This window comes from Lepidochelys kempii, chromosome 25 (genome assembly GCF_965140285.1).
Source record: "Lepidochelys kempii isolate rLepKem1 chromosome 25, rLepKem1.hap1, whole genome shotgun sequence".
NCBI classification, from domain to species: Eukaryota; Metazoa; Chordata; order Testudines; family Cheloniidae; genus Lepidochelys; species Lepidochelys kempii.
In genome coordinates, this window is record NC_136404.1 from 2,172,156 (window position 1) to 2,244,244 (window position 72,089).

Below are 72,089 nucleotides of genomic sequence, written 5' to 3' on the forward strand. Positions count from 1 at the left end.
TTTATAGGACCCCTAGTCAGTGAAGCCCCGCCCCCTAATCAGGGCTCAGCTTCTCTCCCAGCACAAAGCCCCTCCAAGCCTCTACACATACAGATACTACCAATACAAAAAAACACACAAATACCTTCTCCTCCAACAGAACTCCCACTCAAACTCCCCTGCTTACAGCTCTGTTTGCTAGCTCCTGTGCCGCTGTCTGACTGGCTGCTACCTTTATAGGACCCCTAGTCAGTGAAGCCCCGCCCCCTAATCAGGGCTCAGCTTCTCTCCAAGCACAAAGTCCCGCCAAACCCCTACACATACAGATACTACCAATACAAAACCAAACACACACAAATACCTTCTCCTCCAACAGAACTCCCACTCAAACTCCCCTGTTTACAGCTCTGTTTGCTAGCTCCTGTGCTGCTGCAGCTGTCTGTGCCGCTGCCTGACTGGCTGCTACCTTTATAGGACCCCAAGTCAGTGAAGCCCCGCCCCCTTATCAGGGCTAAGCTTCTCCCCCAGCACAAAGCCCCTCAAAGCCTCTACACATACAGATACTACACATACAGAGACTACCAATACAAAACCAAACACACACAAATACCTTCTCCTCCAACAGAACTCCCACTCCAACTCCCCTGTTCACAGCTCTGTTTGCTAGCTCCTGTGCCGCTGCAGCTGTATGAGCCGCTGCCTGACTGGCTGCTACATTCATAGGACCCCTAGTCAGTGAAGCCCCGCCCCCTAATCAGGGCTCAGCTTCTCTCCCAGCACCTAGCCCCTCCAAGCCTCTACACATACAGATACTACCAATACAAAAACACACACAAATACCTTCTCCTCCAACAGAACTCCACTCAAACTCCCCTGTTCACAGCTCTGTTTGCTAGCTCCTGTGCCGCTGCAGCTGTCTGAGCCGCTGCCTGACTGGCTGCTACCTTTATAGGACCCCTAATCACTCAAGCCCCGCCCCCTAATCAGGGCTCAGCTTCTCTCCCAGCACAAAGCCCCTTCAAGCCTCTACACATACGTGTACTACCAATACAAAACCAAACACACACAAATACCATCTCCTCCAACAGAACTCCCACTCAAACTCCCCTGTTTACAGCTCTGTTTGCTAGCTCCTGTGCCGCTGCCTGACTGGCTGCTACCTTTATAGGACCCCTAGTCAGTGAAGCCCCGCCCCCTAATCAGGGCTCAGCTTCTCTTCCAGCACAAAGCCCCTCCAAGCCTCTACACATACAGATACTGCCAATACAAAACCAAAGACACACAAATACCTTCTCCTCCAACAGAACTCCCACTCAAACTCCCCTGTTTACAGCTCTGTTTGCTAGCTCCTGTGCTGCTGCAGCTGTCTGTGCCGCTGCCTGACTGGCTGCTACCTTTATAGGACCCCTAGTCAGTGAAGCCCCGCCCCCTAATCAGGGCTAAGCTTCTCTCCAAGCACAAAGTCCCGCCAAACCCCTACACATACAGATACTACCAATACAAAAAAACACACAAATACCTTCTCCTCCAACAGAACTCCCACTCAAACTCCCCTGCTTACAGCTCTGTTTGCTAGCTCCTGTGCCGCTGCAGCTGTCTGAGCTGCTGCCTGACTGGCTGCTACCTTTATAGGACCCCTAGTCAGTCAAGCCCCGCCCCCTAATCAGGGCTCAGCTTCTCTCCCAGCACAAAGCCCCTTCAAGCCTCTACACATACGTATACTACCAATACAAAACCAAACACACACAAATACCATCTCCTCCAACAGAACTCCCACTCCAACTCCCCTGTTTACAGCTCTGTTTGCTAGCTCCTGTGCCGCTGCCTTACTGGCTGCTACCTTTATAGGACCCCTATTCAGGGAAGCACCGCCCCCTAATCAGAGCTCAGCTTCTCTCCCAGCACAAAGCCCCTGCACATACAGATACTGACAATACAAAACCAAACACACAAATACCTTCTCCTCCAACAGAACTCCCACTCAAACTCCCCTGTTTACAGCTCTGTTTGCTAGCTCCTGTGCCGCTTCAGCTGTCTGTGCCGCTGCCTGACTGGCTGCTACCTTTATAGGACCCCTAGTCAGTGAAGCCCCGCCCCCTAATCAGGGCTCAGCTTCTCTCCCAGCACAAAGCCCCTCCAAGCCTCTACACATACAGATACTACCAATACAAAACCAAACACACAAAAATACCTTCTCCTCCAACAGAACTCCAACTCAAACTCCCCTGTTTACAGCTCTGTTTGCTGGCTCCTGTGCCACTGCCTGACTGGCTGCTACCTTTATAGGACCCCTAGTCAGGGAAGCCCCGCCCCCTAATCAGGGCTCAGCTTCTCTCCCAGCACAAAGCCCCTCCAAGCCTCTACACATACAGATACTACCAATACAAAAAAACACACAAATACCTTCTCCTCCAACAGAACTCCCACTCAAACTCCCCTGCTTACAGCTCTGTTTGCTAGCTCCTGTGCCGCTGCAGCTGTCTGAGCCGCTGCCTGACTGGCTGCTACCTTTATAGGACCCCTAGTCAGTCAAGCCCCGCCCCCTAATCAGGGCTCAGCTTCTCTCCCAGCACAAAGCCCCTTCAAGCCTCTACACATACATATACTACCAGTACAAAACGAAACACACACAAATACCATCTCCTCCAACAGAACTCCCACTCAAACTCCCCTGTTTACAGCTCTGTTTGCTAGCTCCTGTGCCACTGCCTGACTGGCTGCTACCTTCATAGGACCCCTAGTCAGTGAAGCCCCGCCACCTAATCAGGGCTCAGCTTCTCTCCCAGCACGAAGCCCCTACACATACAGATGCTACCAATAAAAACGAAACACACACAAATACCTTCTCCTCCAACAGAACTCCCACTCAGACTCCCCTGTTTACAGCTCTGTTTGCTAGCTCCTGTGCCGCTGCCTGACTGGCTGCTACCTTTATAGGACCCCTAGTCAGTGAAGCCCCGCCCCCTAATCAGGGCTCAGCTTCTCTCCCAGCACAAAGCCCCTCCAAGCCTCTACACATACAGATACTACCAATACAAAAAAACACACAAATACCTTCTCCTCCAACAGAACTCCCACTCAAACTCCCCTGCTTACAGCTCTGTTTGCTAGCTCCTGTGCCGCTGTCTGACTGGCTGCTACCTTTATAGGACCCCTAGTCAGTGAAGCCCCGCCCCCTAATCAGGGCTCAGCTTCTCTCCAAGCACAAAGTCCCGCCAAACCGCTACACATACAGATACTACCAATACAAAACCAAACACACACAAATACCTTCTCCTCCAACAGAACTCCCACTCAAACTCCCCTGTTTACAGCTCTGTTTGCTAGCTCCTGTGCTGCTGCAGCTGTCTGTGCCGCTGCCTGACTGGCTGCTACCTTTATAGGACCCCAAGTCAGTGAAGCCCCGCCCCCTTATCAGGGCTAAGCTTCTCCCCCAGCACAAAGCCCCTCAAAGCCTCTACACATACAGATACTACCAATAAAAAAACACACACAAATACCTTCTCCTCCAACAGAACTCGCACTCAAACTCCCCTGTTCACAGCTCTGTTTGCTAGCTCCTGTGCCGCTGCCTGACTGGCTGCTACCTTTATAGGACCCCTAGTCAGTGAAGCCCCGCCCCCTAATCAGGGCTCAGCTTCTCTCCCAGCACAAAGCCCCTCCAAGCCTCTACACATACAGATACTACCAATACAAAACCAAACACACACAAATACCTTCTCCTCCAACAGAACTCCCACTCAAACTCCCCTGTTTACAGCTCTGTTTGCTAGCTCCTGTGCCGCTGCCTGACTGGCTGCTACCTTTATAGGACCCCTAGTCAGGGAAGCACCGCCCCCTAATCAGGGCTCAGCTTCTCTCCCAGCACAAAGCCCCTGCACATACAGATACTGACAATACAAAACCAAACACACAAATACCTTCTCCTCCAACAGAACTCCCACTCCAACTCCCCTGTTCACAGCTCTGTTTGCTAGCTCCTGTGCCGCTGCAGCTGTATGAGCCGCTGCCTGACTGGCTGCTACATTCATAGGACCCCTAGTCAGTGAAGCCCCGCCCCCTAATCAGGGCTCAGCTTCTCTCCCAGCACCTAGCCCCTCCAAGCCTCTACACATACAGATACTACCAATACAAAAACACACACAAATACCTTCTCCTCCAACAGAACTCCCACTCAAACTCCCCTGCTTACAGCTCTGTTTGCTAGCTCCTGTGCCGCTGTCTGACTGGCTGCTACCTTTATAGGACCCCTAGTCAGTGAAGCCCCGCCCCCTAATCAGGGCTCAGCTTCTCTCCAAGCACAAAGTCCCGCCAAACCCCTACACATACAGATACTACCAATACAAAACCAAACACACACAAATACCTTCTCCTCCAACAGAACTCCCACTCAAACTCCCCTGTTTACAGCTCTGTTTGCTAGCTCCTGTGCTGCTGCAGCTGTCTGTGCCGCTGCCTGACTGGCTGCTACCTTTATAGGACCCCAAGTCAGTGAAGCCCCGCCCCCTTATCAGGGCTAAGCTTCTCCCCCAGCACAAAGCCCCTCAAAGCCTCTACACATACAGATACTACCAATAAAAAAACACACACAAATACCTTCTCCTCCAACAGAACTCGCACTCAAACTCCCCTGTTCACAGCTCTGTTTGCTAGCTCCTGTGCCGCTGCCTGACTGGCTGCTACCTTTATAGGACCCCTAGTCAGTGAAGCCCCGCCCCCTAATCAGGGCTCAGCTTCTCTCCCAGCACAAAGCCCCTCCAAGCCTCTACACATACAGATACTACCAATACAAAACCAAACACACACAAATACCTTCTCCTCCAACAGAACTCCCACTCAAACTCCCCTGTTTACAGCTCTGTTTGCTAGCTCCTGTGCCGCTGCCTGACTGGCTGCTACCTTTATAGGACCCCTAGTCAGGGAAGCACCGCCCCCTAATCAGGGCTCAGCTTCTCTCCCAGCACAAAGCCCCTGCACATACAGATACTGACAATACAAAACCAAACACACAAATACCTTCTCCTCCAACAGAACTCCCACTCCAACTCCCCTGTTCACAGCTCTGTTTGCTAGCTCCTGTGCCGCTGCAGCTGTATGAGCCGCTGCCTGACTGGCTGCTACATTCATAGGACCCCTAGTCAGTGAAGCCCCGCCCCCTAATCAGGGCTCAGCTTCTCTCCCAGCACCTAGCCCCTCCAAGCCTCTACACATACAGATACTACCAATACAAAAACACACACAAATACCTTCTCCTCCAACAGAACTCCACTCAAACTCCCCTGTTCACAGCTCTGTTTGCTAGCTCCTGTGCCACTGCCTGACTGGCTGCTCCCTTCATAGGACCCCTTGTCAGGGAAGCACCGCCCCCTAATCAGGGCTCAGCTTCTCTCCCAGCACGAAGCCCCTGCACATACAGATACTGACAATACAAAACCAAACACACACAAATACCTTCTCCTCCAACAGAACTCCCACTCAAACTCCCCTGCTTACAGCTCTGTTTGCTAGCTCCTGTGCCGCTGCAGCTGTCTGAGCCGCTGCCTGAGTGGCTGCTACCTTTATAGGACCCCTAATCACTCAAGCCCCGCCCCCTAATCAGGGCTCAGCTTCTCTCCCAGCACAAAGCCCCTTCAAGCCTCTACACATACAGATACTACCAATACAAAACCAAACACACACAAATACCTTCTCCTCCAACAGAACTCCCACTCAAACTCCCCTGTTCACAGCTCTGTTTGCTAGCTCCTGTGCCGCTGCCTGACTGTCTGCTACCTTTATAGGACCCCTAGTCAGTGAAGCCCCGCCCCCTAATCAGGGCTCAGCTTCTCTCCAGCACAAAGCCCCTTCAAACCTCTACACATACAGATACTACCAATACAAAACCAAACACACACAAATACCTTCTCCTCCAACAGAACTCCCACTCAAACTCCCCTGTTTACAGCTCTGTTTGCTAGCTCCTGTGCTGCTGCAGCTGTCTGTGCCGCTGCCTGACTGGCTGCTACCTTTATAGGACCCCTAGTCAGTGAAGCCCCGCCCCCTTATCAGGGCTAAGCTTCTCCCCCAGCACAAAGCCCCTCAAAGCCTCTACACAACAGATTCTACCAATACAAAAACACACACAAATACCTTCTCCTCCAACAGAACTCGCACTCAAACTCCCCTGTTCACAGCTCTGTTTGCTAGCTCCTGTGCCACTGCCTGACTGGCTGCTACCTTCATAGGACCCCTAGTCAGTGAAGCCCCGCCACCTAATCAGGGCTCAGCTTCTCTCCCAGCACGAAGCCCCTACACATACAGATGCTACCAATACAAAACCAAACACACACAAATACCTCCTCCTCCAACAGAACTCCCACTCAAACTCCCCTGTTTACAGCTCTGTTTGCTAGCTCCTGTGCCGCTGCCTGACTGGCTGCTACCTTTATAGGACCCCTAGTCAGTGAAGCCCCGCCCCCTAATCAGGGCTCAGCTTCTGTCCCAGCACAAAGCCCCTCCAAGCCTCTACACATACAGATACTACCAATACAAAACCAAACACACAAATACCTTCTCCTCCAACAGAACTCCCACTCAAACTCCCCTGCTTACAGCTCTGTTTGCTAGCTCCTGTGCCGCTGCAGCTGTCTGAGCCGCTGCCTGACTGGCTGCTACCTTTATAGGACCCCTAGTCAGTCAAGCCCCGCCCCCTAATCAGGGCTCAGCTTCTCTCCCAGAATAAAGCCCCTTCAAGCCTCTACACATACGTATACTACCAATACAAAACCAAACACACACAAATACCATCTCCTCCAACAGAACTCCAACTCAAACTCCCCTGTTTACAGCTCTGTTTGCTAGCTCCTGTGCCGCTGCCTGACTGGCTGCTACCTTTATAGGACCCCTAGCCAGGGAAGCACCGCCCCCTAATCAGGGCTCAGCTTCTCTCCCAGCACAAAGCCCCTGCACATACAGATACTGACAATACAAAACCAAACACACAAATACCTTCTCCTCCAACAGAACTCCCACTCAAACTCCCCTGTTTACAGCTCTGTTTGCTAGATCCTGTGCCGCTGCCTGACTGGCTGCTACCTTTATAGGACCCCTAGTCAGGGAAGCACCGCCCCCTAATCAGGGCTCAGCTTCTCTCCCAGCACAAAGCCCCTGCACATACAGATACTGACAATACAAAACCAAACACACAAATACCTTCTCCTCCAACAGAACTCCCATTCAAACTCCCCTGTTTACAGCTCTGTTTGCTAGCTCCTGTGCCGCTTCAGCTGTCTGTGCCGCTGCCTGACTGGCTGCTACCTTTATAGGACCCCTAGTCAGTCAAGCCCCTCCCCCTAATCAGGGCTCAGCTTCTCTTCCAGCACAAAGCCCCTCCAAGCCTCTACACATACAGATACTACCAATACAAAACCAAACACACACAAATACCTTCTCCTCCAACAGAACTTCCACTCAAACTCCCCTGCTTACAGCTCTGTTTGCTAGCTCCTGTGCCGCTGTCTGACTGGCTGCTACCTTTATAGGACCCCTAGTCAGTGAAGCCCCGCCCCCTAATCAGGGCTCAGCTTCTCTCCAAGCACAAAGTCCCGCCAAACCCCTACACATACAGATACTACCAATACAAAACCAAACACACACAAATACCTTCTCCTCCAACAGAACTCCCACTCAAACTCCCCTGTTTACAGCTCTGTTTGCTAGCTCCTGTGCTGCTGCAGCTGTCTGTGCCGCTGCCTGACTGGCTGCTACCTTTATAGGACCCCTAGTCAGTGAAGCCCCGCCCCCTTATCAGGGCTAAGCTTCTCCCCCAGCACAAAGCCCCTCCAAGCCTCTACACATACAGATACCACCAATACAAAACCAAACACACACAAATACCTTCTCCTCCAACAGAACTCCCACTCAAACTCCCCTGTTTACAGCTCTGTTTGCTAGCTCCTGTGCCGCTGCCTGACTGGCTGCTACCTTTATAGGACCCCTAGTCAGGGAAGCCCCGCCCCCTAATCAGGGCTCAGCTTCTCTCCCAGCACAAAGCCCCTGCACATACAGATACTGACAATACAAAACCAAACACACACAAATACCTTCTCCTCCAACATAACTCCCACTCCAACTCCCCTGTTTACAGCTCAGTTTGCTAGCTTCTGTGCCGCTGCAGCTGTCTGAGCCGCTGCCTGACTGGCTGCTACATTCATAGGAACCCTAGTCAGTGAAGCCCCGCCCCCTAATCAGGGCTCAGCTTCTCTCCCAGCACCTAGCCCCTCCAAGCCTCTACACATACAGATACTACCAATACAAAAACACACACAAATACCTTCTCCTCCAACAGAACTCCCACTCAAACTCCCCTGTTCACAGCTCTGTTTGCTAGCTCCTGTGCCACTGCCTGACTGGCTGCTACCTTCATAGGACCCCTAGTCAGGGAAGCCCCGCCCCCTAATCAGGGCTCAGCTTCTCTCCCAGCACAAAGCCCTTGCACATACAGATACTGACAATACAGAACCAAACACAAACAAATATCTTCTCCTCCAACAGAACTCCCACTCAAACTCCCCTGCTTATAGCTCTGTTTGCTAGCTCCTGTGCCGCTGCAGCTGTATGAGCCGCTGCCTGACTGGCTGCTACCTTTATAGGACCCCTAGTCAGTGAAGCCCCGCCCCCTAATCAGGGCTCAGCTTCTCTCCCAGCACAAAGCCCCTTCAAGCCTCTACACATACGTATACTACCAATACAAAACCAAACACACACAAATACCATCTCCTCCAACAGAACTCCCACTCAAACTCCCCTGTTTACAGCTCTGTTTGCTAGCTCCTGTGCCGCTGCCTGACTGGCTGCTACCTTTATAGGACCCCTAATCAGGGAAGCACTGCCCCTAATCAGGGCTCAGCTTCTCTCCCAGCACAAAGTCCCTGCACATACAGATACTGACAATACAAAACCAAACACACACAAATACCTTCTCCTCCAACAGAACTCCCACTCAAACTCCCCTGCTTACAGCTCTGTTTGCTAGCTCCTGTGCCGCTGTCTGACTGGCTGCTACCTTTATAGGACCCCTAGTCAGTCAAGCCCCGCCCTTAATCAGGGCTCAGCTTCTCTTCCAGCACAAAGCCCCTCCAAGCCTCTACACATACAGATACTACCAATACAAAACCAAACACACACAAATACCTTCTCCTCCAACAGAACTCCCACTCAAACTCCCCTGTTTACAGCTCTGTTTGCTAGCTCCTGTGCCGCTGCAGCTGTCTGTGCCGCTGCCTGACTGGCTGCTACCTTTATAGGACCCCTAGTCAGTGAAGCCCCGCCCCTTAATCAGGGCTCAGCTTCTCTCCAAGCACAAAGTCCCGCCAAACCCCTACACATACAGATACTACCAATACAAAACCAAACACACACAAATACCTTCTCCTCCAACAGAACTCCCACTCAAACTCCCCTGTTTACAGCTCTGTTTGCTAGCTCCTGTGCTGCTGCAGCTGTCTGTGCCGCTGCCTGACTGGCTGCTACCTTTATAGGACCCCTAGTCAGTGAAGCCCCGCCCCCTAATCAGGGCTCAGCTTCTCTCCAAGCACAAAGTCCCGCCAAACCCCTACACATACAGATACTACCAATACAAAAAAACACACAAATACCTTCTCCTCCAACAGAACTCCCACTCAAACTCCCCTGCTTACAGCTCTGTTTGCTAGCTCCTGTGCCGCTGCAGCTGTCTGAGCTGCTGCCTGACTGGCTGCTACCTTTATAGGACCCCTAGTCAGTCAAGCCCCGCCCCCTAATCAGGGCTCAGCTTCTCTCCCAGCACAAAGCCCCTTCAAGCCTCTACACATACGTATACTACCAATACAAAACCAAACACACACAAATACCATCTCCTCCAACAGAACTCCCACTCCAACTCCCCTGTTTACAGCTCTGTTTGCTAGCTCCTGTGCCGCTGCCTTACTGGCTGCTACCTTTATAGGACCCCTATTCAGGGAAGCACCGCCCCCTAATCAGGGCTCAGCTTCTCTCCCAGCACAAAGCCCCTGCACATACAGATACTGACAATACAAAACCAAACACACAAATACCTTCTCCTCCAACAGAACTCCCACTCAAACTCCCCTGTTTACAGCTCTGTTTGCTAGCTCCTGTGCCGCTTCAGCTGTCTGTGCCGCTGCCTGACTGGCTGCTACCTTTATAGGACCCCTAGTCAGTGAAGCCCCGCCCCCTAATCAGGGCTCAGCTTCTCTCCCAGCACAAAGCCCCTCCAAGCCTCTACACATACAGATACTACCAATACAAAACCAAACACACAAAAATACCTTCTCCTCCAACAGAACTCCAACTCAAACTCCCCTGTTTACAGCTCTGTTTGCTGGCTCCTGTGCCACTGCCTGACTGGCTGCTACCTTTATAGGACCCCTAGTCAGGGAAGCCCCGCCCCCTAATCAGGGCTCAGCTTCTCTCCCAGCACAAAGCCCCTCCAAGCCTCTACACATACAGATACTACCAATACAAAAAAACACACAAATACCTTCTCCTCCAACAGAACTCCCACTCAAACTCCCCTGCTTACAGCTCTGTTTGCTAGCTCCTGTGCCGCTGCAGCTGTCTGAGCCGCTGCCTGACTGGCTGCTACCTTTATAGGACCCCTAGTCAGTCAAGCCCCGCCCCCTAATCAGGGCTCAGCTTCTCTCCCAGCACAAAGCCCCTTCAAGCCTCTACACATACGTATACTACCAGTACAAAACGAAACACACACAAATACCATCTCCTCCAACAGAACTCCAACTCCCCTGTTTACAGCTCTGTTTGCTCGCTCCTGTGCCGCTGCCTGACTGGCTGCTACCTTTATAGGACCCCTAGTCAGGGAAGCACCGCCCCCTAATCAGGGCTCAGCTTCTCTCCCAGCACAAAGCCCCTTCAAGCCTCTACACATACATATACTACCAGTACAAAACGAAACACACACAAATACCATCTCCTCCAACAGAACTCCCACTCAAACTCCCCTGTTTACAGCTCTGTTTGCTAGCTCCTGTGCCACTGCCTGACTGGCTGCTACCTTCATAGGACCCCTAGTCAGTGAAGCCCCGCCACCTAATCAGGGCTCAGCTTCTCTCCCAGCACGAAGCCCCTACACATACAGATGCTACCAATAAAAACGAAACACACACAAATACCTTCTCCTCCAACAGAACTCCCACTCAAACTCCCCTGTTCACAGCTCTGTTTGCTAGCTCCTGTGCCGCTGCCTGACTGGCTGCTACCTTTATAGGACCCCTAGTCAGTGAAGCCCCGCCCCCTAATCAGGGCTCAGCTTCTCTCCCAGCACAAAGCCCCTCCAAGCCTCTACACATGCAGATACTACCAATACAAAAAAACACACAAATACCTTCTCCTCCAACAGAACTCCCACTCAAACTCCCCTGCTTACAGCTCTGTTTGCTAGCTCCTGTGCCGCTGTCTGACTGGCTGCTACCTTTATAGGACCCCTAGTCAGTGAAGCCCCGCCCCCTAATCAGGGCTCAGCTTCTCTCCAAGCACAAAGTCCCGCCAAACCCCTACACATACAGATACTACCAATACAAAACCAAACACACACAAATACCTTCTCCTCCAACAGAACTCCCACTCAAACTCCCCTGTTTACAGCTCTGTTTGCTAGCTCCTGTGCTGCTGCAGCTGTCTGTGCCGCTGCCTGACTGGCCGCTACCTTTATAGGACCCCAAGTCAGTGAAGCCCCGCCCCCTTATCAGGGCTAAGCTTCTCCCCCCGCACAAAGCCCCTCAAAGCCTCTACACATACAGATACTACCAATAAAAAAACACACACAAATACCTTCTCCTCCAACAGAACTCGCACTCAAACTCCCCTGTTCACAGCTCTGTTTGCTAGCTCCTGTGCCGCTGCCTGACTGGCTGCTACCTTTATAGGACCCCTAGTCAGTGAAGCCCCGCCCCCTAATCAGGGCTCAGCTTCTCTCCCAGCACAAAGCCCCTGCACATACAGATACTGACAATACAAAACCAAACACACAAATACCTTCTCCTCCAACAGAACTCCCACTCCAACTCCCCTGTTCACAGCTCTGTTTGCTAGCTCCTGTGCCGCTGCAGCTGTATGAGCCGCTGCCTGACTGGCTGCTACATTCATAGGACCCCTAGTCAGTGAAGCCCCGCCCCCTAATCAGGGCTCAGCTTCTCTCCCAGCACCTAGCCCCTCCAAGCCTCTACACATACAGATACTACCAATACAAAAACACACACAAATACCTTCTCCTCCAACAGAACTCCACTCAAACTCCCCTGTTCACAGCTCTGTTTGCTAGCTCCTGTGCCACTGCCTGACTGGCTGCTCCCTTCATAGGACCCCTAGTCAGGGAAGTACCGCCCCCTAATCAGGGCTCAGCTTCTCTCCCAGCACGAAGCCCCTGCACATACAGATACTGACAATACAAAACCAAACACACACAAATACCTTCTCCTCCAACAGAACTCCCGCTCAAACTCCCCTGCTTACAGCTCTGTTTGCTAGCTCCTGTGCCGCTGCAGCTGTCTGAGCCGCTGCCTGACTGGCTGCTACCTTTATAGGACCCCTAATCACTCAAGCCCCGCCCCCTAATCAGGGCTCAGCTTCTCTCCCAGCACAAAGCCCCTTCAAGCCTCTACACATACAGATACTACCAATACAAAACCAAACACACACAAATACCTTCTCCTCCAACAGAACTCCCACTCAAACTCCCCTGTTCACAGCTCTGTTTGCTAGCTCCTGTGCCGCTGCCTGACTGTCTGCTACCTTTATAGGACCCCTAGTCAGTGAAGCCCCGCCCCCTAATCAGGGCTCAGCTTCTCTCCAGCACAAAGCCCCTTCAAACCTCTACACATACAGATACTACCAATACAAAACCAAACACACACAAATACCTTCTCCTCCAACAGAACTCCAACTCAAACTCCCCTGTTTACAGCTCTGTTTGCTAGCTCCTGTGCCGCTGCCTGACTGGCTGCTACCTTTATAGGACCCCTAGTCAGGGAAGCCCCGTCCCCTAATCAGGGCTCAGCTTCTCTCCCAGCACAAAGCCCCTGCACATACAGATACTGACAATACAAAACCAAACACAAACAAATACCTTCTCCTCCAACAGAACTCCCACTCCAACTCCACTATTTACAGCTCTGTTTGCTAGCTCCTGTGCCGCTGCAGCTGTCTGAGCCGCTGCCTGACTGGCTGCTACCTTTATAGGACCCCTAGTCAGTGAAGCCCCGCCCCCTAATCAGGGCTCAGCTTCTCTCCAGCACAAAGCCCCTTCAAACCTCTACACATACAGATACTACCAATACAAAACCCAACACACACAAATACCTTCTCCTCCAACAGAACTCCCACTCAAACTCCCCTGATTACAGCTCTGTTTGCTAGCTCCTGTGCCACTGCCTGACTGGATGCTACCTTCATAGGACCCCTAGTCAGTGAAGCCCCGCCACCTAATCAGGGCTCAGCTTCTCTCCCAGCACGAAGCCCCTACACATACAGATACTACCAATAGAAAACCAAACACACACAAATACCTTCTCCTCCAACAGAACTCCCACTCAAACTCCCCTGTTTACTTCTCTGTTTGCTAGCTCCTGTGCCACTGCCTGACTGGCTGCTACCTTATAGGACCCCTAGTCAGTCAAGCCCCGCCCCCTAATCAGGGCTCAGCTTCTCTCCCAGCACTAAGCCCCTTCAAGCCTCTACACATACGTATACTACCAATACAAAACCAAAAACACACAAATACCATCTCCTCCAACAGAACTCCCACTCAAACTCCCCTGCTTACAGCTCTGTTTGCTAGCTCCTGTGCCGCTGCCTGACTGGCTGCTACCTTTATAGGACCCCTAGTCAGTGAAGCCCCGCCCCCTAATCAGGGCTCAGCTTCTCTCCCAGCACCTAGCCCCTCCAAGCCTCTACACACAGAGATACTACCAATACAAAAACACACACAAATAACTTCTCCTCCAACAGAACTCCCACTCAAACTCCCCTGTTTACAGCTCTGTTTGCTAGCTCCTGTGCCACTGCCTGACTGGATGCTACCTTCATAGGACCCCTAGTCAGTGAAGCCCCGCCACCTAATCAGGGCTCAGCTTCTCTCCCAGCACGAAGCCCCTACACATACAGATACTACCAATAGAAAACCAAACACACACAAATACCTTCTCCTCCAACAGAACTCCCACTCAAACTCCCCTGTTTACAGCTCTGTTTGCTAGCTCCTGTGCCGCTGACTGGCTGCTACCTTTATAGGACCGCTAGTCAGTGAAGCCCCGCCCCCTAATCAGGGCTCAGCTTCTCTCCAAGCACAAAGTCCCGCCAAACCCCTACACATACAGATACTACCCATACAAAACCAAACACACACAAATACCTTCTCCTCCAACAGAACTCCCACTCAAACTCCCCTGTTCACAGCTCTGTTTGCTAGCTCCTGTGCCGCTGACTGACTGGCTGCTACCTTTATAGGACCCCGAGTCAGTGAAGCCCCGCCCCCTAATCAGGGCTCAGCTTCTCTCCCAGCACAAAGCCCCTCCAAGCCTCCACACATACAGTTACTACCAATACAAAACCAAACACACACAAATACCTTCCCCTCCAACAGAACTCCCACTCAAACCGCCCTGTTCACAGCTCTGTTTGCTAGCTCCTGTGCCACTGCAGCTGTCTGTGCCGCTGCCTGACTGGCTGCTCCCTTTATAGGACCCCTAGTCAGTGAAGCCCCGCCCCCTAATCAGGGCCCAGCTTCTCTCCCAGCACAAAGCCCCTCCAAGCCTCTACACATACAGATAATACCAATACAAAAACACACACAAATACCTTCTCCTCCAACAGAACTCCCACTCAAACTCCCCTGTTCACAGCTCTGTTTGCTAGCTCCTGTGCCGCTGCCTGACTGGCTGCTTCCTTTATAGGACCCCTAGTCAGTGAAACCCCGCCCCCTAATCAGGGCCCAGCTTCTCTCCCAGCACAAAGCCCCTCCAAGCCTCTACACATACAGATACTACCAATACAAAACCAAACACACACAAATACCTTCTCCTCCAACAGAACTCCAACTCAAACTCCCCTGTTTACAGCTCTGTTTGCTAGCTCCTGTGCCGCTGCCTAACTGGCTGCTACCTTTATAGGACCCCTAGTCAGGGAAGCCCCGTCCCCTAATCAGGGCTCAGCTTCTCTCCCAGCACAAAGCCCCTGCACATACAGATACTGACAATACAAAACCAAACACAAACAAATACCTTCTCCTCCAACAGAACTCCCACTCCAACTCCACTATTTACAGCTCTGTTTGCTAGCTCCTGTGCCGCTGCAGCTGTCTGAGCCGCTGCCTGACTGGCTGCTACCTTTATAGGACCCCTAGTCAGTCAAGCCCCGCGCCCTAATCAGGGCTCAGCTTCTCTCCCAGCACCTAGCCCCTCCAAGCCTCTACACATAGAGATACTACCAATACAAAAACACACACAAATACCTTCTCCAACAGAACTCCCACTCAAACTCCCCTGTTTACAGCTCTGTTTGCTAGCTCCTGTGCCACTGCCTGACTGGATGCTACCTTCATAGGACCCCTAGTCAGTGAAGCCCCGCCACCTAATCAGGGCTCAGCTTCTCTCCCAGCACGAAGCCCCTACACATACAGATACTACCAATACAAAACCAAACAAACACAAATACCTTCTCCTCCAACAGAACTCCCACTCAAACTCCCCTGTTCACAGCTCTGTTTGCTAGCTCCTGTGCCGCTGCCTGACTGGCTGCTACCTTTATAGGACCCCTAGTCAGTGAAGCCCCGCCCCCTAATCAGGGCTCAGCTTCTCTCCCAGCACAAAGCCCCTCCAAGCCTCTACACATACAGATACTACCAATACAAAAAAACACACAAATACCTTCTCCTCCAACAGAACTCCCACTCAAACTCCCCTGCTTACAGCTCTGTTTGCTAGCTCCTGTGCCGCTGTCTGACTGGCTGCTACCTTTATAGGACCCCTAGTCAGTGAAGCCCCGCCCCCTAATCAGGGCTCAGCTTCTCTCCAAGCACAAAGTCCCGCCAAACCCCTACACATACAGATACTACCAATACAAAACCAAACACACACAAATACCTTCTCCTCCAACAGAACTCCCACTCAAACTCGCCTGTTTACAGCTCTGTTTGCTAGCTCCTGTGCTGCTGCAGCTGTCTGTGCCGCTGCCTGACTGGCTGCTACCTTTATAGGACCCCAAGTCAGTGAAGCCCCGCCCCCTTATCAGGGCTAAGCTTCTCCCCCAGCACAAAGCCCCTCAAAGCCTCTACACATACAGATACTACCAATACAAAAACACACACAAATACCTTCTCCTCCAACAGAACTCGCACTCAAACTCCCCTGTTCACAGCTCTGTTTGCTAGCTCCTGTGCCGCTGCCTGACTGGCTGCTACCTTTATAGGACCCCTAGTCAGTAAAGCCCCGCCCCCTAATCAGGGCTCAGCTTCTCTCCCAGCACAAAGCCCCTCCAAGCCTCTACACATACAGATACTACCAATACAAAACCAAACACACACAAATACCTTCTCCTCCAACAGAACTCCCACTCAAACTCCCCTGTTTACAGCTCTGTTTGCTAGCTCCTGTGCCGCTGCCTGACTGGCTGCTACCTTTATAGGACCCCTAGTCAGGGAAGCACCGCCCCCTAATCAGGGCTCAGCTTCTCTCCCAGCACAAAGCCCCTGCACATACAGATACTGACAATACAAAACCAAACACACAAATACCTTCTCCTCCAACAGAACTCCCACTCCAACTCCCCTGTTCACAGCTCTGTTTGCTAGCTCCTGTGCCGCTGCAGCTGTATGAGCCGCTGCCTGACTGGCTGCTACATTCATAGGACCCCTAGTCAGTGAAGCCCCGCCCCCTAATCAGGGCTCAGCTTCTCTCCCAGCACCTAGCCCCTCCAAGCCTCTACACATACAGATACTACCAATACAAAAACACACACAAATACCTTCTCCTCCAACAGAACTCCACTCAAACTCCCCTGTTCACAGCTCTGTTTGCTAGCTCCTGTGCCACTGCCTGACTGGCTGCTCCCTTCATAGGACCCCTAGTCAGGGAAGCACCGCCCCCTAATCAGGGCTCAGCTTCTCTCCCAGCACGAAGCCCCTGCACATACAGATACTGACAATACAAAACCAAACACACACAAATACCTTCTCCTCCAACAGAACTCCCACTCAAACTCCCCTGCTTACAGCTCTGTTTGCTAGCTCCTGTGCCGCTGCAGCTGTCTGAGCCGCTGCCTGACTGGCTGCTACCTTTATAGGACCCCTAATCACTCAAGCCCCGCCCCCTAATCAGGGCTCAGCTTCTCTCCCAGCACAAAGCCCCTTCAAGCCTCTACACATACGTATACTACCAATACAAAACCAAACACACACAAATACCATCTCCTCCAACAGAACTCCCACTCAAACTCCCCTGTTTACAGCTCTGTTTGCTAGCTCCTGTGCCGCTGCCTGACTGGCTGCTACCTTTATAGGACCCCTAGTCAGTGAAGCCCCGCCCCCTAATCAGGGCTCAGCTTCTCTTCCAGCACAAAGCCCCTCCAAGCCTCTACACATACAGATACTGCCAATACAAAACCAAACACACACAAATACCTTCTCCTCCAACAGAACTCCCACTCAAACTCCCCTGTTTACAGCTCTGTTTGCTAGCTCCTGTGCTGCTGCAGCTGTCTGTGCCGCTGCCTGACTGGCTGCTACCTTTATAGGACCCCTAGTCAGTGAAGCCCCGCCCCCTAATCAGGGCTCAGCTTCTCTCCAAGCACAAAGTCCCGCCAAACCCCTACACATACAGATACTACCAATACAAAAAAACACACAAATACCTTCTCCTCCAACAGAACTCCCACTCAAACTCCCCTGCTTACAGCTCTGTTTGCTAGCTCCTGTGCCGCTGCAGCTGTCTGAGCTGCTGCCTGACTGGCTGCTACCTTTATAGGACCCCTAGTCAGTCAAGCCCCGCCCCCTAATCAGGGCTCAGCTTCTCTCCCAGCACAAAGCCCCTTCAAGCCTCTACACATACGTATACTACCAATACAAAACCAAACACACACAAATACCATCTCCTCCAACAGAACTCCCACTCCAACTCCCCTGTTTACAGCTCTGTTTGCTAGCTCCTGTGCCGCTGCCTTACTGGCTGCTACCTTTATAGGACCCCTATTCAGGGAAGCACCGCCCCCTAATCAGGGCTCAGCTTCTCTCCCAGCACAAAGCCCCTTCAAGCCTCTACACATACATATACTACCAGTACAAAACGAAACACACACAAATACCATCTCCTCCAACAGAACTCCCACTCAAACTCCCCTGTTTACAGCTCTGTTTGCTAGCTCCTGTGCCACTGCCTGACTGGCTGCTACCTTCATAGGACCCCTAGTCAGTGAAGCCCCGCCACCTAATCAGGGCTCAGCTTCTCTCCCAGCACCTAGCCCCTCCAAGCCTCTACACATACAGATACTACCAATACAAAAACACACACAAATACCTTCTCCTCCAACAGAACTCCCACTCAAACTCCCCTGTTTACAGCTCTGTTTGCTAGCTCCTGTGCTGCTGCAGCTGTCTGTGCCGCTGCCTGACTGGCTGCTACCTTTATAGGACCCCTAGTCAGTGAAGCCCCGCCCCCTTATCAGGGCTAAGCTTCTCCCCCAGCACAAAGCCCCTCAAAGCCTCTACACATACAGATACTACCAATACAAAAAAACACACCAATACCTTCTCCTCCAACAGAACTCCCACTCAAACTCCCCTGCTTACAGCTCTGTTTGCTAGCTCCTGTGCCGCTGCAGCTGTCTGAGCTGCTGCCTGACTGGCTGCTACCTTTATAGGACCCCTAGTCAGTCAAGCCCCGCCCCCTCATCAGGGCTCAGCTTCTCTCCCAGCACAAAGCCCCTTCAAGCCTCTACACATACGTATACTACCAATACAAAACCAAACACACACAAATACCATCTCCTCCAACAGAACTCCCACTCCAACTCCCCTGTTTACAGCTCTGTTTGCTAGCTCCTGTGCCGCTGCCTTACTGGCTGCTACCTTTATAGGACCCCTATTCAGGGAAGCACCGCCCCCTAATCAGGGCTCAGCTTCTCTCCCAGCACAAAGCCCCTGCACATACAGATACTGACAATACAAAACCAAACACACAAATACCTTCTCCTCCAACAGAACTCCCACTCAAACTCCCCTGTTTACAGCTCTGTTTGCTGGCTCCTGTGCCACTGCCTGACTGGCTGCTACCTTTATAGGACCCCTAGTCAGGGAAGCCCCGCCCCCTAATCAGGGCTCAGCTTCTCTCCCAGCACAAAGCCCCTCCAAGCCTCTACACATACAGATACTACCAATACAAAAAAACACACAAATACCTTCTCCTCCAACAGAACTCCCACTCAAACTCCCCTGCTTACAGCTCTGTTTGCTAGCTCCTGTGCCGCTGCAGCTGTCTGAGCCGCTGCCTGACTGGCTGCTACCTTTATAGGACCCCTAGTCAGTCAAGCCCCGCCCCCTAATCAGGGCTCAGCTTCTCTCCCAGCACAAAGCCCCTTCAAGCCTCTACACATACGTATACTACCAATACAAAACCAAACACACACAAATACCATCTCCTCCAACAGAACTCCAACTCAAACTCCCCTGTTTACAGCTCTGTTTGCTCGCTCCTGTGCCGCTGCCTGACTGGCTGCTACCTTTATAGGACCCCTAGTCAGGGAAGCACCTCCCCCTAATCAGGGCTCAGCTTCTCTCCCAGCACAAAGCCCCTGCACATACAGATACTGACAATACAAAACCAAACACACAAATACCTTCTCCTCCCACAGAACTCCCACTCAAACTCCCCTGTTTACAGCTCTGTTTGCTAGCTACTGTGCCGCTGCCTGACTGGCTGCTACCTTTATAGGACCCCTAGTCAGGGAAGCACCGCCCCCTAATCAGGGCTCAGCTTCTCTCTCAGCACAAAGCCCCTGCACATACAGATACTGACAATACAAAACCAAACACACAAATACCTTCTCCTCCAACAGAACTCCCATTCAAACTCCCCTGTTTACAGCTCTGTTTGCTAGCTCCTGTGCCGCTTCAGCTGTCTGTGCCGCTGCCTGACTGGCTGCTACCTTTATAGGACCCCTAGTCAGTCAAGCCCCTCCCCCTAATCAGGGCTCAGCTTCTCTTCCAGCACAAAGCCCCTCCAAGCCTCTACACATACAGATACTACCAATACAAAACCAAACACACACAAATACCTTCTCCTCCAACAGAACTCCCACTCAAACTCCCCTGCTTACAGCTCTGTTTGCTAGCTCCTGTGCCGCTGTCTGACTGGATGCTACCTTTATAGGACCCCTAGTCAGTGAAGCCCCGCCCCCTAATCAGGGCTCAGCTTCTCTCCAAGCACAAAGTCCCGCCAAACCCCTACACATACAGATACTACCAATACAAAACCAAACACACACAAATACCTTCTCCTCCAACAGAACTCCCACTCAAACTCCCCTGTTTACAGCTCTGTTTGCTAGCTCCTGTGCTGCTGCAGCTGTCTGTGCCGCTGCCTGACTGGCTGCTACCTTTATAGGACCCCTAGTCAGTGAAGCCCCGCCCCCTTATCAGGGCTAAGCTTCTCCCCCAGCACAAAGCCCCTCCAAGCCTCTACACATACAGATACCACCAATACAAAACCAAACACACACAAATACCTTCTCCTCCAACAGAACTCCCACTCAAACTCCCCTGTTTACAGCTCTGTTTGCTAGCTCCTGTGCCGCTGCCTGACTGGCTGCTACCTTTATAGGACCCCTAGTCAGGGAAGCCCCGCCCCCTAATCAGGGCTCAGCTTCTCTCCCAGCACAAAGCCCCTGCACATACAGATACTGACAATACAAAACCAAACACAAACCAATACCTTCTCCTCCAACATAACTCCCACTCCAACTCCCCTGTTTACAGCTCAGTTTGCTAGCTTCTGTGCCGCTGCAGCTGTCTGAGACGCTGCCTGACTGGCTGCTACATTCATAGGAACCCTAGTCAGTGAAGCCCCGCCCCCTAATCAGGGCTCAGCTTCTCTCCCAGCACCTAGCCCCTCCAAGCCTCTACACATACAGATACTACCAATACAAAAACACACACAAATACCTTCTCCTCCAACAGAACTCCCACTCAAACTCCCCTGTTCACAGCTCTGTTTGCTAGCTCCTGTGCCACTGCCTGACTGGCTGCTACCTTCATAGGACCCCTAGTCAGGGAAGCCCCGCCCCCTAATCAGGGCTCAGCTTCTCTCCCAGCACAAAGCCCCTGCACATACAGATACTGACAATACAGAACCAAACACAAACAAATATCTTCTCCTCCAACAGAACTCCCACTCAAACTCCCCTGCTTACAGCTCTGTTTGCTAGCTCCTGTGCCGCTGCAGCTGTATGAGCCGCTGCCTGACTGGCTGCTACCTTTATAGGACCCCTAGTCAGTGAAGCCCCGCCCCCTAATCAGGGCTCAGCTTCTCTCCCAGCACAAAGCCCCTTCAAGCCTCTACACATACGTATACTACCAATACAAAACCAAACACACACAAATACCATCTCCTCCAACAGAACTCCCACTCAAACTCCCCTGTTTACAGCTCTGTTTGCTAGCTCCTGTGCCGCTGCCTGACTGGCTGCTACCTTTATAGGACCCCTAGTCAGGGAAGCACTGCCCCTAATCAGGGCTCAGCTTCTCTCCCAGCACAAAGTCCCTGCACATACAGATACTGACAATACAAAACCAAACACACACAAATACCTTCTCCTCCAACAGAACTCCCACTCAAACTCCCCTGCTTACAGCTCTGTTTGCTAGCTCCTGTGCCGCTGTCTGACTGGCTGCTACCTTTATAGGACCCCTAGTCAGTCAAGCCCCGCCCTTAATCAGGGCTCAGCTTCTCTTCCAGCACAAAGCCCCTCCAAGCCTCTACACATACAGATACTACCAATACAAAACCAAACACACACAAATACCTTCTCCTCCAACAGAACTCCCACTCAAACTCCCCTGTTTACAGCTCTGTTTGCTAGCTCCTGTGCCGCTGCAGCTGTCTGTGCCGCTGCCTGACTGGCTGCTACCTTTATAGGACCCCTAGTCAGTGAAGCCCCGCCCCTTAATCAGGGCTCAGCTTCTCTCCAAGCACAAAGTCCCGCCAAACCCCTACACATACAGATACTACCAATACAAAACCAAACACACACAAATACCTTCTCCTCCAACAGAACTCCCACTCAAACTCCCCTGTTTACAGCTCTGTTTGCTAGCTCCTGTGCTGCTGCAGCTGTCTGTGCCGCTGCCTGACTGGCTGCTACCTTTATAGGACCCCTAGTCAGTGAAGCCCCGCCCCCTTATCAGGGCTAAGCTTCTCCCCCAGCACAAAGCCCCTCAAAGCCTCTACACATACAGATACTACCAATACAAAAACACACACAAATACCTTCTCCTCCAACAGAACTCGCACTCAAACTCCCCTGTTCACAGCTCTGTTTGCTAGCTCCTGTGCCGCTGCCTGACTGGCTGCTACCTTTATAGGACCCCTAGTCAGTGAAGCCCCGCCCCCTAATCAGGGCTCAGCTTCTCTCCCAGCACAAAGCCCCTCCAAGCCTCTACACATACAGATACTACCAATACAAAACCAAACACACACAAATACCTTCTCCTCCAACAGAACTCCAACTCAAACTCCCCTGTTTACAGCTCTGTTTGCTAGCTCCTGTGCCGCTGCCTGACTGGCTGCTACCTTTATAGGACCCCTAGTCAGGGAAGCCGCGCCCCCTAATCAGGGCTCAGCTTCTCTCCCAGCACAAAGCCCCTGCACATACAGATACTGACAATACAAAACCAAACACACAAATACCTTCTCCTCCAACAGAACTCCCACTCAAACTCCCCTGTTTACAGCTCTGTTTGCTAGCTCCTGTGCCGCTTCAGCTGTCTGTGCCGCTGCCTGACTGGCTGCTACCTTCATAGGACCCCTAGTCAGTGAAGCCCCGCCACCTAATCAGGGCTCAGCTTCTCTCCCAGCACGAAGCCCCTACACATACAGATGCTACCAATACAAAACCAAACACACACAAATACCTTCTCCTCCAACAGAACTCCCACTCAAACTCCCCTGTTCACAGCTCTGTTTGCTAGCTCCTGTGCCGCTGCCTGACTGGCTGCTACCTTTATAGGACCCCTAGTCAGGGAAGCACCGCCCCCTAATCAGGGCTCAGCTTCTTTCCCAGCACAAAGCCCCTCCAAGCCTCTATACATACAGATACTACCAATACAAAACCAAACACACACAAATACCTTCTCCTCCAACAGAACTCCCACTCAAACTCCCCTGTTTACAGCTCTGTTTGCTAGCTCCTGTGCCACTGCAGCTGTCTGAGCCGCTGCCTGACTGGCTGCTACCTTTGTAGGAACCCTAGTCAGTCAAGCCCCGCCCCCTAATCAGGGCTCAGCTTCTCTCCCAACACAAAGCCCCTTCAAGCCTCTACACATACATATACTACCAATACAAAACCAAACACACACAAATACCATCTCCTCCAACAGAACTCCCACTCAAACTCCCCTGTTTACAGCTCTGTTTGCTAGCTCCTGTGCCGCTGCCTGACTGGCTGCTACCTTTATAGGACCCCTAGTCAGTGAAGCCCCGCCCCCTAATCAGGGCTCAGCTTCTGTCCCAGCACAAAGCCCCTCCAAGCCTCTACACATACAGATACCACCAATACAAAACCAAACACACACAAATACCTTCTCCTCCAACAGAACTCCCACTCAAACTCCCCTGTTTACAGCTCTGTTTGCTAGCTCCTGTGCCGCTGCCTGACTGGCTGCTACCTTTATAGGACCCCTAGTCAGGGAAGCCCCGCCCCCTAATCAGGGCTCAGCTTCTCTCCCAGCACAAAGCCCCTGCACATACAGATACTGACAATACAAAACCAAACACAAACCAATACCTTCTCCTCCAACATAACTCCCACTCCAACTCCCCTGTTTACAGCTCAGTTTGCTAGCTTCTGTGCCGCTGCAGCTGTCTGAGCCGCTGCCTGACTGGCTGCTACATTCATAGGAACCCTAGTCAGTGAAGCCCCGCCCCCTAATCAGGGCTCAGCTTCTCTCCCAGCACCTAGCCCCTCCAAGCCTCTACACATACAGATACTACCAATACAAAAACACACACAAATACCTTCTCCTCCAACAGAACTCCCACTCAAACTCCCCTGTTCACAGCTCTGTTTGCTAGCTCCTGTGCCACTGCCTGACTGGCTGCTACCTTCATAGGACCCCTAGTCAGGGAAGCCCCGCCCCCTAATCAGGGCTCAGCTTCTCTCCCAGCACAAAGCCCCTGCACATACAGATACTGACAATACAGAACCAAACACAAACAAATATCTTCTCCTCCAACAGAACTCCCACTCAAACTCCCCTGTTTACAGCTCTGTTTGCTAGCTCCTGTGCTGCTGCAGCTGTCTGTGCCGCTGCCTGACTGGCTGCTACCTTTATAGGACCCCTAGTCAGTGAAGCCCCGCCCCCTTATCAGGGCTAAGCTTCTCCCCCAGCACAAAGCCCCTCCAAGCCTCTACACATACAGATACCACCAATACAAAACCAAACACACACAAATACCTTCTCCTCCAACAGAACTCCCACTCAAACTCCCCTGTTTACAGCTCTGTTTGCTAGCTCCTGTGCCGCTGCCTGACTGGCTGCTACCTTTATAGGACCCCTAGTCAGGGAAGCCCCGCCCCCTAATCAGGGCTCAGCTTCTCTCCCAGCACAAAGCCCCTGCACATACAGATACTGACAATACAAAACCAAACACAAACCAATACCTTCTCCTCCAACATAACTCCCACTCCAACTCCCCTGTTTACAGCTCAGTTTGCTAGCTTCTGTGCCGCTGCAGCTGTCTGAGCCGCTGCCTGACTGGCTGCTACATTCATAGGAACCCTAGTCAGTGAAGCCCCGCCCCCTAATCAGGGCTCAGCTTCTCTCCCAGCACCTAGCCCCTCCAAGCCTCTACACATACAGATACTACCAATACAAAAACACACACAAATACCTTCTCCTCCAACAGAACTCCCACTCAAACTCCCCTGTTCACAGCTCTGTTTGCTAGCTCCTGTGCCACTGCCTGACTGGCTGCTACCTTCATAGGACCCCTAGTCAGGGAAGCCCCGCCCCCTAATCAGGGCTCAGCTTCTCTCCCAGCACAAAGCCCCTGCACATACAGATACTGACAATACAGAACCAAACACAAACAAATATCTTCTCCTCCAACAGAACTCCCACTCAAACTCCCCTGCTTACAGCTCTGTTTGCTAGCTCCTGTGCCGCTGCAGCTGTATGAGCCGCTGCCTGACTGGCTGCTACCTTTATAGGACCCCTAGTCAGTGAAGCCCCGCCCCCTAATCAGGGCTCAGCTTCTCTCCCAGCACAAAGCCCCTTCAAGCCTCTACACATACGTATACTACCAATACAAAACCAAACACACACAAATACCATCTCCTCCAACAGAACTCCCACTCAAACTCCCCTGTTTACAGCTCTGTTTGCTAGCTCCTGTGCCGCTGCCTGACTGGCTGCTACCTTTATAGGACCCCTAGTCAGGGAAGCACTGCCCCTAATCAGGGCTCAGCTTCTCTCCCAGCACAAAGTCCCTGCACATACAGATACTGACAATACAAAACCAAACACACACAAATACCTTCTCCTCCAACAGAACTCCCACTCAAACTCCCCTGCTTACAGCTCTGTTTGCTAGCTCCTGTGCCGCTGTCTGACTGGCTGCTACCTTTATAGGACCCCAAGTCAGTGAAGCCCCGCCCCCTTATCAGGGCTAAGCTTCTCCCCCAGCACAAAGCCCCTCAAAGCCTCTACACATACAGATACTACCAATAAAAAAACACACACAAATACCTTCTCCTCCAACAGAACTCGCACTCAAACTCCCCTGTTCACAGCTCTGTTTGCTAGCTCCTGTGCCGCTGCCTGACTGGCTGCTACCTTTATAGGACCCCTAGTCAGTGAAGCCCCGCCCCCTAATCAGGGCTCAGCTTCTCTCCCAGCACAAAGCCCCTCCAAGCCTCTACACATACAGATACTACCAATACAAAACCAAACACACACAAATACCTTCTCCTCCAACAGAACTCCCACTCAAACTCCCCTGTTTACAGCTCTGTTTGCTAGCTCCTGTGCCGCTGCCTGACTGGCTGCTACCTTTATAGGACCCCTAGTCAGGGAAGCACCGCCACCTAATCAGGGCTCAGCTTCTCTCCCAGCACAAAGCCCCTCCAAGCCTCTACATATACAGATACTGACAATACAAAACCAAACACACACAAATACCTTCTCCTCCAACAGAACTCCCACTCAAACTCCCCTGTTCACAGCTCTGTTTGCTAGCTCCTGTGCCGCTGCAGCTGTCTGAGCCGCTGCCTGACTGGCTGCTACCTTCATAGGACCCCTAGTCAGTGAAGCCCCGCCACCTAATCAGGGCTCAGCTTCTCTCCCAGCACGAAGCCCCTACACATACAGATACTACCAATAGAAAACCAAACACACACAAATACCTTCTCCTCCAACAGAACTCCCACTCAAACTCCCCTGTTTACTTCTCTGTTTGCTAGCTCCTGTGCCACTGCCTGACTGGCTGCTACCTTTATAGGACCCCTAGTCAGTCAAGCCCCGCCCCCTAATCAGGGCTCAGCTTCTCTCCCAGCACACAGCCCCTCCAAGCCTCTACACATACAGATACTACCAATACAAAAAAACACACAAATACCTTCTCCTCCAACAGAACTCCCACTCAAACTCCCCTGCTTACAGCTGTGTTTGCTAGCTCCTGTGCCGCTGTCTGACTGGCTGCTACCTTTATAGGACCCCTAGTCAGTGAAGCCCCGCCCCCTAATCAGGGCTCAGCTTCTCTCCAAGCACAAAGTCCCGCCAAACCCCTACACATACAGATACTACCAATACAAAACCAAACACACACAAATACCTTCTCCTCCAACAGAACTCCCACTCAAACTCCCCTGTTTACAGCTCTGTTTGCTAGCTCCTGTGCTGATGCAGCTGTCTGTGCCGCTGCCTGACTGGCTGCTACCTTTATAGGACCCCTAGACAGTGAAGCCCCGCCCCCTTATCAGGGCTAAGCTTCTCCCCCAGCACAAAGCCCCTCAAAGCCTCTACACATACAGATACTACCAATACAAAAACACACACAAATACCTTCTCCTCCAACAGAACTCGCACTCAAACTCCCCTGTTCACAGCTCTGTTTGCTAGCTCCTGTGCCACTGCAGCTGTCTGAGCCGCTGCCTGACTGGCTGCTACCTTTATAGGACCCCTAGTCAGTCAAGTCCCGCCCCCTAATCAGGGCTCAGCTTCTCTCCCAGCACAAAGCCCCTGCACATACAGATACTGACAATACAAAACCAAACACACAAATACCTTCTCCTCCAACAGAACTCCCACTCAAACTCCCCTGTTTACAGCTCTGTTTGCTAGCTCCTGTGCCACTGCCTGACTGGCTGCTACCTTCATAGGACCCCTAGTCAGTGAAGCCCCGCCACCTAATCAGGGCTCAGCTTCTCTCCCAGCACGAAGCCCCTACACATACAGATGCTACCAATACAAAACCAAACACACACAAATACCTTCTCCTCCAACAGAACTCCCACTCAAACTCCCCTGTTCACAGCTCTGTTTGCTAGCTCCTGTGCCGCTGCCTGACTGGCTGCTACCTTTATAGGACCCCTAGTCAGTGAAGCCCCGCCCCCTAATCAGGGCTCAGCTTCTCTCCCAGCACAAAGCCCCTCCAAGCCTCTACACATACAGATACTACTTATACAAAACCAAACACACAAAAATACCTTCTCCTCCAACAGAACTCCAACTCAAACTCCCCTGTTTACAGCTCTGTTTGCTGGCTCCTGTGCCGCTGCCTGACTGGCTGCTACCTTTATAGGACCCCTAGTCAGGGAAGCCCCGCCCCCTAATCAGGGCTCAGCTTCTCTCCCAGCACAAAGCCCGTCCAAGCCTCTACACATACAGATAATACCAATACAAAACCAAACACACACAAATACCTTCTACTCCAACAGAACTCCAACTCAAACTCCCCTGTTTACAGCTCTGTTTGCTAGCTCCTGTGCTGCTGCCTGACTGGCTGCTACCTTTATTGGACCCCTAGTCAGGGATGCCCCGCCCCCTAATCAGGGCCCAGCTTCTCTCCAAGCACAAAGTCCCGCCAAACCCCTACACATACAGATACTACCCATACAAAACCAAACACACACAAATACCTTCTCCTCCAACAGAACTCCCACTCAAACTCCCCTGTTTACAGCTCTGTTTGCTAGCTCCTGTGCCACTGCAGCTGTCTGTGCCGCTGCCTGACTGGCTGCTCCCTTTATAGGACCCCTAGTCAGTGAAGCCCCGCCCCCTAATCAGGGCCCAGCTTCTCTCCCAGCACAAAGCCCCTCCAAGCCTCTACACATACAGATAATACCAATACAAAAACACACACAAATACCTTCTCCTCCAACAGAACTCCCACTCAAACTCCCCTGTTCACAGCTCTGTTTGCTAGCTCCTGTGCCGCTGCCTGACTGGCTGCTTCCTTTATAGGACCCCTAGTCACTGAAACCCCGCCCCCTAATCAGGGCCCAGCTTCTCTCCCAGCACAAAGCCCCTCCAAGCCTCTACACATACAGATACTACCAATACAAAACCAAACACACACAAATACCTTCTCCTCCAACAGAACTCCCACTCAAACTCCCCTGTTTACAGCTCTGTTTGCTAGCTCCTGTGCCACTGCCTGACTGGCTGCTACCTTCATAGGACCCCTAGTCAGTGAAGCCCCGCCACCTAATCAGGGCTCAGCTTCTCTCCCAGCACGAAGCCCCTACACATACAGATACTACCAATAGAAAACCAAACACACACAAATACCTTCTCCTCCAACAGAACTCCCACTCAAACTCCCCTGTTTACTTCTCTGTTTGCTAGCTCCTGTGCCACTGCCTGACTGGCTGCTACCTTCATAGGACCCCTAGTCAGTCAAGCCCCGCCCCCTAATCAAGGCTCAGCTTCTCTCCCAGCACTAAGCCCCTTCAAGCCTCTACACATACGTATACTACCAATACAAAACCAAAAACACACAAATACCATCTCCTCCAACAGAACTCCCACTCAAACTCCCCTGCTTACAACTCTGTTTGCTAGCTCCTGTGCCGCTGCCTGACTGGCTGCTACCTTTATAGGACCCCTAGTCAGTGAAGCCCCGCCCCCTAATCAGGGCTCAGCTTCTCTCCCAGCACCTAGCCCCTCCAAGCCTCTACACATAGAGATACTACCAATACAAAAACACACACAAATACCTTCTCCAACAGAACTCCCACTCAAACTCCCCTGTTTACAGCTCTGTTTGCTAGCTCCTGTGCCACTGCCTGACTGGATGCTACCTTCATAGGACCCCTAGTCAGTGAAGCCCCGCCACCTAATCAGGGCTCAGCTTCTCTCCCAGCACGAAGCCCCTACACATACAGATACTACCAATACAAAACCAAACACACACAAATACCTTCTCCTCCAACAGAACTCCCACTCAAACTCCCCTGTTTACAGCTCTGTTTGCTAGCTCCTGTGCCGCTGCAGCTGTCTGAGCCGCTGCCTGACTGGCTGCTACCTTTATAGGAACCATAGTCAGTCAAGCCCCGCCCCCTAATCAGGGCTCAGCTTCTCTCCCAGCACAAAGCCCCTTCAAGCCTCTACACATACATATACTACCAGTACAAAACGAAACACACACAAATACCATCTCCTCCAACAGAACTCCCACTCAAACTCCCCTGTTTACAGCTCTGTTTGCTAGCTCCTGTGCCACTGCCTGACTGGCTGCTACCTTCATAGGACCCCTAGTCAGTGAAGCCCCGCCACCTAATCAGGGCTCAGCTTCTCTCCCAGCACGAAGCCCCTACACATACAGATGCTACCAATAAAAACGAAACACACACAAATACCTTCTCCTCCAACAGAACTCCCACTCAAACTCCCCTGTTCACAGCTCTGTTTGCTAGCTCCTGTGCCGCTTCCTGACTGGCTGCTACCTTTATAGGACCCCTAGTCAGTGAAGCCCCGCCCCCTAATCAGGGCTCAGCTTCTCTCCCAGCACAAAGCCCCTCCAAGCCTCTACACATACAGATACTACCAATACAAAAAAACACACAAATACCTTCTCCTCCAACAGAACTCCCACTCAAACTCCCCTGCTTACAGCTCTGTTTGCTAGCTCCTGTGCCGCTGTCTGACTGGCTGCTACCTTTATAGGACCCCTAGTCAGTGAAGCCCCGCCCCCTAATCAGGGCTCAGCTTCTCTCCAAGCACAAAGTCCCGCCAAACCCCTACACATACAGATACTACCAATACAAAACCAAACACACACAAATACCTTCTCCTCCAACAGAACTCCCACTCAAACTCCCCTGTTTACAGCTCTGTTTGCTAGCTCCTGTGCTGCTGCAGCTGTCTGTGCCGCTGCCTGACTGGCTGCTACCTTTATAGGACCCCAAGTCAGTGAAGCCCCGCCCCCTTATCAGGGCTAAGCTTCTCCCCCAGCACAAAGCCCCTCAAAGCCTCTACACATACAGATACTACCAATACAAAACCAAACACACACAAATACCTTCTCCTCCAACAGAACTCCCACTCCAACTCCCCTGTTCACAGCTCTGTTTGCTAGCTCCTGTGCCGCTGCAGCTGTATGAGCCGCTGCCTGACTGGCTGCTACATTCATAGGACCCCTAGTCAGTGAAGCCCCGCCCCCTAATCAGGGCTCAGCTTCTCTCCCAGCACCTAGCCCCTCCAAGCCTCTACACATACAGATACTACCAATACAAAAACACACACAAATACCTTCTCCTCCAACAGAACTCCACTCAAACTCCCCTGTTCACAGCTCTGTTTGCTAGCTCCTGTGCCGCTGCAGCTGTCTGAGCCGCTGCCTGACTGGCTGCTACCTTTATAGGACCCCTAATCACTCAAGCCCCGCCCCCTAATCAGGGCTCAGCTTCTCTCCCAGCACAAAGCCCCTTCAAGCCTCTACACATACGTGTACTACCAATACAAAACCAAACACACACAAATACCATCTCCTCCAACAGAACTCCCACTCAAACTCCCCTGTTTACAGCTCTGTTTGCTAGCTCCTGTGCCGCTGCCTGACTGGCTGCTACCTTTATAGGACCCCTAGTCAGTGAAGCCCCGCCCCCTAATCAGGGCTCAGCTTCTCTTCCAGCACAAAGCCCCTCCAAGCCTCTACACATACAGATACTGCCAATACAAAACCAAAGACACACAAATACCTTCTCCTCCAACAGAACTCCCACTCAAACTCCCCTGTTTACAGCTCTGTTTGCTAGCTCCTGTGCTGCTGCAGCTGTCTGTGCCGCTGCCTGACTGGCTGCTACCTTTATAGGACCCCTAGTCAGTGAAGCCCCGCCCCCTAATCAGGGCTAAGCTTCTCTCCAAGCACAAAGTCCCGCCAAACCCCTACACATACAGATACTACCAATACAAAAAAACACACAAATACCTTCTCCTCCAACAGAACTCCCACTCAAACTCCCCTGCTTACAGCTCTGTTTGCTAGCTCCTGTGCCGCTGCAGCTGTCTGAGCTGCTGCCTGACTGGCTGCTACCTTTATAGGACCCCTAGTCAGTCAAGCCCCGCCCCCTAATCAGGGCTCAGCTTCTCTCCCAGCACAAAGCCCCTTCAAGCCTCTACACATACGTATACTACCAATACAAAACCAAACACACACAAATACCATCTCCTCCAACAGAACTCCCACTCCAACTCCCCTGTTTACAGCTCTGTTTGCTAGCTCCTGTGCCGCTGCCTTACTGGCTGCTACCTTTATAGGACCCCTATTCAGGGAAGCACCGCCCCCTAATCAGGGCTCAGCTTCTCTCCCAGCACAAAGCCCCTGCACATACAGATACTGACAATACAAAACCAAACACACAAATACCTTCTCCTCCAACAGAACTCCCACTCAAACTCCCCTGTTTACAGCTCTGTTTGCTAGCTCCTGTGCCGCTTCAGCTGTCTGTGCCGCTGCCTGACTGGCTGCTACCTTTATAGGACCCCTAGTCAGTGAAGCCCCGCCCCCTAATCAGGGCTCAGCTTCTCTCCCAGCACAAAGCCCCTCCAAGCCTCTACACATACAGATACTACCAATACAAAACCAAACACACAAAAATACCTTCTCCTCCAACAGAACTCCAACTCAAACTCCCCTGTTTACAGCTCTGTTTGCTGGCTCCTGTGCCACTGCCTGACTGGCTGCTACCTTTATAGGACCCCTAGTCAGGGAAGCCCCGCCCCCTAATCAGGGCTCAGCTTCTCTCCCAGCACAAAGCCCCTCCAAGCCTCTACACATACAGATACTACCAATACAAAAAAACACACAAATACCTTCTCCTCCAACAGAACTCCCACTCAAACTCCCCTGCTTACAGCTCTGTTTGCTAGCTCCTGTGCCGCTGCAGCTGTCTGAGCCGCTGCCTGACTGGCTGCTACCTTTATAGGACCCCTAGTCAGTCAAGCCCCGCCCCCTAATCAGGGCTCAGCTTCTCTCCCAGCACAAAGCCCCTTCAAGCCTCTACACATACATATACTACCAGTACAAAACGAAACACACACAAATACCATCTCCTCCAACAGAACTCCCACTCAAACTCCCCTGTTTACAGCTCTGTTTGCTAGCTCCTGTGCCACTGCCTGACTGGCTGCTACCTTCATAGGACCCCTAGTCAGTGAAGCCCCGCCACCTAATCAGGGCTCAGCTTCTCTCCCAGCACGAAGCCCCTACACATACAGATGCTACCAATAAAAACGAAACACACACAAATACCTTCTCCTCCAACAGAACTCCCACTCAGACTCCCCTGTTTACAGCTCTGTTTGCTAGCTCCTGTGCCGCTGCCTGACTGGCTGCTACCTTTATAGGACCCCTAGTCAGTGAAGCCCCGCCCCCTAATCAGGGCTCAGCTTCTCTCCCAGCACAAAGCCCCTCCAAGCCTCTACACATACAGATACTACCAATACAAAAAAACACACAAATACCTTCTCCTCCAACAGAACTCCCACTCAAACTCCCCTGCTTACAGCTCTGTTTGCTAGCTCCTGTGCCACTGCCTGACTGGATGCTACCTTCATAGGACCCCTAGTCAGTGAAGCCCCGCCACCTAATCAGGGCTCAGCTTCTCTCCCAGCACGAAGCCCCTACACATACAGATACTACCAATACAAAACCAAACACACACAAATACCTTCTCCTCCAACAGAACTCCCACTCAAACTCCCCTGTTTACAGCTCTGTTTGCTAGCTCCTGTGCCGCTGCAGCTGTCTGAGCCGCTGCCTGACTGGCTGCTACCTTTATAGGAACCATAGTCAGTCAAGCCCCGCCCCCTAATCAGGGCTCAGCTTCTCTCCCAGCACAAAGCCCCTTCAAGCCTCTACACATACATATACTACCAGTACAAAACGAAACACACACAAATACCATCTCCTCCAACAGAACTCCCACTCAAACTCCCCTGTTTACAGCTCTGTTTGCTAGCTCCTGTGCCACTGCCTGACTGGCTGCTACCTTCATAGGACCCCTAGTCAGTGAAGCCCCGCCACCTAATCAGGGCTCAGCTTCTCTCCCAGCACGAAGCCCCTACACATACAGATGCTACCAATAAAAACGAAACACACACAAATACCTTCTCCTCCAACAGAACTCCCACTCAAACTCCCCTGTTCACAGCTCTGTTTGCTAGCTCCTGTGCCGCTTCCTGACTGGCTGCTACCTTTATAGGACCCCTAGTCAGTGAAGCCCCGCCCCCTAATCAGGGCTCAGCTTCTCTCCCAGCACAAAGCCCCTCCAAGCCTCTACACATACAGATACTACCAATACAAAAAACACACAAATACCTTCTCCTCCAACAGAACTCCCACTCAAACTCCCCTGCTTACAGCTCTGTTTGCTAGCTCCTGTGCCGCTGTCTGACTGGCTGCTACCTTTATAGGACCCCTAGTCAGTGAAGCCCCGCCCCCTAATCAGGGCTCAGCTTCTCTCCAAGCACAAAGTCCCGCCAAACCCCTACACATACAGATACTACCAATACAAAACCAAACACACACAAATACCTTCTCCTCCAACAGAACTCCCACTCAAACTCCCCTGTTTACAGCTCTGTTTGCTAGCTCCTGTGCTGCTGCAGCTGTCTGTGCCGCTGCCTGACTGGCTGCTACCTTTATAGGACCCCAAGTCAGTGAAGCCCCGCCCCCTTATCAGGGCTAAGCTTCTCCCCCAGCACAAAGCCCCTCAAAGCCTCTACACATACAGATACTACCAATACAAAACCAAACACACACAAATACCTTCTCCTCCAACAGAACTCCCACTCCAACTCCCCTGTTCACAGCTCTGTTTGCTAGCTCCTGTGCCGCTGCAGCTGTATGAGCCGCTGCCTGACTGGCTGCTACATTCATAGGACCCCTAGTCAGTGAAGCCCCGCCCCCTAATCAGGGCTCAGCTTCTCTCCCAGCACCTAGCCCCTCCAAGCCTCTACACATACAGATACTACCAATACAAAAACACACACAAATACCTTCTCCTCCAACAGAACTCCACTCAAACTCCCCTGTTCACAGCTCTGTTTGCTAGCTCCTGTGCCGCTGCAGCTGTCTGAGCCGCTGCCTGACTGGCTGCTACCTTTATAGGACCCCTAATCACTCAAGCCCCGCCCCCTAATCAGGGCTCAGCTTCTCTCCCAGCACAAAGCCCCTTCAAGCCTCTACACATACGTGTACTACCAATACAAAACCAAACACACACAAATACCATCTCCTCCAACAGAACTCCCACTCAAACTCCCCTGTTTACAGCTCTGTTTGCTAGCTCCTGTGCCGCTGCCTGACTGGCTGCTACCTTTATAGGACCCCTAGTCAGTGAAGCCCCGCCCCCTAATCAGGGCTCAGCTTCTCTTCCAGCACAAAGCCCCTCCAAGCCTCTACACATACAGATACTGCCAATACAAAACCAAAGACACACAAATACCTTCTCCTCCAACAGAACTCCCACTCAAACTCCCCTGTTTACAGCTCTGTTTGCTAGCTCCTGTGCTGCTGCAGCTGTCTGTGCCGCTGCCTGACTGGCTGCTACCTTTATAGGACCCCTAGTCAGTGAAGCCCCGCCCCCTAATCAGGGCTAAGCTTCTCTCCAAGCACAAAGTCCCGCCAAACCCCTACACATACAGATACTACCAATACAAAAAAACACACAAATACCTTCTCCTCCAACAGAACTCCCACTCAAACTCCCCTGCTTACAGCTCTGTTTGCTAGCTCCTGTGCCGCTGCAGCTGTCTGAGCTGCTGCCTGACTGGCTGCTACCTTTATAGGACCCCTAGTCAGTCAAGCCCCGCCCCCTAATCAGGGCTCAGCTTCTCTCCCAGCACAAAGCCCCTTCAAGCCTCTACACATACGTATACTACCAATACAAAACCAAACACACACAAATACCATCTCCTCCAACAGAACTCCCACTCCAACTCCCCTGTTTACAGCTCTGTTTGCTAGCTCCTGTGCCGCTGCCTTACTGGCTGCTACCTTTATAGGACCCCTATTCAGGGAAGCACCGCCCCCTAATCAGAGCTCAGCTTCTCTCCCAGCACAAAGCCCCTGCACATACAGATACTGACAATACAAAACCAAACACACAAATACCTTCTCCTCCAACAGAACTCCCACTCAAACTCCCCTGTTTACAGCTCTGTTTGCTAGCTCCTGTGCCGCTTCAGCTGTCTGTGCCGCTGCCTGACTGGCTGCTACCTTTATAGGACCCCTAGTCAGTGAAGCCCCGCCCCCTAATCAGGGCTCAGCTTCTCTCCCAGCACAAAGCCCCTCCAAGCCTCTACACATACAGATACTACCAATACAAAACCAAACACACAAAAATACCTTCTCCTCCAACAGAACTCCAACTCAAACTCCCCTGTTTACAGCTCTGTTTGCTGGCTCCTGTGCCACTGCCTGACTGGCTGCTACCTTTATAGGACCCCTAGTCAGGGAAGCCCCGCCCCCTAATCAGGGCTCAGCTTCTCTCCCAGCACAAAGCCCCTCCAAGCCTCTACACATACAGATACTACCAATACAAAAAAACACACAAATACCTTCTCCTCCAACAGAACTCCCACTCAAACTCCCCTGCTTACAGCTCTGTTTGCTAGCTCCTGTGCCGCTGCAGCTGTCTGAGCCGCTGCCTGACTGGCTGCTACCTTTATAGGACCCCTAGTCAGTCAAGCCCCGCCCCCTAATCAGGGCTCAGCTTCTCTCCCAGCACAAAGCCCCTTCAAGCCTCTACACATACATATACTACCAGTACAAAACGAAACACACACAAATACCATCTCCTCCAACAGAACTCCCACTCAAACTCCCCTGTTTACAGCTCTGTTTGCTAGCTCCTGTGCCACTGCCTGACTGGCTGCTACCTTCATAGGACCCCTAGTCAGTGAAGCCCCGCCACCTAATCAGGGCTCAGCTTCTCTCCCAGCACGAAGCCCCTACACATACAGATGCTACCAATAAAAACGAAACACACACAAATACCTTCTCCTCCAACAGAACTCCCACTCAGACTCCCCTGTTTACAGCTCTGTTTGCTAGCTCCTGTGCCGCTGCCTGACTGGCTGCTACCTTTATAGGACCCCTAGTCAGTGAAGCCCCGCCCCCTAATCAGGGCTCAGCTTCTCTCCCAGCACAAAGCCCCTCCAAGCCTCTACACATACAGATACTACCAATACAAAAAAACACACAAATACCTTCTCCTCCAACAGAACTCCCACTCAAACTCCCCTGCTTACAGCTCTGTTTGCTAGCTCCTGTGCCGCTGTCTGACTGGCTGCTACCTTTATAGGACCCCTAGTCAGTGAAGCCCCGCCCCCTAATCAGGGCTCAGCTTCTCTCCAAGCACAAAGTCCCGCCAAACCCCTACACATACAGATACTACCAATACAAAACCAAACACACACAAATACCTTCTCCTCCAACAGAACTCCCACTCAAACTCCCCTGTTTACAGCTCTGTTTGCTAGCTCCTGTGCTGCTGCAGCTGTCTGTGCCGCTGCCTGACTGGCTGCTACCTTTATAGGACCCCAAGTCAGTGAAGCCCCGCCCCCTTATCAGGGCTAAGCTTCTCCCCCAGCACAAAGCCCCTCAAAGCCTCTACACATACAGATACTACCAATAAAAAAACACACACAAATACCTTCTCCTCCAACAGAACTCGCACTCAAACTCCCCTGTTCACAGCTCTGTTTGCTAGCTCCTGTGCCGCTGCCTGACTGGCTGCTACCTTTATAGGACCCCTAGTCAGTGAAGCCCCGCCCCCTAATCAGGGCTCAGCTTCTCTCCCAGCACAAAGCCCCTCCAAGCCTCTACACATACAGATACTACCAATACAAAACCAAACACACACAAATACCTTCTCCTCCAACAGAACTCCCACTCAAACTCCCCTGTTTACAGCTCTGTTTGCTAGCTCCTGTGCCGCTGCCTGACTGGCTGCTACCTTTATAGGACCCCTAGTCAGGGAAGCACCGCCCCCTAATCAGGGCTCAGCTTCTCTCCCAGCACAAAGCCCCTGCACATACAGATACTGACAATACAAAACCAAACACACAAATACCTTCTCCTCCAACAGAACTCCCACTCCAACTCCCCTGTTCACAGCTCTGTTTGCTAGCTCCTGTGCCGCTGCAGCTGTATGAGCCGCTGCCTGACTGGCTGCTACATTCATAGGACCCCTAGTCAGTGAAGCCCCGCCCCCTAATCAGGGCTCAGCTTCTCTCCCAGCACCTAGCCCCTCCAAGCCTCTACACATACAGATACTACCAATACAAAAACACACACAAATACCTTCTCCTCCAACAGAACTCCCACTCAAACTCCCCTGCTTACAGCTCTGTTTGCTAGCTCCTGTGCCGCTGTCTGACTGGCTGCTACCTTTATAGGACCCCTAGTCAGTGAAGCCCCGCCCCCTAATCAGGGCTCAGCTTCTCTCCAAGCACAAAGTCCCGCCAAACCCCTACACATACAGATACTACCAATACAAAACCAAACACACACAAATACCTTCTCCTCCAACAGAACTCCCACTCAAACTCCCCTGTTTACAGCTCTGTTTGCTAGCTCCTGTGCTGCTGCAGCTGTCTGTGCCGCTGCCTGACTGGCTGCTACCTTTATAGGACCCCAAGTCAGTGAAGCCCCGCCCCCTTATCAGGGCTAAGCTTCTCCCCCAGCACAAAGCCCCTCAAAGCCTCTACACATACAGATACTACCAATAAAAAAACACACACAAATACCTTCTCCTCCAACAGAACTCGCACTCAAACTCCCCTGTTCACAGCTCTGTTTGCTAGCTCCTGTGCCGCTGCCTGACTGGCTGCTACCTTTATAGGACCCCTAGTCAGTGAAGCCCCGCCCCCTAATCAGGGCTCAGCTTCTCTCCCAGCACAAAGCCCCTCCAAGCCTCTACACATACAGATACTACCAATACAAAACCAAACACACACAAATACCTTCTCCTCCAACAGAACTCCCACTCAAACTCCCCTGTTTACAGCTCTGTTTGCTAGCTCCTGTGCCGCTGCCTGACTGGCTGCTACCTTTATAGGACCCCTAGTCAGGGAAGCACCGCCCCCTAATCAGGGCTCAGCTTCTCTCCCAGCACAAAGCCCCTGCACATACAGATACTGACAATACAAAACCAAACACACAAATACCTTCTCCTCCAACAGAACTCCCACTCCAACTCCCCTGTTCACAGCTCTGTTTGCTAGCTCCTGTGCCGCTGCAGCTGTATGAGCCGCTGCCTGACTGGCTGCTACATTCATAGGACCCCTAGTCAGTGAAGCCCCGCCCCCTAATCAGGGCTCAGCTTCTCTCCCAGCACCTAGCCCCTCCAAGCCTCTACACATACAGATACTACCAATACAAAAACACACACAAATACCTTCTCCTCCAACAGAACTCCACTCAAACTCCCCTGTTCACAGCTCTGTTTGCTAGCTCCTGTGCCACTGCCTGACTGGCTGCTCCCTTCATAGGACCCCTTGTCAGGGAAGCACCGCCCCCTAATCAGGGCTCAGCTTCTCTCCCAGCACGAAGCCCCTGCACATACAGATACTGACAATACAAAACCAAACACACACAAATACCTTCTCCTCCAACAGAACTCCCACTCAAACTCCCCTGCTTACAGCTCTGTTTGCTAGCTCCTGTGCCGCTGCAGCTGTCTGAGCCGCTGCCTGAGTGGCTGCTACCTTTATAGGACCCCTAATCACTCAAGCCCCGCCCCCTAATCAGGGCTCAGCTTCTCTCCCAGCACAAAGCCCCTTCAAGCCTCTACACATACAGATACTACCAATACAAAACCAAACACACACAAATACCTTCTCCTCCAACAGAACTCCCACTCAAACTCCCCTGTTCACAGCTCTGTTTGCTAGCTCCTGTGCCGCTGCCTGACTGTCTGCTACCTTTATAGGACCCCTAGTCAGTGAAGCCCCGCCCCCTAATCAGGGCTCAGCTTCTCTCCAGCACAAAGCCCCTTCAAACCTCTACACATACAGATACTACCAATACAAAACCAAACACACACAAATACCTTCTCCTCCAACAGAACTCCCACTCAAACTCCCCTGTTTACAGCTCTGTTTGCTAGCTCCTGTGCTGCTGCAGCTGTCTGTGCCGCTGCCTGACTGGCTGCTACCTTTATAGGACCCCTAGTCAGTGAAGCCCCGCCCCCTTATCAGGGCTAAGCTTCTCCCCCAGCACAAAGCCCCTCAAAGCCTCTACACAACAGATTCTACCAATACAAAAACACACACAAATACCTTCTCCTCCAACAGAACTCGCACTCAAACTCCCCTGTTCACAGCTCTGTTTGCTAGCTCCTGTGCCACTGCCTGACTGGCTGCTACCTTCATAGGACCCCTAGTCAGTGAAGCCCCGCCACCTAATCAGGGCTCAGCTTCTCTCCCAGCACGAAGCCCCTACACATACAGATGCTACCAATACAAAACCAAACACACACAAATACCTCCTCCTCCAACAGAACTCCCACTCAAACTCCCCTGTTTACAGCTCTGTTTGCTAGCTCCTGTGCCGCTGCCTGACTGGCTGCTACCTTTATAGGACCCCTAGTCAGTGAAGCCCCGCCCCCTAATCAGGGCTCAGCTTCTGTCCCAGCACAAAGCCCCTCCAAGCCTCTACACATACAGATACTACCAATACAAAACCAAACACACAAATACCTTCTCCTCCAACAGAACTCCCACTCAAACTCCCCTGCTTACAGCTCTGTTTGCTAGCTCCTGTGCCGCTGCAGCTGTCTGAGCCGCTGCCTGACTGGCTGCTACCTTTATAGGACCCCTAGTCAGTCAAGCCCCGCCCCCTAATCAGGGCTCAGCTTCTCTCCCAGAATAAAGCCCCTTCAAGCCTCTACACATACGTATACTACCAATACAAAACCAAACACACACAAATACCATCTCCTCCAACAGAACTCCAACTCAAACTCCCCTGTTTACAGCTCTGTTTGCTAGCTCCTGTGCCGCTGCCTGACTGGCTGCTACCTTTATAGGACCCCTAGCCAGGGAAGCACCGCCCCCTAATCAGGGCTCAGCTTCTCTCCCAGCACAAAGCCCCTGCACATACAGATACTGACAATACAAAACCAAACACACAAATACCTTCTCCTCCAACAGAACTCCCACTCAAACTCCCCTGTTTACAGCTCTGTTTGCTAGATCCTGTGCCGCTGCCTGACTGGCTGCTACCTTTATAGGACCCCTAGTCAGGGAAGCACCGCCCCCTAATCAGGGCTCAGCTTCTCTCCCAGCACAAAGCCCCTGCACATACAGATACTGACAATACAAAACCAAACACACAAATACCTTCTCCTCCAACAGAACTCCCATTCAAACTCCCCTGTTTACAGCTCTGTTTGCTAGCTCCTGTGCCGCTTCAGCTGTCTGTGCCGCTGCCTGACTGGCTGCTACCTTTATAGGACCCCTAGTCAGTCAAGCCCCTCCCCCTAATCAGGGCTCAGCTTCTCTTCCAGCACAAAGCCCCTCCAAGCCTCTACACATACAGATACTACCAATACAAAACCAAACACACACAAATACCTTCTCCTCCAACAGAACTTCCACTCAAACTCCCCTGCTTACAGCTCTGTTTGCTAGCTCCTGTGCCGCTGTCTGACTGGCTGCTACCTTTATAGGACCCCTAGTCAGTGAAGCCCCGCCCCCTAATCAGGGCTCAGCTTCTCTCCAAGCACAAAGTCCCGCCAAACCCCTACACATACAGATACTACCAATACAAAACCAAACACACACAAATACCTTCTCCTCCAACAGAACTCCCACTCAAACTCCCCTGTTTACAGCTCTGTTTGCTAGCTCCTGTGCTGCTGCAGCTGTCTGTGCCGCTGCCTGACTGGCTGCTACCTTTATAGGACCCCTAGTCAGTGAAGCCCCGCCCCCTTATCAGGGCTAAGCTTCTCCCCCAGCACAAAGCCCCTCCAAGCCTCTACACATACAGATACCACCAATACAAAACCAAACACACACAAATACCTTCTCCTCCAACAGAACTCCCACTCAAACTCCCCTGTTTACAGCTCTGTTTGCTAGCTCCTGTGCCGCTGCCTGACTGGCTGCTACCTTTATAGGACCCCTAGTCAGGGAAGCCCCGCCCCCTAATCAGGGCTCAGCTTCTCTCCCAGCACAAAGCCCCTGCACATACAGATACTGACAATACAAAACCAAACACACACAAATACCTTCTCCTCCAACATAACTCCCACTCCAACTCCCCTGTTTACAGCTCAGTTTGCTAGCTTCTGTGCCGCTGCAGCTGTCTGAGCCGCTGCCTGACTGGCTGCTACATTCATAGGAACCCTAGTCAGTGAAGCCCCGCCCCCTAATCAGGGCTCAGCTTCTCTCCCAGCACCTAGCCCCTCCAAGCCTCTACACATACAGATACTACCAATACAAAAACACACACAAATACCTTCTCCTCCAACAGAACTCCCACTCAAACTCCCCTGTTCACAGCTCTGTTTGCTAGCTCCTGTGCCACTGCCTGACTGGCTGCTACCTTCATAGGACCCCTAGTCAGGGAAGCCCCGCCCCCTAATCAGGGCTCAGCTTCTCTCCCAGCACAAAGCCCTTGCACATACAGATACTGACAATACAGAACCAAACACAAACAAATATCTTCTCCTCCAACAGAACTCCCACTCAAACTCCCCTGCTTATAGCTCTGTTTGCTAGCTCCTGTGCCGCTGCAGCTGTATGAGCCGCTGCCTGACTGGCTGCTACCTTTATAGGACCCCTAGTCAGTGAAGCCCCGCCCCCTAATCAGGGCTCAGCTTCTCTCCCAGCACAAAGCCCCTTCAAGCCTCTACACATACGTATACTACCAATACAAAACCAAACACACACAAATACCATCTCCTCCAACAGAACTCCCACTCAAACTCCCCTGTTTACAGCTCTGTTTGCTAGCTCCTGTGCCGCTGCCTGACTGGCTGCTACCTTTATAGGACCCCTAATCAGGGAAGCACTGCCCCTAATCAGGGCTCAGCTTCTCTCCCAGCACAAAGTCCCTGCACATACAGATACTGACAATACAAAACCAAACACACACAAATACCTTCTCCTCCAACAGAACTCCCACTCAAACTCCCCTGCTTACAGCTCTGTTTGCTAGCTCCTGTGCCGCTGTCTGACTGGCTGCTACCTTTATAGGACCCCTAGTCAGTCAAGCCCCGCCCTTAATCAGGGCTCAGCTTCTCTTCCAGCACAAAGCCCCTCCAAGCCTCTACACATACAGATACTACCAATACAAAACCAAACACACACAAATACCTTCTCCTCCAACAGAACTCCCACTCAAACTCCCCTGTTTACAGCTCTGTTTGCTAGCTCCTGTGCCGCTGCAGCTGTCTGTGCCGCTGCCTGACTGGCTGCTACCTTTATAGGACCCCTAGTCAGTGAAGCCCCGCCCCTTAATCAGGGCTCAGCTTCTCTCCAAGCACAAAGTCCCGCCAAACCCCTACACATACAGATACTACCAATACAAAACCAAACACACACAAATACCTTCTCCTCCAACAGAACTCCCACTCAAACTCCCCTGTTTACAGCTCTGTTTGCTAGCTCCTGTGCTGCTGCAGCTGTCTGTGCCGCTGCCTGACTGGCTGCTACCTTTATAGGACCCCTAGTCAGTGAAGCCCCGCCCCCTAATCAGGGCTCAGCTTCTCTCCAAGCACAAAGTCCCGCCAAACCCCTACACATACAGATACTACCAATACAAAAAAACACACAAATACCTTCTCCTCCAACAGAACTCCCACTCAAACTCCCCTGCTTACAGCTCTGTTTGCTAGCTCCTGTGCCGCTGCAGCTGTCTGAGCTGCTGCCTGACTGGCTGCTACCTTTATAGGACCCCTAGTCAGTCAAGCCCCGCCCCCTAATCAGGGCTCAGCTTCTCTCCCAGCACAAAGCCCCTTCAAGCCTCTACACATACGTATACTACCAATACAAAACCAAACACACACAAATACCATCTCCTCCAACAGAACTCCCACTCCAACTCCCCTGTTTACAGCTCTGTTTGCTAGCTCCTGTGCCGCTGCCTTACTGGCTGCTACCTTTATAGGACCCCTATTCAGGGAAGCACCGCCCCCTAATCAGGGCTCAGCTTCTCTCCCAGCACAAAGCCCCTGCACATACAGATACTGACAATACAAAACCAAACACACAAATACCTTCTCCTCCAACAGAACTCCCACTCAAACTCCCCTGTTTACAGCTCTGTTTGCTAGCTCCTGTGCCGCTTCAGCTGTCTGTGCCGCTGCCTGACTGGCTGCTACCTTTATAGGACCCCTAGTCAGTGAAGCCCCGCCCCCTAATCAGGGCTCAGCTTCTCTCCCAGCACAAAGCCCCTCCAAGCCTCTACACATACAGATACTACCAATACAAAACCAAACACACAAAAATACCTTCTCCTCCAACAGAACTCCAACTCAAACTCCCCTGTTTACAGCTCTGTTTGCTGGCTCCTGTGCCACTGCCTGACTGGCTGCTACCTTTATAGGACCCCTAGTCAGGGAAGCCCCGCCCCCTAATCAGGGCTCAGCTTCTCTCCCAGCACAAAGCCCCTCCAAGCCTCTACACATACAGATACTACCAATACAAAAAAACACACAAATACCTTCTCCTCCAACAGAACTCCCACTCAAACTCCCCTGCTTACAGCTCTGTTTGCTAGCTCCTGTGCCGCTGCAGCTGTCTGAGCCGCTGCCTGACTGGCTGCTACCTTTATAGGACCCCTAGTCAGTCAAGCCCCGCCCCCTAATCAGGGCTCAGCTTCTCTCCCAGCACAAAGCCCCTTCAAGCCTCTACACATACGTATACTACCAGTACAAAACGAAACACACACAAATACCATCTCCTCCAACAGAACTCCAACTCCCCTGTTTACAGCTCTGTTTGCTCGCTCCTGTGCCGCTGCCTGACTGGCTGCTACCTTTATAGGACCCCTAGTCAGGGAAGCACCGCCCCCTAATCAGGGCTCAGCTTCTCTCCCAGCACAAAGCCCCTTCAAGCCTCTACACATACATATACTACCAGTACAAAACGAAACACACACAAATACCATCTCCTCCAACAGAACTCCCACTCAAACTCCCCTGTTTACAGCTCTGTTTGCTAGCTCCTGTGCCACTGCCTGACTGGCTGCTACCTTCATAGGACCCCTAGTCAGTGAAGCCCCGCCACCTAATCAGGGCTCAGCTTCTCTCCCAGCACGAAGCCCCTACACATACAGATGCTACCAATAAAAACGAAACACACACAAATACCTTCTCCTCCAACAGAACTCCCACTCAAACTCCCCTGTTCACAGCTCTGTTTGCTAGCTCCTGTGCCGCTGCCTGACTGGCTGCTACCTTTATAGGACCCCTAGTCAGTGAAGCCCCGCCCCCTAATCAGGGCTCAGCTTCTCTCCCAGCACAAAGCCCCTCCAAGCCTCTACACATGCAGATACTACCAATACAAAAAAACACACAAATACCTTCTCCTCCAACAGAACTCCCACTCAAACTCCCCTGCTTACAGCTCTGTTTGCTAGCTCCTGTGCCGCTGTCTGACTGGCTGCTACCTTTATAGGACCCCTAGTCAGTGAAGCCCCGCCCCCTAATCAGGGCTCAGCTTCTCTCCAAGCACAAAGTCCCGCCAAACCCCTACACATACAGATACTACCAATACAAAACCAAACACACACAAATACCTTCTCCTCCAACAGAACTCCCACTCAAACTCCCCTGTTTACAGCTCTGTTTGCTAGCTCCTGTGCTGCTGCAGCTGTCTGTGCCGCTGCCTGACTGGCCGCTACCTTTATAGGACCCCAAGTCAGTGAAGCCCCGCCCCCTTATCAGGGCTAAGCTTCTCCCCCCGCACAAAGCCCCTCAAAGCCTCTACACATACAGATACTACCAATAAAAAAACACACACAAATACCTTCTCCTCCAACAGAACTCGCACTCAAACTCCCCTGTTCACAGCTCTGTTTGCTAGCTCCTGTGCCGCTGCCTGACTGGCTGCTACCTTTATAGGACCCCTAGTCAGTGAAGCCCCGCCCCCTAATCAGGGCTCAGCTTCTCTCCCAGCACAAAGCCCCTGCACATACAGATACTGACAATACAAAACCAAACACACAAATACCTTCTCCTCCAACAGAACTCCCACTCCAACTCCCCTGTTCACAGCTCTGTTTGCTAGCTCCTGTGCCGCTGCAGCTGTATGAGCCGCTGCCTGACTGGCTGCTACATTCATAGGACCCCTAGTCAGTGAAGCCCCGCCCCCTAATCAGGGCTCAGCTTCTCTCCCAGCACCTAGCCCCTCCAAGCCTCTACACATACAGATACTACCAATACAAAAACACACACAAATACCTTCTCCTCCAACAGAACTCCACTCAAACTCCCCTGTTCACAGCTCTGTTTGCTAGCTCCTGTGCCACTGCCTGACTGGCTGCTCCCTTCATAGGACCCCTAGTCAGGGAAGCACCGCCCCCTAATCAGGGCTCAGCTTCTCTCCCAGCACGAAGCCCCTGCACATACAGATACTGACAATACAAAACCAAACACACACAAATACCTTCTCCTCCAACAGAACTCCCGCTCAAACTCCCCTGCTTACAGCTCTGTTTGCTAGCTCCTGTGCCGCTGCAGCTGTCTGAGCCGCTGCCTGACTGGCTGCTACCTTTATAGGACCCCTAATCACTCAAGCCCCGCCCCCTAATCAGGGCTCAGCTTCTCTCCCAGCACAAAGCCCCTTCAAGCCTCTACACATACAGATACTACCAATACAAAACCAAACACACACAAATACCTTCTCCTCCAACAGAACTCCCACTCAAACTCCCCTGTTCACAGCTCTGTTTGCTAGCTCCTGTGCCGCTGCCTGACTGTCTGCTACCTTTATAGGACCCCTAGTCAGTGAAGCCCCGCCCCCTAATCAGGGCTCAGCTTCTCTCCAGCACAAAGCCCCTTCAAACCTCTACACATACAGATACTACCAATACAAAACCAAACACACACAAATACCTTCTCCTCCAACAGAACTCCAACTCAAACTCCCCTGTTTACAGCTCTGTTTGCTAGCTCCTGTGCCGCTGCCTGACTGGCTGCTACCTTTATAGGACCCCTAGTCAGGGAAGCCCCGTCCCCTAATCAGGGCTCAGCTTCTCTCCCAGCACAAAGCCCCTGCACATACAGATACTGACAATACAAAACCAAACACAAACAAATACCTTCTCCTCCAACAGAACTCCCACTCCAACTCCACTATTTACAGCTCTGTTTGCTAGCTCCTGTGCCGCTGCAGCTGTCTGAGCCGCTGCCTGACTGGCTGCTACCTTTATAGGACCCCTAGTCAGTGAAGCCCCGCCCCCTAATCAGGGCTCAGCTTCTCTCCAGCACAAAGCCCCTTCAAACCTCTACACATACAGATACTACCAATACAAAACCCAACACACACAAATACCTTCTCCTCCAACAGAACTCCCACTCAAACTCCCCTGATTACAGCTCTGTTTGCTAGCTCCTGTGCCACTGCCTGACTGGATGCTACCTTCATAGGACCCCTAGTCAGTGAAGCCCCGCCACCTAATCAGGGCTCAGCTTCTCTCCCAGCACGAAGCCCCTACACATACAGATACTACCAATAGAAAACCAAACACACACAAATACCTTCTCCTCCAACAGAACTCCCACTCAAACTCCCCTGTTTACTTCTCTGTTTGCTAGCTCCTGTGCCACTGCCTGACTGGCTGCTACCTTATAGGACCCCTAGTCAGTCAAGCCCCGCCCCCTAATCAGGGCTCAGCTTCTCTCCCAGCACTAAGCCCCTTCAAGCCTCTACACATACGTATACTACCAATACAAAACCAAAAACACACAAATACCATCTCCTCCAACAGAACTCCCACTCAAACTCCCCTGCTTACAGCTCTGTTTGCTAGCTCCTGTGCCGCTGCCTGACTGGCTGCTACCTTTATAGGACCCCTAGTCAGTGAAGCCCCGCCCCCTAATCAGGGCTCAGCTTCTCTCCCAGCACCTAGCCCCTCCAAGCCTCTACACACAGAGATACTACCAATACAAAAACACACACAAATAACTTCTCCTCCAACAGAACTCCCACTCAAACTCCCCTGTTTACAGCTCTGTTTGCTAGCTCCTGTGCCACTGCCTGACTGGATGCTACCTTCATAGGACCCCTAGTCAGTGAAGCCCCGCCACCTAATCAGGGCTCAGCTTCTCTCCCAGCACGAAGCCCCTACACATACAGATACTACCAATAGAAAACCAAACACACACAAATACCTTCTCCTCCAACAGAACTCCCACTCAAACTCCCCTGTTTACAGCTCTGTTTGCTAGCTCCTGTGCCGCTGACTGGCTGCTACCTTTATAGGACCGCTAGTCAGTGAAGCCCCGCCCCCTAATCAGGGCTCAGCTTCTCTCCAAGCACAAAGTCCCGCCAAACCCCTACACATACAGATACTACCCATACAAAACCAAACACACACAAATACCTTCTCCTCCAACAGAACTCCCACTCAAACTCCCCTGTTCACAGCTCTGTTTGCTAGCTCCTGTGCCGCTGACTGACTGGCTGCTACCTTTATAGGACCCCGAGTCAGTGAAGCCCCGCCCCCTAATCAGGGCTCAGCTTCTCTCCCAGCACAAAGCCCCTCCAAGCCTCCACACATACAGTTACTACCAATACAAAACCAAACACACACAAATACCTTCCCCTCCAACAGAACTCCCACTCAAACCGCCCTGTTCACAGCTCTGTTTGCTAGCTCCTGTGCCACTGCAGCTGTCTGTGCCGCTGCCTGACTGGCTGCTCCCTTTATAGGACCCCTAGTCAGTGAAGCCCCGCCCCCTAATCAGGGCCCAGCTTCTCTCCCAGCACAAAGCCCCTCCAAGCCTCTACACATACAGATAATACCAATACAAAAACACACACAAATACCTTCTCCTCCAACAGAACTCCCACTCAAACTCCCCTGTTCACAGCTCTGTTTGCTAGCTCCTGTGCCGCTGCCTGACTGGCTGCTTCCTTTATAGGACCCCTAGTCAGTGAAACCCCGCCCCCTAATCAGGGCCCAGCTTCTCTCCCAGCACAAAGCCCCTCCAAGCCTCTACACATACAGATACTACCAATACAAAACCAAACACACACAAATACCTTCTCCTCCAACAGAACTCCAACTCAAACTCCCCTGTTTACAGCTCTGTTTGCTAGCTCCTGTGCCGCTGCCTAACTGGCTGCTACCTTTATAGGACCCCTAGTCAGGGAAGCCCCGTCCCCTAATCAGGGCTCAGCTTCTCTCCCAGCACAAAGCCCCTGCACATACAGATACTGACAATACAAAACCAAACACAAACAAATACCTTCTCCTCCAACAGAACTCCCACTCCAACTCCACTATTTACAGCTCTGTTTGCTAGCTCCTGTGCCGCTGCAGCTGTCTGAGCCGCTGCCTGACTGGCTGCTACCTTTATAGGACCCCTAGTCAGTCAAGCCCCGCGCCCTAATCAGGGCTCAGCTTCTCTCCCAGCACCTAGCCCCTCCAAGCCTCTACACATAGAGATACTACCAATACAAAAACACACACAAATACCTTCTCCAACAGAACTCCCACTCAAACTCCCCTGTTTACAGCTCTGTTTGCTAGCTCCTGTGCCACTGCCTGACTGGATGCTACCTTCATAGGACCCCTAGTCAGTGAAGCCCCGCCACCTAATCAGGGCTCAGCTTCTCTCCCAGCACGAAGCCCCTACACATACAGATACTACCAATACAAAACCAAACAAACACAAATACCTTCTCCTCCAACAGAACTCCCACTCAAACTCCCCTGTTCACAGCTCTGTTTGCTAGCTCCTGTGCCGCTGCCTGACTGGCTGCTACCTTTATAGGACCCCTAGTCAGTGAAGCCCCGCCCCCTAATCAGGGCTCAGCTTCTCTCCCAGCACAAAGCCCCTCCAAGCCTCTACACATACAGATACTACCAATACAAAAAAACACACAAATACCTTCTCCTCCAACAGAACTCCCACTCAAACTCCCCTGCTTACAGCTCTGTTTGCTAGCTCCTGTGCCGCTGTCTGACTGGCTGCTACCTTTATAGGACCCCTAGTCAGTGAAGCCCCGCCCCCTAATCAGGGCTCAGCTTCTCTCCAAGCACAAAGTCCCGCCAAACCCCTACACATACAGATACTACCAATACAAAACCAAACACACACAAATACCTTCTCCTCCAACAGAACTCCCACTCAAACTCGCCTGTTTACAGCTCTGTTTGCTAGCTCCTGTGCTGCTGCAGCTGTCTGTGCCGCTGCCTGACTGGCTGCTACCTTTATAGGACCCCAAGTCAGTGAAGCCCCGCCCCCTTATCAGGGCTAAGCTTCTCCCCCAGCACAAAGCCCCTCAAAGCCTCTACACATACAGATACTACCAATACAAAAACACACACAAATACCTTCTCCTCCAACAGAACTCGCACTCAAACTCCCCTGTTCACAGCTCTGTTTGCTAGCTCCTGTGCCGCTGCCTGACTGGCTGCTACCTTTATAGGACCCCTAGTCAGTAAAGCCCCGCCCCCTAATCAGGGCTCAGCTTCTCTCCCAGCACAAAGCCCCTCCAAGCCTCTACACATACAGATACTACCAATACAAAACCAAACACACACAAATACCTTCTCCTCCAACAGAACTCCCACTCAAACTCCCCTGTTTACAGCTCTGTTTGCTAGCTCCTGTGCCGCTGCCTGACTGGCTGCTACCTTTATAGGACCCCTAGTCAGGGAAGCACCGCCCCCTAATCAGGGCTCAGCTTCTCTCCCAGCACAAAGCCCCTGCACATACAGATACTGACAATACAAAACCAAACACACACAAATACCTTCTCCTCCAACAGAACTCCCACTCAAACTCCCCTGTTTACAGCTCTGTTTGCTAGCTCCTGTGCTGCTGCAGCTGTCTGTGCCGCTGCCTGACTGGCTGCTACCTTTATAGGACCCCTAGTCAGTGAAGCCCCGCCCCCTAATCAGGGCTCAGCTTCTCTCCAAGCACAAAGTCCCGCCAAACCCCTACACATACAGATACTACCAATACAAAAAAACACACAAATACCTTCTCCTCCAACAGAACTCCCACTCAAACTCCCCTGCTTACAGCTCTGTTTGCTAGCTCCTGTGCCGCTGCAGCTGTCTGAGCTGCTGCCTGACTGGCTGCTACCTTTATAGGACCCCTAGTCAGTCAAGCCCCGCCCCCTAATCAGGGCTCAGCTTCTCTCCCAGCACAAAGCCCCTTCAAGCCTCTACACATACGTATACTACCAATACAAAACCAAACACACACAAATACCATCTCCTCCAACAGAACTCCCACTCCAACTCCCCTGTTTACAGCTCTGTTTGCTAGCTCCTGTGCCGCTGCCTTACTGGCTGCTACCTTTATAGGACCCCTATTCAGGGAAGCACCGCCCCCTAATCAGGGCTCAGCTTCTCTCCCAGCACAAAGCCCCTTCAAGCCTCTACACATACATATACTACCAGTACAAAACGAAACACACACAAATACCATCTCCTCCAACAGAACTCCCACTCAAACTCCCCTGTTTACAGCTCTGTTTGCTAGCTCCTGTGCCACTGCCTGACTGGCTGCTACCTTCATAGGACCCCTAGTCAGTGAAGCCCCGCCACCTAATCAGGGCTCAGCTTCTCTCCCAGCACCTAGCCCCTCCAAGCCTCTACACATACAGATACTACCAATACAAAAACACACACAAATACCTTCTCCTCCAACAGAACTCCCACTCAAACTCCCCTGTTTACAGCTCTGTTTGCTAGCTCCTGTGCTGCTGCAGCTGTCTGTGCCGCTGCCTGACTGGCTGCTACCTTTATAGGACCCCTAGTCAGTGAAGCCCCGCCCCCTTATCAGGGCTAAGCTTCTCCCCCAGCACAAAGCCCCTCAAAGCCTCTACACATACAGATACTACCAATACAAAAAAACACACCAATACCTTCTCCTCCAACAGAACTCCCACTCAAACTCCCCTGCTTACAGCTCTGTTTGCTAGCTCCTGTGCCGCTGCAGCTGTCTGAGCTGCTGCCTGACTGGCTGCTACCTTTATAGGACCCCTAGTCAGTCAAGCCCCGCCCCCTCATCAGGGCTCAGCTTCTCTCCCAGCACAAAGCCCCTTCAAGCCTCTACACATACGTATACTACCAATACAAAACCAAACACACACAAATACCATCTCCTCCAACAGAACTCCCACTCCAACTCCCCTGTTTACAGCTCTGTTTGCTAGCTCCTGTGCCGCTGCCTTACTGGCTGCTACCTTTATAGGACCCCTATTCAGGGAAGCACCGCCCCCTAATCAGGGCTCAGCTTCTCTCCCAGCACAAAGCCCCTGCACATACAGATACTGACAATACAAAACCAAACACACAAATACCTTCTCCTCCAACAGAACTCCCACTCAAACTCCCCTGTTTACAGCTCTGTTTGCTGGCTCCTGTGCCACTGCCTGACTGGCTGCTACCTTTATAGGACCCCTAGTCAGGGAAGCCCCGCCCCCTAATCAGGGCTCAGCTTCTCTCCCAGCACAAAGCCCCTCCAAGCCTCTACACATACAGATACTACCAATACAAAAAAACACACAAATACCTTCTCCTCCAACAGAACTCCCACTCAAACTCCCCTGCTTACAGCTCTGTTTGCTAGCTCCTGTGCCGCTGCAGCTGTCTGAGCCGCTGCCTGACTGGCTGCTACCTTTATAGGACCCCTAGTCAGTCAAGCCCCGCCCCCTAATCAGGGCTCAGCTTCTCTCCCAGCACAAAGCCCCTTCAAGCCTCTACACATACGTATACTACCAATACAAAACCAAACACACACAAATACCATCTCCTCCAACAGAACTCCAACTCAAACTCCCCTGTTTACAGCTCTGTTTGCTCGCTCCTGTGCCGCTGCCTGACTGGCTGCTACCTTTATAGGACCCCTAGTCAGGGAAGCACCTCCCCCTAATCAGGGCTCAGCTTCTCTCCCAGCACAAAGCCCCTGCACATACAGATACTGACAATACAAAACCAAACACACAAATACCTTCTCCTCCCACAGAACTCCCACTCAAACTCCCCTGTTTACAGCTCTGTTTGCTAGCTACTGTGCCGCTGCCTGACTGGCTGCTACCTTTATAGGACCCCTAGTCAGGGAAGCACCGCCCCCTAATCAGGGCTCAGCTTCTCTCTCAGCACAAAGCCCCTGCACATACAGATACTGACAATACAAAACCAAACACACAAATACCTTCTCCTCCAACAGAACTCCCATTCAAACTCCCCTGTTTACAGCTCTGTTTGCTAGCTCCTGTGCCGCTTCAGCTGTCTGTGCCGCTGCCTGACTGGCTGCTACCTTTATAGGACCCCTAGTCAGTCAAGCCCCTCCCCCTAATCAGGGCTCAGCTTCTCTTCCAGCACAAAGCCCCTCCAAGCCTCTACACATACAGATACTACCAATACAAAACCAAACACACACAAATACCTTCTCCTCCAACAGAACTCCCACTCAAACTCCCCTGCTTACAGCTCTGTTTGCTAGCTCCTGTGCCGCTGTCTGACTGGATGCTACCTTTATAGGACCCCTAGTCAGTGAAGCCCCGCCCCCTAATCAGGGCTCAGCTTCTCTCCAAGCACAAAGTCCCGCCAAACCCCTACACATACAGATACTACCAATACAAAACCAAACACACACAAATACCTTCTCCTCCAACAGAACTCCCACTCAAACTCCCCTGTTTACAGCTCTGTTTGCTAGCTCCTGTGCTGCTGCAGCTGTCTGTGCCGCTGCCTGACTGGCTGCTACCTTTATAGGACCCCTAGTCAGTGAAGCCCCGCCCCCTTATCAGGGCTAAGCTTCTCCCCCAGCACAAAGCCCCTCCAAGCCTCTACACATACAGATACCACCAATACAAAACCAAACACACACAAATACCTTCTCCTCCAACAGAACTCCCACTCAAACTCCCCTGTTTACAGCTCTGTTTGCTAGCTCCTGTGCCGCTGCCTGACTGGCTGCTACCTTTATAGGACCCCTAGTCAGGGAAGCCCCGCCCCCTAATCAGGGCTCAGCTTCTCTCCCAGCACAAAGCCCCTGCACATACAGATACTGACAATACAAAACCAAACACAAACCAATACCTTCTCCTCCAACATAACTCCCACTCCAACTCCCCTGTTTACAGCTCAGTTTGCTAGCTTCTGTGCCGCTGCAGCTGTCTGAGCCGCTGCCTGACTGGCTGCTACATTCATAGGAACCCTAGTCAGTGAAGCCCCGCCCCCTAATCAGGGCTCAGCTTCTCTCCCAGCACCTAGCCCCTCCAAGCCTCTACACATACAGATACTACCAATACAAAAACACACACAAATACCTTCTCCTCCAACAGAACTCCCACTCAAACTCCCCTGTTCACAGCTCTGTTTGCTAGCTCCTGTGCCACTGCCTGACTGGCTGCTACCTTCATAGGACCCCTAGTCAGGGAAGCCCCGCCCCCTAATCAGGGCTCAGCTTCTCTCCCAGCACAAAGCCCCTGCACATACAGATACTGACAATACAGAACCAAACACAAACAAATATCTTCTCCTCCAACAGAACTCCCACTCAAACTCCCCTGCTTACAGCTCTGTTTGCTAGCTCCTGTGCCGCTGCAGCTGTATGAGCCGCTGCCTGACTGGCTGCTACCTTTATAGGACCCCTAGTCAGTGAAGCCCCGCCCCCTAATCAGGGCTCAGCTTCTCTCCCAGCACAAAGCCCCTTCAAGCCTCTACACATACGTATACTACCAATACAAAACCAAACACACACAAATACCATCTCCTCCAACAGAACTCCCACTCAAACTCCCCTGTTTACAGCTCTGTTTGCTAGCTCCTGTGCCGCTGCCTGACTGGCTGCTACCTTTATAGGACCCCTAGTCAGGGAAGCACTGCCCCTAATCAGGGCTCAGCTTCTCTCCCAGCACAAAGTCCCTGCACATACAGATACTGACAATACAAAACCAAACACACACAAATACCTTCTCCTCCAACAGAACTCCCACTCAAACTCCCCTGCTTACAGCTCTGTTTGCTAGCTCCTGTGCCGCTGTCTGACTGGCTGCTACCTTTATAGGACCCCTAGTCAGTCAAGCCCCGCCCTTAATCAGGGCTCAGCTTCTCTTCCAGCACAAAGCCCCTCCAAGCCTCTACACATACAGATACTACCAATACAAAACCAAACACACACAAATACCTTCTCCTCCAACAGAACTCCCACTCAAACTCCCCTGTTTACAGCTCTGTTTGCTAGCTCCTGTGCCGCTGCAGCTGTCTGTGCCGCTGCCTGACTGGCTGCTACCTTTATAGGACCCCTAGTCAGTGAAGCCCCGCCCCTTAATCAGGGCTCAGCTTCTCTCCAAGCACAAAGTCCCGCCAAACCCCTACACATACAGATACTACCAATACAAAACCAAACACACACAAATACCTTCTCCTCCAACAGAACTCCCACTCAAACTCCCCTGTTTACAGCTCTGTTTGCTAGCTCCTGTGCTGCTGCAGCTGTCTGTGCCGCTGCCTGACTGGCTGCTACCTTTATAGGACCCCTAGTCAGTGAAGCCCCGCCCCCTTATCAGGGCTAAGCTTCTCCCCCAGCACAAAGCCCCTCAAAGCCTCTACACATACAGATACTACCAATACAAAAACACACACAAATACCTTCTCCTCCAACAGAACTCGCACTCAAACTCCCCTGTTCACAGCTCTGTTTGCTAGCTCCTGTGCCGCTGCCTGACTGGCTGCTACCTTTATAGGACCCCTAGTCAGTGAAGCCCCGCCCCCTAATCAGGGCTCAGCTTCTCTCCCAGCACAAAGCCCCTCCAAGCCTCTACACATACAGATACTACCAATACAAAACCAAACACACACAAATACCTTCTCCTCCAACAGAACTCCAACTCAAACTCCCCTGTTTACAGCTCTGTTTGCTAGCTCCTGTGCCGCTGCCTGACTGGCTGCTACCTTTATAGGACCCCTAGTCAGGGAAGCCGCGCCCCCTAATCAGGGCTCAGCTTCTCTCCCAGCACAAAGCCCCTGCACATACAGATACTGACAATACAAAACCAAACACACAAATACCTTCTCCTCCAACAGAACTCCCACTCAAACTCCCCTGTTTACAGCTCTGTTTGCTAGCTCCTGTGCCGCTTCAGCTGTCTGTGCCGCTGCCTGACTGGCTGCTACCTTCATAGGACCCCTAGTCAGTGAAGCCCCGCCACCTAATCAGGGCTCAGCTTCTCTCCCAGCACGAAGCCCCTACACATACAGATGCTACCAATACAAAACCAAACACACACAAATACCTTCTCCTCCAACAGAACTCCCACTCAAACTCCCCTGTTCACAGCTCTGTTTGCTAGCTCCTGTGCCGCTGCCTGACTGGCTGCTACCTTTATAGGACCCCTAGTCAGGGAAGCACCGCCCCCTAATCAGGGCTCAGCTTCTTTCCCAGCACAAAGCCCCTCCAAGCCTCTATACATACAGATACTACCAATACAAAACCAAACACACACAAATACCTTCTCCTCCAACAGAACTCCCACTCAAACTCCCCTGTTTACAGCTCTGTTTGCTAGCTCCTGTGCCACTGCAGCTGTCTGAGCCGCTGCCTGACTGGCTGCTACCTTTGTAGGAACCCTAGTCAGTCAAGCCCCGCCCCCTAATCAGGGCTCAGCTTCTCTCCCAACACAAAGCCCCTTCAAGCCTCTACACATACATATACTACCAATACAAAACCAAACACACACAAATACCATCTCCTCCAACAGAACTCCCACTCAAACTCCCCTGTTTACAGCTCTGTTTGCTAGCTCCTGTGCCGCTGCCTGACTGGCTGCTACCTTTATAGGACCCCTAGTCAGTGAAGCCCCGCCCCCTAATCAGGGCTCAGCTTCTGTCCCAGCACAAAGCCCCTCCAAGCCTCTACACATACAGATACCACCAATACAAAACCAAACACACACAAATACCTTCTCCTCCAACAGAACTCCCACTCAAACTCCCCTGTTTACAGCTCTGTTTGCTAGCTCCTGTGCTGCTGCAGCTGTCTGTGCCGCTGCCTGACTGGCTGCTACCTTTATAGGACCCCAAGTCAGTGAAGCCCCGCCCCCTTATCAGGGCTAAGCTTCTCCCCCAGCACAAAGCCCCTCAAAGCCTCTACACATACAGATACTACCAATACAAAAACACACACAAATACCTTCTCCTCCAACAGAACTCGCACTCAAACTCCCCTGTTCACAGCTCTGTTTGCTAGCTCCTGTGCCGCTGCCTGACTGGCTGCTACCTTTATAGGACCCCTAGTCAGTAAAGCCCCGCCCCCTAATCAGGGCTCAGCTTCTCTCCCAGCACAAAGCCCCTCCAAGCCTCTACACATACAGATACTACCAATACAAAACCAAACACACACAAATACCTTCTCCTCCAACAGAACTCCCACTCAAACTCCCCTGTTTACAGCTCTGTTTGCTAGCTCCTGTGCCGCTGCCTGACTGGCTGCTACCTTTATAGGACCCCTAGTCAGGGAAGCACCGCCCCCTAATCAGGGCTCAGCTTCTCTCCCAGCACAAAGCCCCTGCACATACAGATACTGACAATACAAAACCAAACACACAAATACCTTCTCCTCCAACAGAACTCCCACTCCAACTCCCCTGTTCACAGCTCTGTTTGCTAGCTCCTGTGCCGCTGCAGCTGTATGAGCCGCTGCCTGACTGGCTGCTACATTCATAGGACCCCTAGTCAGTGAAGCCCCGCCCCCTAATCAGGGCTCAGCTTCTCTCCCAGCACCTAGCCCCTCCAAGCCTCTACACATACAGATACTACCAATACAAAAACACACACAAATACCTTCTCCTCCAACAGAACTCCACTCAAACTCCCCTGTTCACAGCTCTGTTTGCTAGCTCCTGTGCCACTGCCTGACTGGCTGCTCCCTTCATAGGACCCCTAGTCAGGGAAGCACCGCCCCCTAATCAGGGCTCAGCTTCTCTCCCAGCACAAAGCCCCTTCAAGCCTCTACACATACGTATACTACCAATACAAAACCAAACACACACAAATACCATCTCCTCCAACAGAACTCCCACTCAAACTCCCCTGTTTACAGCTCTGTTTGCTAGCTCCTGTGCCGCTGCCTGACTGGCTGCTACCTTTATAGGACCCCTAGTCAGTGAAGCCCCGCCCCCTAATCAGGGCTCAGCTTCTCTTCCAGCACAAAGCCCCTCCAAGCCTCTACACATACAGATACTGCCAATACAAAACCAAACACACACAAATACCTTCTCCTCCAACAGAACTCCCACTCAAACTCCCCTGTTTACAGCTCTGTTTGCTAGCTCCTGTGCTGCTGCAGCTGTCTGTGCCGCTGCCTGACTGGCTGCTACCTTTATAGGACCCCTAGTCAGTGAAGCCCCGCCCCCTAATCAGGGCTCAGCTTCTCTCCAAGCACAAAGTCCCGCCAAACCCCTACACATACAGATACTACCAATACAAAAAAACACACAAATACCTTCTCCTCCAACAGAACTCCCACTCAAACTCCCCTGCTTACAGCTCTGTTTGCTAGCTCCTGTGCCGCTGCAGCTGTCTGAGCTGCTGCCTGACTGGCTGCTACCTTTATAGGACCCCTAGTCAGTCAAGCCCCGCCCCCTAATCAGGGCTCAGCTTCTCTCCCAGCACAAAGCCCCTTCAAGCCTCTACACATACGTATACTACCAATACAAAACCAAACACACACAAATACCATCTCCTCCAACAGAACTCCCACTCCAACTCCCCTGTTTACAGCTCTGTTTGCTAGCTCCTGTGCCGCTGCCTTACTGGCTGCTACCTTTATAGGACCCCTATTCAGGGAAGCACCGCCCCCTAATCAGGGCTCAGCTTCTCTCCCAGCACAAAGCCCCTTCAAGCCTCTACACATACATATACTACCAGTACAAAACGAAACACACACAAATACCATCTCCTCCAACAGAACTCCCACTCAAACTCCCCTGTTTACAGCTCTGTTTGCTAGCTCCTGTGCCACTGCCTGACTGGCTGCTACCTTCATAGGACCCCTAGTCAGTGAAGCCCCGCCACCTAATCAGGGCTCAGCTTCTCTCCCAGCACCTAGCCCCTCCAAGCCTCTACACATACAGATACTACCAATACAAAAACACACACAAATACCTTCTCCTCCAACAGAACTCCCACTCAAACTCCCCTGTTTACAGCTCTGTTTGCTAGCTCCTGTGCTGCTGCAGCTGTCTGTGCCGCTGCCTGACTGGCTGCTACCTTTATAGGACCCCTAGTCAGTGAAGCCCCGCCCCCTTATCAGGGCTAAGCTTCTCCCCCAGCACAAAGCCCCTCAAAGCCTCTACACATACAGATACTACCAATACAAAAAAACACACCAATACCTTCTCCTCCAACAGAACTCCCACTCAAACTCCCCTGCTTACAGCTCTGTTTGCTAGCTCCTGTGCCGCTGCAGCTGTCTGAGCTGCTGCCTGACTGGCTGCTACCTTTATAGGACCCCTAGTCAGTCAAGCCCCGCCCCCTCATCAGGGCTCAGCTTCTCTCCCAGCACAAAGCCCCTTCAAGCCTCTACACATACGTATACTACCAATACAAAACCAAACACACACAAATACCATCTCCTCCAACAGAACTCCCACTCCAACTCCCCTGTTTACAGCTCTGTTTGCTAGCTCCTGTGCCGCTGCCTTACTGGCTGCTACCTTTATAGGACCCCTATTCAGGGAAGCACCGCCCCCTAATCAGGGCTCAGCTTCTCTCCCAGCACAAAGCCCCTGCACATACAGATACTGACAATACAAAACCAAACACACAAATACCTTCTCCTCCAACAGAACTCCCACTCAAACTCCCCTGTTTACAGCTCTGTTTGCTGGCTCCTGTGCCACTGCCTGACTGGCTGCTACCTTTATAGGACCCCTAGTCAGGGAAGCCCCGCCCCCTAATCAGGGCTCAGCTTCTCTCCCAGCACAAAGCCCCTCCAAGCCTCTACACATACAGATACTACCAATACAAAAAAACACACAAATACCTTCTCCTCCAACAGAACTCCCACTCAAACTCCCCTGCTTACAGCTCTGTTTGCTAGCTCCTGTGCCGCTGCAGCTGTCTGAGCCGCTGCCTGACTGGCTGCTACCTTTATAGGACCCCTAGTCAGTCAAGCCCCGCCCCCTAATCAGGGCTCAGCTTCTCTCCCAGCACAAAGCCCCTTCAAGCCTCTACACATACGTATACTACCAATACAAAACCAAACACACACAAATACCATCTCCTCCAACAGAACTCCAACTCAAACTCCCCTGTTTACAGCTCTGTTTGCTCGCTCCTGTGCCGCTGCCTGACTGGCTGCTACCTTTATAGGACCCCTAGTCAGGGAAGCACCTCCCCCTAATCAGGGCTCAGCTTCTCTCCCAGCACAAAGCCCCTGCACATACAGATACTGACAATACAAAACCAAACACACAAATACCTTCTCCTCCCACAGAACTCCCACTCAAACTCCCCTGTTTACAGCTCTGTTTGCTAGCTACTGTGCCGCTGCCTGACTGGCTGCTACCTTTATAGGACCCCTAGTCAGGGAAGCACCGCCCCCTAATCAGGGCTCAGCTTCTCTCTCAGCACAAAGCCCCTGCACATACAGATACTGACAATACAAAACCAAACACACAAATACCTTCTCCTCCAACAGAACTCCCATTCAAACTCCCCTGTTTACAGCTCTGTTTGCTAGCTCCTGTGCCGCTTCAGCTGTCTGTGCCGCTGCCTGACTGGCTGCTACCTTTATAGGACCCCTAGTCAGTCAAGCCCCTCCCCCTAATCAGGGCTCAGCTTCTCTTCCAGCACAAAGCCCCTCCAAGCCTCTACACATACAGATACTACCAATACAAAACCAAACACACACAAATACCTTCTCCTCCAACAGAACTCCCACTCAAACTCCCCTGCTTACAGCTCTGTTTGCTAGCTCCTGTGCCGCTGTCTGACTGGATGCTACCTTTATAGGACCCCTAGTCAGTGAAGCCCCGCCCCCTAATCAGGGCTCAGCTTCTCTCCAAGCACAAAGTCCCGCCAAACCCCTACACATACAGATACTACCAATACAAAACCAAACACACACAAATACCTTCTCCTCCAACAGAACTCCCACTCAAACTCCCCTGTTTACAGCTCTGTTTGCTAGCTCCTGTGCTGCTGCAGCTGTCTGTGCCGCTGCCTGACTGGCTGCTACCTTTATAGGACCCCTAGTCAGTGAAGCCCCGCCCCCTTATCAGGGCTAAGCTTCTCCCCCAGCACAAAGCCCCTCCAAGCCTCTACACATACAGATACCACCAATACAAAACCAAACACACACAAATACCTTCTCCTCCAACAGAACTCCCACTCAAACTCCCCTGTTTACAGCTCTGTTTGCTAGCTCCTGTGCCGCTGCCTGACTGGCTGCTACCTTTATAGGACCCCTAGTCAGGGAAGCCCCGCCCCCTAATCAGGGCTCAGCTTCTCTCCCAGCACAAAGCCCCTGCACATACAGATACTGACAATACAAAACCAAACACAAACCAATACCTTCTCCTCCAACATAACTCCCACTCCAACTCCCCTGTTTACAGCTCAGTTTGCTAGCTTCTGTGCCGCTGCAGCTGTCTGAGCCGCTGCCTGACTGGCTGCTACATTCATAGGAACCCTAGTCAGTGAAGCCCCGCCCCCTAATCAGGGCTCAGCTTCTCTCCCAGCACCTAGCCCCTCCAAGCCTCTACACATACAGATACTACCAATACAAAAACACACACAAATACCTTCTCCTCCAACAGAACTCCCACTCAAACTCCCCTGTTCACAGCTCTGTTTGCTAGCTCCTGTGCCACTGCCTGACTGGCTGCTACCTTCATAGGACCCCTAGTCAGGGAAGCCCCGCCCCCTAATCAGGGCTCAGCTTCTCTCCCAGCACAAAGCCCCTGCACATACAGATACTGACAATACAGAACCAAACACAAACAAATATCTTCTCCTCCAACAGAACTCCCACTCAAACTCCCCTGCTTACAGCTCTGTTTGCTAGCTCCTGTGCCGCTGCAGCTGTATGAGCCGCTGCCTGACTGGCTGCTACCTTTATAGGACCCCTAGTCAGTGAAGCCCCGCCCCCTAATCAGGGCTCAGCTTCTCTCCCAGCACAAAGCCCCTTCAAGCCTCTACACATACGTATACTACCAATACAAAACCAAACACACACAAATACCATCTCCTCCAACAGAACTCCCACTCAAACTCCCCTGTTTACAGCTCTGTTTGCTAGCTCCTGTGCCGCTGCCTGACTGGCTGCTACCTTTATAGGACCCCTAGTCAGGGAAGCACTGCCCCTAATCAGGGCTCAGCTTCTCTCCCAGCACAAAGTCCCTGCACATACAGATACTGACAATACAAAACCAAACACACACAAATACCTTCTCCTCCAACAGAACTCCCACTCAAACTCCCCTGCTTACAGCTCTGTTTGCTAGCTCCTGTGCCGCTGTCTGACTGGCTGCTACCTTTATAGGACCCCTAGTCAGTCAAGCCCCGCCCTTAATCAGGGCTCAGCTTCTCTTCCAGCACAAAGCCCCTCCAAGCCTCTACACATACAGATACTACCAATACAAAACCAAACACACACAAATACCTTCTCCTCCAACAGAACTCCCACTCAAACTCCCCTGTTTACAGCTCTGTTTGCTAGCTCCTGTGCCGCTGCAGCTGTCTGTGCCGCTGCCTGACTGGCTGCTACCTTTATAGGACCCCTAGTCAGTGAAGCCCCGCCCCTTAATCAGGGCTCAGCTTCTCTCCAAGCACAAAGTCCCGCCAAACCCCTACACATACAGATACTACCAATACAAAACCAAACACACACAAATACCTTCTCCTCCAACAGAACTCCCACTCAAACTCCCCTGTTTACAGCTCTGTTTGCTAGCTCCTGTGCTGCTGCAGCTGTCTGTGCCGCTGCCTGACTGGCTGCTACCTTTATAGGACCCCTAGTCAGTGAAGCCCCGCCCCCTTATCAGGGCTAAGCTTCTCCCCCAGCACAAAGCCCCTCAAAGCCTCTACACATACAGATACTACCAATACAAAAACACACACAAATACCTTCTCCTCCAACAGAACTCGCACTCAAACTCCCCTGTTCACAGCTCTGTTTGCTAGCTCCTGTGCCGCTGCCTGACTGGCTGCTACCTTTATAGGACCCCTAGTCAGTGAAGCCCCGCCCCCTAATCAGGGCTCAGCTTCTCTCCCAGCACAAAGCCCCTCCAAGCCTCTACACATACAGATACTACCAATACAAAACCAAACACACACAAATACCTTCTCCTCCAACAGAACTCCAACTCAAACTCCCCTGTTTACAGCTCTGTTTGCTAGCTCCTGTGCCGCTGCCTGACTGGCTGCTACCTTTATAGGACCCCTAGTCAGGGAAGCCGCGCCCCCTAATCAGGGCTCAGCTTCTCTCCCAGCACAAAGCCCCTGCACATACAGATACTGACAATACAAAACCAAACACACAAATACCTTCTCCTCCAACAGAACTCCCACTCAAACTCCCCTGTTTACAGCTCTGTTTGCTAGCTCCTGTGCCGCTTCAGCTGTCTGTGCCGCTGCCTGACTGGCTGCTACCTTCATAGGACCCCTAGTCAGTGAAGCCCCGCCACCTAATCAGGGCTCAGCTTCTCTCCCAGCACGAAGCCCCTACACATACAGATGCTACCAATACAAAACCAAACACACACAAATACCTTCTCCTCCAACAGAACTCCCACTCAAACTCCCCTGTTCACAGCTCTGTTTGCTAGCTCCTGTGCCGCTGCCTGACTGGCTGCTACCTTTATAGGACCCCTAGTCAGGGAAGCACCGCCCCCTAATCAGGGCTCAGCTTCTTTCCCAGCACAAAGCCCCTCCAAGCCTCTATACATACAGATACTACCAATACAAAACCAAACACACACAAATACCTTCTCCTCCAACAGAACTCCCACTCAAACTCCCCTGTTTACAGCTCTGTTTGCTAGCTCCTGTGCCACTGCAGCTGTCTGAGCCGCTGCCTGACTGGCTGCTACCTTTGTAGGAACCCTAGTCAGTCAAGCCCCGCCCCCTAATCAGGGCTCAGCTTCTCTCCCAACACAAAGCCCCTTCAAGCCTCTACACATACATATACTACCAATACAAAACCAAACACACACAAATACCATCTCCTCCAACAGAACTCCCACTCAAACTCCCCTGTTTACAGCTCTGTTTGCTAGCTCCTGTGCCGCTGCCTGACTGGCTGCTACCTTTATAGGACCCCTAGTCAGTGAAGCCCCGCCCCCTAATCAGGGCTCAGCTTCTGTCCCAGCACAAAGCCCCTCCAAGCCTCTACACATACAGATACCACCAATACAAAACCAAACACACACAAATACCTTCTCCTCCAACAGAACTCCCACTCAAACTCCCCTGTTTACAGCTCTGTTTGCTAGCTCCTGTGCCGCTGCCTGACTGGCTGCTACCTTTATAGGACCCCTAGTCAGGGAAGCCCCGCCCCCTAATCAGGGCTCAGCTTCTCTCCCAGCACAAAGCCCCTGCACATACAGATACTGACAATACAAAACCAAACACAAACCAATACCTTCTCCTCCAACATAACTCCCACTCCAACTCCCCTGTTTACAGCTCAGTTTGCTAGCTTCTGTGCCGCTGCAGCTGTCTGAGCCGCTGCCTGACTGGCTGCTACATTCATAGGAACCCTAGTCAGTGAAGCCCCGCCCCCTAATCAGGGCTCAGCTTCTCTCCCAGCACCTAGCCCCTCCAAGCCTCTACACATACAGATACTACCAATACAAAAACACACACAAATACCTTCTCCTCCAACAGAACTCCCACTCAAACTCCCCTGTTCACAGCTCTGTTTGCTAGCTCCTGTGCCACTGCCTGACTGGCTGCTACCTTCATAGGACCCCTAGTCAGGGAAGCCCCGCCCCCTAATCAGGGCTCAGCTTCTCTCCCAGCACAAAGCCCCTGCACATACAGATACTGACAATACAGAACCAAACACAAACAAATATCTTCTCCTCCAACAGAACTCCCACTCAAACTCCCCTGTTTACAGCTCTGTTTGCTAGCTCCTGTGCTGCTGCAGCTGTCTGTGCCGCTGCCTGACTGGCTGCTACCTTTATAGGACCCCTAGTCAGTGAAGCCCCGCCCCCTTATCAGGGCTAAGCTTCTCCCCCAGCACAAAGCCCCTCCAAGCCTCTACACATACAGATACCACCAATACAAAACCAAACACACACAAATACCTTCTCCTCCAACAGAACTCCCACTCAAACTCCCCTGTTTACAGCTCTGTTTGCTAGCTCCTGTGCCGCTGCCTGACTGGCTGCTACCTTTATAGGACCCCTAGTCAGGGAAGCCCCGCCCCCTAATCAGGGCTCAGCTTCTCTCCCAGCACAAAGCCCCTGCACATACAGATACTGACAATACAAAACCAAACACAAACCAATACCTTCTCCTCCAACATAACTCCCACTCCAACTCCCCTGTTTACAGCTCAGTTTGCTAGCTTCTGTGCCGCTGCAGCTGTCTGAGCCGCTGCCTGACTGGCTGCTACATTCATAGGAACCCTAGTCAGTGAAGCCCCGCCCCCTAATCAGGGCTCAGCTTCTCTCCCAGCACCTAGCCCCTCCAAGCCTCTACACATACAGATACTACCAATACAAAAACACACACAAATACCTTCTCCTCCAACAGAACTCCCACTCAAACTCCCCTGTTCACAGCTCTGTTTGCTAGCTCCTGTGCCACTGCCTGACTGGCTGCTACCTTCATAGGACCCCTAGTCAGGGAAGCCCCGCCCCCTAATCAGGGCTCAGCTTCTCTCCCAGCACAAAGCCCCTGCACATACAGATACTGACAATACAGAACCAAACACAAACAAATATCTTCTCCTCCAACAGAACTCCCACTCAAACTCCCCTGCTTACAGCTCTGTTTGCTAGCTCCTGTGCCGCTGCAGCTGTATGAGCCGCTGCCTGACTGGCTGCTACCTTTATAGGACCCCTAGTCAGTGAAGCCCCGCCCCCTAATCAGGGCTCAGCTTCTCTCCCAGCACAAAGCCCCTTCAAGCCTCTACACATACGTATACTACCAATACAAAACCAAACACACACAAATACCATCTCCTCCAACAGAACTCCCACTCAAACTCCCCTGTTTACAGCTCTGTTTGCTAGCTCCTGTGCCGCTGCCTGACTGGCTGCTACCTTTATAGGACCCCTAGTCAGGGAAGCACTGCCCCTAATCAGGGCTCAGCTTCTCTCCCAGCACAAAGTCCCTGCACATACAGATACTGACAATACAAAACCAAACACACACAAATACCTTCTCCTCCAACAGAACTCCCACTCAAACTCCCCTGCTTACAGCTCTGTTTGCTAGCTCCTGTGCCGCTGTCTGACTGGCTGCTACCTTTATAGGACCCCTAGTCAGTCAAGCCCCGCCCTTAATCAGGGCTCAGCTTCTCTTCCAGCACAAAGCCCCTCCAAGCCTCTACACATACAGATACTACCAATACAAAACCAAACACACACAAATACCTTCTCCTCCAACAGAACTCCCACTCAAACTCCCCTGTTTACAGCTCTGTTTGCTAGCTCCTGTGCCGCTGCAGCTGTCTGTGCCGCTGCCTGACTGGCTGCTACCTTTATAGGACCCCTAGTCAGTGAAGCCCCGCCCCTTAATCAGGGCTCAGCTTCTCTCCAAGCACAAAGTCCCGCCAAACCCCTACACATACAGATACTACCAATACAAAACCAAACACACACAAATACCTTCTCCTCCAACAGAACTCCCACTCAAACTCCCCTGTTTACAGCTCTGTTTGCTAGCTCCTGTGCTGCTGCAGCTGTCTGTGCCGCTGCCTGACTGGCTGCTACCTTTATAGGACCCCTAGTCAGTGAAGCCCCGCCCCCTTATCAGGGCTAAGCTTCTCCCCCAGCACAAAGCCCCTCAAAGCCTCTACACGTACAGATACTACCAATACAAAAACACACACAAATACCTTCTCCTCCAACAGAACTCGCACTCAAACTCCCCTGTTCACAGCTCTGTTTGCTAGCTCCTGTGCCGCTGCCTGACTGGCTGCTACCTTTATAGGACCCCTAGTCAGTGAAGCCCCGCCCCCTAATCAGGGCTCAGCTTCTCTCCCAGCACAAAGCCCCTCCAAGCCTCTACACATACAGATACTACCAATACAAAACCAAACACACACAAATACCTTCTCCTCCAACAGAACTCCAACTCAAACTCCCCTGTTTACAGCTCTGTTTGCTAGCTCCTGTGCCGCTGCCTGACTGGCTGCTACCTTTATAGGACCCCTAGTCAGGGAAGCCGCGCCCCCTAATCAGGGCTCAGCTTCTCTCCCAGCACAAAGCCCCTGCACATACAGATACTGACAATACAAAACCAAACACACAAATACCTTCTCCTCCAACAGAACTCCCACTCAAACTCCCCTGTTTACAGCTCTGTTTGCTAGCTCCTGTGCCGCTTCAGCTGTCTGTGCCGCTGCCTGACTGGCTGCTACCTTCATAGGACCCCTAGTCAGTGAAGCCCCGCCACCTAATCAGGGCTCAGCTTCTCTCCCAGCACGAAGCCCCTACACATACAGATGCTACCAATACAAAACCAAACACACACAAATACCTTCTCCTCCAACAGAACTCCCACTCAAACTCCCCTGTTCACAGCTCTGTTTGCTAGCTCCTGTGCCGCTGCCTGACTGGCTGCTACCTTTATAGGACCCCTAGTCAGGGAAGCACCGCCCCCTAATCAGGGCTCAGCTTCTTTCCCAGCACAAAGCCCCTCCAAGCCTCTATACATACAGATACTACCAATACAAAACCAAACACACACAAATACCTTCTCCTCCAACAGAACTCCCACTCAAACTCCCCTGTTTACAGCTCTGTTTGCTAGCTCCTGTGCCACTGCAGCTGTCTGAGCCGCTGCCTGACTGGCTGCTACCTTTGTAGGAACCCTAGTCAGTCAAGCCCCGCCCCCTAATCAGGGCTCAGCTTCTCTCCCAACACAAAGCCCCTTCAAGCCTCTACACATACATATACTACCAATACAAAACCAAACACACACAAATACCATCTCCTCCAACAGAACTCCCACTCAAACTCCCCTGTTTACAGCTCTGTTTGCTAGCTCCTGTGCCGCTGCCTGACTGGCTGCTACCTTTATAGGACCCCTAGTCAGTGAAGCCCCGCCCCCTAATCAGGGCTCAGCTTCTGTCCCAGCACAAAGCCCCTCCAAGCCTCTACACATACAGATACCACCAATACAAAACCAAACACACACAAATACCTTCTCCTCCAACAGAACTCCCACTCAAACTCCCCTGTTTACAGCTCTGTTTGCTAGCTCCTGTGCCGCTGCCTGACTGGCTGCTACCTTTATAGGACCCCTAGTCAGGGAAGCCCCGCCCCCTAATCAGGGCTCAGCTTCTCTCCCAGCACAAAGCCCCTGCACATACAGATACTGACAATACAAAACCAAACACAAACCAATACCTTCTCCTCCAACATAACTCCCACTCCAACTCCCCTGTTTACAGCTCAGTTTGCTAGCTTCTGTGCCGCTGCAGCTGTCTGAGCCGCTGCCTGACTGGCTGCTACATTCATAGGAACCCTAGTCAGTGAAGCCCCGCCCCCTAATCAGGGCTCAGCTTCTCTCCCAGCACCTAGCCCCTCCAAGCCTCTACACATACAGATACTACCAATACAAAAACACACACAAATACCTTCTCCTCCAACAGAACTCCCACTCAAACTCCCCTGTTCACAGCTCTGTTTGCTAGCTCCTGTGCCACTGCCTGACTGGCTGCTACCTTCATAGGACCCCTAGTCAGGGAAGCCCCGCCCCCTAATCAGGGCTCAGCTTCTCTCCCAGCACAAAGCCCCTGCACATACAGATACTGACAATACAGAACCAAACACAAACAAATATCTTCTCCTCCAACAGAACTCCCACTCAAACTCCCCTGCTTACAGCTCTGTTTGCTAGCTCCTGTGCCGCTGCAGCTGTATGAGCCGCTGCCTGACTGGCTGCTACCTTTATAGGACCCCTAGTCAGTGAAGCCCCGCCCCCTAATCAGGGCTCAGCTTCTCTCCCAGCACAAAGCCCCTTCAAGCCTCTACACATACGTATACTACCAATACAAAACCAAACACACACAAATACCATCTCCTCCAACAGAACTCCCACTCAAACTCCCCTGTTTACAGCTCTGTTTGCTAGCTCCTGTGCCGCTGCCTGACTGGCTGCTACCTTTATAGGACCCCTAGTCAGGGAAGCACTGCCCCTAATCAGGGCTCAGCTTCTCTCCCAGCACAAAGTCCCTGCACATACAGATACTGACAATACAAAACCAAACACACACAAATACCTTCTCCTCCAACAGAACTCCCACTCAAACTCCCCTGCTTACAGCTCTGTTTGCTAGCTCCTGTGCCGCTGTCTGACTGGCTGCTACCTTTATAGGACCCCTAGTCAGTCAAGCCCCGCCCTTAATCAGGGCTCAGCTTCTCTTCCAGCACAAAGCCCCTCCAAGCCTCTACACATACAGATACTACCAATACAAAACCAAACACACACAAATACCTTCTCCTCCAACAGAACTCCCACTCAAACTCCCCTGTTTACAGCTCTGTTTGCTAGCTCCTGTGCCGCTGCAGCTGTCTGTGCCGCTGCCTGACTGGCTGCTACCTTTATAGGACCCCTAGTCAGTGAAGCCCCGCCCCCTTATCAGGGCTAAGCTTCTCCCCCAGCACAAAGCCCCTCAAAGCCTCTACACATACAGATACTACCAATACAAAAACACACACAAATACCTTCTCCTCCAACAGAACTCGCACTCAAACTCCCCTGTTCACAGCTCTGTTTGCTAGCTCCTGTGCCGCTGCCTGACTGGCTGCTACCTTTATAGGACCCCTAGTCAGTGAAGCCCCGCCCCCTAATCAGGGCTCAGCTTCTCTCCCAGCACAAAGCCCCTCCAAGCCTCTACACATACAGATACTACCAATACAAAACCAAACACACACAAATACCTTCTCCTCCAACAGAACTCCAACTCAAACTCCCCTGTTTACAGCTCTGTTTGCTAGCTCCTGTGCCGCTGCCTGACTGGCTGCTACCTTTATAGGACCCCTAGTCAGGGAAGCCGCGCCCCCTAATCAGGGCTCAGCTTCTCTCCCAGCACAAAGCCCCTGCACATACAGATACTGACAATACAAAACCAAACACACAAATACCTTCTCCTCCAACAGAACTCCCACTCAAACTCCCCTGTTTACAGCTCTGTTTGCTAGCTCCTGTGCCGCTTCAGCTGTCTGTGCCGCTGCCTGACTGGCTGCTACCTTCATAGGACCCCTAGTCAGTGAAGCCCCGCCACCTAATCAGGGCTCAGCTTCTCTCCCAGCACGAAGCCCCTACACATACAGATGCTACCAATACAAAACCAAACACACACAAATACCTTCTCCTCCAACAGAACTCCCACTCAAACTCCCCTGTTCACAGCTCTGTTTGCTAGCTCCTGTGCCGCTGCCTGACTGGCTGCTACCTTTATAGGACCCCTAGTCAGGGAAGCACCGCCCCCTAATCAGGGCTCAGCTTCTTTCCCAGCACAAAGCCCCTCCAAGCCTCTATACATACAGATACTACCAATACAAAACCAAACACACACAAATACCTTCTCCTCCAACAGAACTCCCACTCAAACTCCCCTGTTTACAGCTCTGTTTGCTAGCTCCTGTGCCACTGCAGCTGTCTGAGCCGCTGCCTGACTGGCTGCTACCTTTGTAGGAACCCTAGTCAGTCAAGCCCCGCCCCCTAATCAGGGCTCAGCTTCTCTCCCAACACAAAGCCCCTTCAAGCCTCTACACATACATATACTACCAATACAAAACCAAACACACACAAATACCATCTCCTCCAACAGAACTCCCACTCAAACTCCCCTGTTTACAGCTCTGTTTGCTAGCTCCTGTGCCGCTGCCTGACTGGCTGCTACCTTTATAGGACCCCTAGTCAGTGAAGCCCTGCCCCCTAATCAGGGCTCAGCTTCTGTCCCAGCACAAAGCCCCTCCAAGCCTCTACACATACAGATACTACCAATACAAAACCAAACACACAAATACCTTCTCCTCCAACAGAACTCCCACTCAAACTCCCCTGCTTACAGCTCTGTTTGCTAGCTCCTGTGCCGCTGCAGCTGTCTGAGCCGCTGCCTGACTGGCTGCTACCTTTATAGGACCCCTAGTCAGTCAAGCCCCGCCCCCTAATCAGGGCTCAGCTTCTCTCCCAGCATAAAGCCCCTTCAAGCCTCTACACATACGTATACTACCAATACAAAACCAAACACACACAAATACCATCTCCTCCAACAGAACTCCAACTCAAACTCCCCTGTTTACAGCTCTGTTTGCTAGCTCCTGTGCCGCTGCCTGACTGGCTGCTACCTTTATAGGACCCCTAGCCAGGGAAGCACCGCCCCCTAATCAGGGCTCAGCTTCTCTCCCAGCACAAAGCCCCTGCACATACAGATACTGACAATACAAAACCAAACACACAAATACCTTCTCCTCCAACAGAACTCCCACTCAAACTCCCCTGTTTACAGCTCTGTTTGCTAGATCCTGTGCCGCTGCCTGACTGGCTGCTACCTTTATAGGACCCCTAGCCAGGGAAGCACCGCCCCCTAATCAGGGCTCAGCTTCTCTCCCAGCACAAAGCCCCTGCACATACAGATACTGACAATACAAAACCAAACACACAAATACCTTCTCCTCCAACAGAACTCCCACTCAAACTCCCCTGTTTACAGCTCTGTTTGCTAGCTCCTGTGCCGCTTCAGCTGTCTGTGCCGCTGCCTGACTGGCTGCTACCTTTATAGGACCCCTAGTCAGTCAAGCCCCTCCCCCTAATCAGGGCTCAGCTTCTCTTCCAGCACAAAGCCCCTCCAAGCCTCTACACATACAGATACTACCAATACAAAACCAAACACACACAAATACCTTCTCCTCCAACAGAACTTCCACTCAAACTCCCCTGCTTACAGCTCTGTTTGCTAGCTCCTGTGCCGCTGTCTGACTGGCTGCTACCTTTATAGGACCCCTA